Source organism: Scophthalmus maximus, chromosome 20 (genome assembly GCF_022379125.1).
Source record: "Scophthalmus maximus strain ysfricsl-2021 chromosome 20, ASM2237912v1, whole genome shotgun sequence".
NCBI classification, from domain to species: domain Eukaryota; kingdom Metazoa; phylum Chordata; class Actinopteri; order Pleuronectiformes; family Scophthalmidae; genus Scophthalmus; species Scophthalmus maximus.
In genome coordinates, this window is record NC_061534.1 from 16,150,619 (window position 1) to 16,222,707 (window position 72,089).

At 43.4% G+C, this 72,089-nt stretch overlaps 3 protein-coding genes across 3 annotated transcripts in view; 1 reads left to right on the plus strand and 2 right to left on the minus strand.

The window, feature by feature from the left end:
• The first annotated feature begins 8,685 nt into the window (after positions 1-8,685).
• On the plus strand, positions 8,686-38,086 carry ntrk1 (neurotrophic tyrosine kinase, receptor, type 1). The gene is made up of 17 exons (XM_035608655.2): positions 8,686-9,056; positions 14,442-14,516; positions 15,889-15,960; positions 18,718-18,786; positions 19,864-20,018; positions 21,091-21,233; positions 22,383-22,521; positions 25,121-25,453; positions 26,366-26,383; positions 26,499-26,557; positions 26,649-26,751; positions 28,208-28,363; positions 28,611-28,741; positions 30,144-30,316; positions 32,660-32,900; positions 33,770-33,928; positions 36,777-38,086. The coding sequence occupies exons 1-17, from the start codon at positions 8,863-8,865 to the stop codon at positions 36,960-36,962; spliced, it is 2,406 nt and encodes an 801-aa protein (XP_035464548.1). The 5' UTR covers positions 8,686-8,862; the 3' UTR covers positions 36,963-38,086.
• Positions 38,087-40,154: 2,068 nt separating this feature from the next.
• paqr6 (progestin and adipoQ receptor family member VI) lies at positions 40,155-61,799 on the minus strand. The gene is made up of 8 exons (XM_035608659.2): positions 61,570-61,799; positions 51,682-51,953; positions 51,224-51,351; positions 49,705-49,910; positions 47,315-47,441; positions 45,905-46,001; positions 45,312-45,456; positions 40,155-43,354 (listed from the first exon to the last, which is right to left on the minus strand). The coding sequence occupies exons 1-8, from the start codon at positions 61,583-61,585 to the stop codon at positions 43,089-43,091; spliced, it is 1,257 nt and encodes a 418-aa protein (XP_035464552.1). The 5' UTR covers positions 61,586-61,799; the 3' UTR covers positions 40,155-43,088.
• A 4,721-nt stretch (positions 61,800-66,520) lies between these two features.
• Positions 66,521-72,089, minus strand: part of smg5 (SMG5 nonsense mediated mRNA decay factor) — an 18,327-nt gene continuing 12,758 nt past the window's right edge. Inside the window, exons 15-22 of the mRNA XM_035608253.2 lie at positions 71,677-71,852; positions 70,903-71,061; positions 70,652-70,711; positions 69,789-69,948; positions 69,573-69,663; positions 69,369-69,443; positions 69,145-69,283; positions 66,521-67,905 (exon numbers count right to left, since the gene is read on the minus strand). Coding sequence (XP_035464146.2) covers positions 67,822-67,905; positions 69,145-69,283; positions 69,369-69,443; positions 69,573-69,663; positions 69,789-69,948; positions 70,652-70,711; positions 70,903-71,061; positions 71,677-71,852 — 944 coding nt within the window. The 3' untranslated portion in view covers positions 66,521-67,821. The remainder of the gene's footprint in view (positions 67,906-69,144; positions 69,284-69,368; positions 69,444-69,572; positions 69,664-69,788; positions 69,949-70,651; positions 70,712-70,902; positions 71,062-71,676; positions 71,853-72,089) is intronic.

Consider the following 72,089-nt stretch of genomic DNA (forward strand, 5'->3'; position numbering starts at 1 on the left):
TCATGAAAATAAAAAACACGGCTACGATTAGTGACTTGGCTCGAGTGTCGGGAAATATCATGGTCGGGGGTTGAAATGACTCGGTCAGCGTCCCGCGGCTGGGGGCTGCTTCATGGTCGGAACTGCATGTGTTGTCTGACCACGTCAGAGAAGGGAGTGGTCCCACCTGCTGTGAATGCCTCCCTCGAGGGATGCGATATTGTTCAAATGCACATTTTCAGACAGTCTCTTCAGAAGGATAGTCGTGGTTTTAAACAAGGGCCACAAATATGTGTATTGTATCAAATGAAAAAAGGGAGGAGCAAATAACGATAGTGTTACAATGATGCGCTCGTTTGCATCTCTTTTACGCACATATTTGGTCGGGTCTTCATTTTTTCTATAGAATGTGCGGTAAGCCTGTACTTGAGCTGTATGTGCTTGTAAATCCATGGTGTTCATGCCATGGTAAATTGCACCTTTTTACGCGTAAAGTCAGAGGAGGGTCGGGCACCAGGGGACTTTTGGATACGTGCAGAAGTGGTGAGACGCAGCAGACCATCCTAATACGATGTCAAAACTCTATTGGGTGAAGGAGTTTTCTGAAGCTATCTGACCATCCAACAAGAAGCCTGGACAGGGGCTGGAGCCGTGCGATCTTTTCAGTCGTACGACTCTTTTCAACTTTCAACTGTACATTGGACATATTAGTGCGTCCTTATACACCGTCCCCTCATTTTTGCCTCTTTATTGAGGTTTCGGCACACAGATTACGCAGCGTTCTGTCTTGTCAGCGTTCTTCTTCTACCGAGCCGACGGGCATTTCACACGCACAGCGTGAGCAGTCAAGTCGTGGCTGACGGTCGGACCGTACAGTGTGAGCACATGAATTCAGATCTTTGGCTTCACATCGCAGACGATTTACTCGGACAGTGTGAGTTGGAGTTTAACAACAGCATTTTTCTAAAATCGCACGGTGTTTGCCCAGCTTTAGACACTGTCCATGTCTATGGACCCGGCACCTGGTACTAACCCCCCCCCCCCGACAAAAAAACCCTCTGAAAATACCAACTACCTGCTTATGTATGGGAAGCATTGTAATTTGACTCCAATATGAATCTTAGTTGTGCTTGCTATAGGGGAACCATCATTGTGATGGTTAAAAAAATATATATTTTCAGTTTATGTTTGGGAACAATTGTGAAAACAAATGAAAGGAAACCAAGAAGTGGTACTGTGTCAAAGTCTGACATTTTGTTGACCTGCTCAAGTAACCTTTGTAATCAATAGTTTGATAACAACATCAAACTACTTCCTCCTGAAGGACCACAGTCATAATTACTGTGACTCCCATAGGACTTTTTGTTTGCCATTATTGGGCATTTCCTGAAAAGACTGATGCTGTTGTTTTTCTTGGTAGCACAGAATTAAATCACAATCTCAAATCAATCATCCTAAAAAACCCTCCACCCATGGAAATTGAGTCTTTCTTTCTTTCTTCCTAGAAGCAGCTAGAGAGAAACTATAATATATAATATAATAGCCATGCTCTAAAACCTACTTGCATCCTTTGGTCTATTGTTTGGCAATTTTTTGCACATATTGAAAATGTGCATGAAAACAGGTGGTTTGGAAATGCACACACTGTTAACTGCGTACATCCCATATATGCGAGAACAGAAATGTTGAAAGCGTAGACTGTATATAAATGATGTTCATTTTGTAAAGTATGGCCCATTTAGAGTAAAACAGATGATTAAGCACCGTGTGCATTGGAGCTTGGATACAGTGTGACTGACAGCTGGTACCATCCAATTGGTGCATGGTTGCAAGAGGAGGTGCACGCACTGTGGACGAGGTCTCAGAGACCCACCCCCAATCCTACATCTGGTTGCAAAAAAAGATGACTCAAATGCTGAACCCTAGCGGGATGAGGCTTATTAAACCAGTGGCTAATTGAGTTGTCTTAGGGTTGAAAAAAGAAAGGAAGATAAATGGACCGAGGAAGAAGAAGAGAAAGGCACATCAGGAGAGGAGAGCAGGACACCAAAGAAAAGATGGACAGTAGCTAACGGGGAGATCCTGTACATGGCAAAATTGAGGAGAGATGCTGTTGTTCATTAGCTTCTGAGCTAACTGCTGCTGTCTCACCCCCCCAGCCCACCTCAGCCCCAGCCCCCCACAGCTCCTAAGGTTTCTGCTCATCTGCATGAGCCTCTCGGAGGCCTCTGGTGTCCACAGCCCAGATACTAATGAGGGGCTGAGACTGGCCGATCTGGTTACACACACACACACACACACACACACACACAGCTAACTCCAGGTCATTGATTCTGGGTTTACCCCTGTGATCTGCCACTGTGCTCACACACGCACATGCATGATCAGGTGGACACACACACACACAGACACACACACACACACACACACACACACACACACACACACACACACACTGGTCCGGGCATTACTTGCTGTGTGTTGATTATCCAGCCGCAGATGCAAATGGGAAATTAAATGGGAGACGGTTTGGGGTGAAAAAAAAGAAAAGAAAAGTGGAGTGGAGAAGTGATGACAAAATTGAGACGACTGCAACCAACACCGTTGTTTTGCTCGGTGGTGTATCGATCAGGGAGGAGAGGATTTCGTCTGACAAGGGGCTGGGGGGTGGCTTTAATGTCCAGATCTGTTGATAAAAACACCGCCGCATGTGATGGCTTACACATGAATCCCCTCTCTGTATCTTGTTCCATCTGCTTGTCCCGAACTGCAGCTCATCTGATAAGAGGCAGAGGACATATGCTCCTGTAGAGCTCATTGGATAACGTATGGCGTAAACATGACCAGAGCCGGGGCTCTGATTTCGCTTTTCTCAGGCCACCCACCAGTGCAAAAATCTGTCTTGGTCTTCTCTCACGTCACTCAGACTCAAACTAAATGAATGTAGCCAATCTCATATGAGCTTAGTTATATCCTTGTTTTGAGTTTTTATTTGAAGTTAACGCCACAAATGTACTGCACTAATAAAGTTGTCTAGCCTTGTGGTTTATAAACACACAGCTTGGAATGGTTGGATCGAATTGTCGCCGTTGCTCCTTGAAAAAACAAAATCGGTCGGACCGTACAGCGTGAGCACATAGATAAGTAAACAAAACCTGCAATAGTGAAAGCTGAGGACATGCAGAAATGTTTGTGTTGCTATTAAACCAGACAAAGGGATTTATTGAATGGAGAACAAACATAATAACTGGAAAAATACAATTTCAATCTTCCACAAATCATACAAATTTGTGAAGAGGTTCACCTCAAACTTTCAGCGCACTTCCAAATTAACCCTGAGGAAGCTGGGTAGTCTTGTGATATGGAAAAGGATCTACAAAAGAACATTGAGGACAAAATGAATGATCATACTCAAGAAATGGGTGCACATCTATTAGCAGGGCCACATTCATTTTCAATACTCAATACCCACTAAGACTAGGTTGTTATTTTCAAATAATGTAATACATTGATATTTTTAGAAAAAGCAAACTTATCCTCTTGTTGGTTCGACCAAGGCCTCCTCTTCGCTTAATAAAACAGGGGTCATGTTTTTGTAGGCACAATGTGAAAGGACGTCACGTGTGGCACTCCCGTGGTTTAGTCCTAGATGCACCGCTTGATAGCTGGGGACTCGTTGCATTTGGAGAATATCTACAGATTCAACTTTTCTTTTCTTTTCTTTTCAGTTCATCTTCTTTTGGCAGGCAGCCTTTGAAATTAAAATCCTTTTCTCACAGAGAGAGAACAAGAAACAATCAACAAAACAAATGCAGCACAATTAGACAATGCAAGGAACTAAGGGACAAGGAATGGATGCAAGAATCACAAATAAAACTCTTAAAAGAAGGGAAATGTAAGAGTATGTTCAAGTTCATTCCTTTTCAACCAGGAGAGACTTAGAGAGAAAGGAATGAAGAATTAGTTAATTTGAATAAGATTAGATTGATTGAAAACAGGACGAATAGACTTTAGCGCTTAACAGGAAGTAGAACAGGTACAGTTGGATGTCCAATGTCCATTTAGTTCATGGTTGTGGACATTTTTGATCATTCCATGTGACTCTCTTATTTTTTACTTTTCTTATTTATGTTCTTCTTTCTCGTCACTGTATGCACAATTTTCAGTGCTCTGGCACAAAACTGAAATGTCACCAACAGAAAATTCCATGACAACTGCGTAAACTCCGTCTCCTCACGTAGATCGTCGACTGAAAGCTCCAGAACATTTACACGAGGATCCTTGTTTTCTTACTGCCAGAAGAAAACTAGATCGGTTTTTCGAATTTAGGTTAATGTTTAGCCGTTCAATAGTCTGGTTTCAAGTCCCATGAAGATACTGAAATTATTAAAAAACAAATATATACTGTATACTAATGTGTCATACAATCCATCTTATCAGTGTCTTGTACTTAATTTGATATACAGCCACAGTGAGCGGCAGTCAGAAGCAACACAGCCTACAAATAAGCATGGTGCATTTACCACTTCAAGTGTAAAAGTCTTTCCTTGTCCTTGGTCCAAAAGAGCTTTTACTCACCTGCTTATTCTCTCTCTCTCTCTCTCTCTCTCTCTCTCTCTAATGCTTGACATGAGTATGAAATTGATTGATTATTGTTTGAGGTTCTGAAAGAAGTGCAGTCTCTCTTGGACTCCTCCTCTCCGCATGCGTTTATCACCCCACCTTCCACCCACCCCACTTCCGTTATGCTGCTGCTGCACATGGGTGCCGTACATGTATTCCATGCAAAATAACAGAAATTGTTTTTTTGTCAGCCTTTAAACGTTTTTCATTCAAACATGATAGCGTTTTCCTCCATAATGTTTTCAGTCTCTCTGGATGGATTTCCTACAAAATCAGGACATTCTGGGTATATGTAGACAGACTTTTATACCATTGTTGTCAAAATAGTGTAATGTAAAAATGTGCACACGCGTGTGTGTGTTTGTGTGTGTGTTTGTGTGTGTGTTTGTGTGTGTGTGTGTGTGTGTGTGTGTGTGTGTGTGTGTGTCTGCCAGAGAGATGGACTGAGGCAGTCATGGACGTGTGGTGGAGAAATGGCTTGTGACATGGTCAAGTCTATAAAACAGGATGCAACAGTGACTGTGTCTGTTCCCTGCGAGCGTCCTAACCGAGTCTATTTGTCTTTGACGTGTCAGGACGGAGATTGATTCGAAAGTCCAAGTGTTGCAATTAACCCCTTCAACGACCATCAATCACTGCAATGCATAAAAACAGTAATCTAATTAAATAACCGGGAGAGAAATGACGCCATTACTATCTGTCAAATGTCCACTATTTCCAAATGATATGAGGTTGAATGCTGTCACATGTCGCGTAGGGAAATGAGATTGTCTGTGAACTGATTGTATTGACGGAGTTAAGGACAAAGACAAACATTGCATCTCATATTCTTCTATTGTTTAGAGGAGACAAGTTTTACTTTAGTTGTTATGAAGTAAACAAGGACGTCAAGAGGAAGCTGATGATGAGTGTGGAGGCGGTGAAAGTAAATTTGTTGATTGGTTATTGTTGTATCAGGACTTATTGTGATTTATGGAGACGCCTCAAAGCACACAGTTGTGCTTTGAGAATATAAATACTTTTACCCAAGAGGAGAAGTTGAGGAATTATTTCCCCCTGTACTTTATCTCTCGGCTGGATGCAAGGGAAGGCAACATCACTTTAAGATAACCAGAGGAAACCAAAAATCATTTTGGAATAGAGTCTTCAGTCGTGCTCGTGGTTCTTTGAGGCACAGCGGAGCTTTCATTTTAACGTAAAAAAATTAAATCACAAATCTACATAGAAAGGCAACCAGGTACAATTGGACTTGTATTTCATATTCAGTCACACTGAAGCAGAGATCTGATCCCGTGTTGATGGTCCATATCCATTTGAGTTTTCTATATCCATCCACAAGGTTAATCCTTATGAGCTTCTCTTAAGCGAGGGATTCCTCTGTGTAGGATATTGTTATACGTTTTGTGTTGTGTGTTCCTCATGCAGATTCTGTGCTTTCCAAGCCTTTCAGGTCCTTGTCACCTCTCCAGATTGGTACTCCTGAATCTGGCATCAGTTCAAATTTTTCATTCGTCTATTTGGCAATGGTCGCCGTCTGACTTTAGCGAGTTGGCATGCTAACGTTTGGTAATGAGCAGAAATATGTTTTGTCAAAAACCAAAAGTTTAGATATATTGATTTTCTTTTTTAGAGCAAATTATGGTTTGAATGGAAATTCAGGGGGCCATAGTTATTACAAATCATTCTCAGGAGGAGGCATGGATGTCTGTACCAAATTTCATGGGAATCCATCCAGTAGATGTTGAGATATTACACTGGTTAAGGTAAAATCTTGAGCTACTGGTGGTGCCAGTAGTGCCTTGACCCTCTGCACCATTTGCTGAGCTAAGACCAAGAGAAAGAGGCGTAAAAGGAAGAGTAATTAAGCCACCAGATAATCCTGACGACAGCAGCAAAAATGGCTACTCAGCTTATGGCCAGTAATTGTGGTCGGGACACTATGACCTTATACTCGTGCAGAGTGACTAAGAGGAACGGGGGTGGGGCACGGTATTTGTCCCGTGGGTAAAACCTGGCTCCGCTCATATAAAGAACATATATGTGTGGCGGACGGAGCAAAGGCCTCGGCAGCAGGTTGATGTCAGCAGTTACAGGATTACACGCGCTGTCAGTGACGCCACGTGGAGTTCAACTCATAATCTTATAAACTCATTTGTGAAAAAATGGGAAAGGCCTCATGCAGGATTGGTTTCAGAGTTTGGGACTTTTCCTGTGCTTACATATTTATTTATATATTTATGCAATATGTTTAATAAAAATATACAGACTGTGCCATTTTTTGTCAACAGAGACCTATTTCTTGAAAGATAAATAAATGTTGCATGTGCTTCTTCAATAGTCCTTTTTATTCCCAGTCTTCACATTTTCCGTGTTTAGCAATATTGATATAATGAAATAATGTACACATGTATGAGTTAATAGGATTTTTACAACCCTGCGTGTGTGAGTGCCTGCAGCTTTTCTCCTCGGGCTGCAGGTACAACCTTGTCTCCAAGTAAATTACATTTCTATACAACTTAACTGCAACAACTAAAAGATTTAGTGGGAAATGTGACTGTAACAGTCTTTGTATGTCCGCCATCCACCACAAAGTCCTCCTGGTGAAAAATACACTGCCCCTGAACAGAAACCAGCCAGTGGTAACGTTTCCTAAAGACGTTAGTTGTCTTTGCTACAAGCAGACTTTTTTATTTTAATTTCAAATCAAAGCAGTTAAACCAGAAATATTTTCCTTTGTCATCCCATACATTCTTCCTCCTTTGTCAAAACCCAACACCTACTGTACATTATGTGTACATCTCAGCTGGATTGATGAGCGAAAGAGCGAGCTGCAGAGGTCTGGTCTACGTTCACTTCCTCTCAAATTCTCCCCAAAGTTGATTTCAGTGGAAAGTTTACGCCCAAAGACTTTTCCATTTCATAATCATAGTAATTCAAATGTGTGTGGTTGTGGGACAAGTGGGAACATGATGATTCATGTGCTGTGACGATGCCATGTTGTCCAATACTTTTGGATACAAGTGTTTCATTGGATTTCAGGATTAATGAACATGAATATGTGTGTGTGTGTGTGTGTGTGTGTGTGTGTGTGTCCTGTGTGGTTTGTTAGGGGAGATGGCTCCACAGCTAAGGTGAAAAAAAGGACAGGAAACTATTCGGCTTTTGGGCTGTAAAAAGAATGATTTCGTTATTGTGGCAGCTCAAATGTTTCTCAATAAAGTCATGGTTACTTGACTTTTGGTGTACCTTCTTAGCTGATGTGATCAACGACACAGGCTCTGTATTGTGTACCCCCCACCCCCCAATGATGTTCTTTTGATTTGGAATGATTCTGATGTCTTAATGTTGGTTATTTGGTGTTTCCAGCTATTGTGTGTGTATTTCTTTATTTAATATAAAAGTGTTAAACAAAGTGGGTGGCGGCACCTCCCAGTATATGCTCCTGTGACGACGACGACAACAGTCAAAACTCGGAGACCTGTACTGCTTCGCTTTCATTTCCTACCACTAAAACCCGCTTGGGAGTCCGCGCCGTTGAGCAACCGCTTATTGCACACGGCGCTTTTTCCACAGCCATTAAATTCATCACTGACCCGCTAGGTCTTAACAATCCTGACCTTCCAACAACAATCAATCCTCCCCGGTCTGAGAGCTCCATCCATCCCCACAGGAGGACGTTGCCACAGTGGTTCGGAGTGAGCGTGAGGGAGCGCTGCTGCTTGCGTACGGGCAAACGAGAGTCCTGACTCTTTGGCTCTGCTTGCACCCCCGAGCTGCTGGCGGGACACCAGACCTCTCACCCGGGGGGGGGGGGGCAGATGAGATCTCCATCACACCATATCACCATCTCCTCCTCTCATCATCATCAACACACACCCTATACCCCTTCTCCCTCTCCCCCCCCCCCCCCCCCCCCTCCCCCCGGTCTTGCTCTCTGAGGTGTCTGGTGACTCTGGCCCCTGTTATCTTGCCCCTCCCTTCATCGAGGAAGAGAGAGGGAGAAAGAGGGAGGCTGCAGCCCACTACCACCATGTCCCCAGAGGCCCCTTGCCTGCCTGCCCCTCCTGCTGCTCAGTACAGCTGTGGCTCAGTACCAGACCCTGCCCAGCTGGGATCCCAACCCTGCCAGGGAGCCACGAGGCGAGTGTGTGAACGCACCGCTCTTCTCTCGCTCTGCATCAAGTGAAACACACATACACTTAACTCCAGCTGCAGCCGCCGAAACCTCTCCGCTGCCGCTGAGAAGAACCTCTATTGAGCATGGCCGTGTCACCAAGGGCCCTGGCACTTCTGCCCCTGGCGCTCGCCCTGCTCAGCCTGGCGCCGGCGCCCGCCTTGGGAGGATGCCCGTCGGCCTGCCGGTGCTCCTTCGCCATGCTGCAGTGTCTGGAACCGGACGGGATCACCAGCGTCCCCACTCTGGCAGCGCAGGAGAGCGAGAATGTGACGGAGATGTGAGTAAGACGCGCCACCTGCTCTTGTGTGCTCCTCTGAAATTAGCATTTTCGGTGGACTCGCATGTCTGGATGGTTTTTCTGCCCATATCACTCTGGGTTGGCGTTGAATATGTTTATGATCGCAGATGTTTGCTTTTGATGGAGCCTTTGTATCTGTTCTGGAGTTTTGGTAGAATTTAGGAGACTATCTTTATCTGAACCAGGTGCTAATTGGCTCTACAATCATTGTTTGGGTTTTCTGGACGAGATGATGTCTCCGATGGATGACCACGGAGCAGTTGCACTGACCGTGTCAGCTTTGTTGTGCAACTAAAAAGTTCCGTCCATCGCTTTGGCCCAGTGCTTCTCTGCATGCTGTTGGAGCGCAGATGTGTCTGTTTATTTCTCACCATTTGATCAGCAGAGGTCTGATGCTGGCAGAGTGCGTTTGTCCAGTTGTGTTTGGCATGAAGTAACGTTCATGTCGCACCAACGTACTACAGCAAAGTACGCGGCGGCACCTGCCTTGAGATTGTCTCTGTTCAGTTCTCGTGACCCGATACAGACAGGGTCGGATTCGATTGTTCCCAGCGTCAGTCAAATCCAAGTGCTGCTTCACGTGAAGTGAATCTACTGCTATTTGAGATTGATTCGTTTGGCCAGTAATGTAGTCATTTTGATTACTGGAAATCAATTTTTTGATTGGCGCGGTCAAAAACTGGACGTGACGGGAAGTGACGGCCTCTCATCCAGTGGTCGCCAAAGACTCTCAGCAATATCAAATCTCATAGTATGGGGGGAAAACTTGCCAAGAAGCCCGGACAAACTACAGCTGAGTTGTTTTTTAATTGACCGAAAGCTGCAGGTTTATGTTACTGAGTTCAAATCTGACCATTATTTTCGCTGAAACTGTTTAAAAATGCATAGCAGCACTATTTTATCCACTCGGATGTAAACAAATATGTCACAATGCACAAAGTGATCATTCAGTTACAGTTCCATAAACTCCCGTCTCAATGAAATAGACTTTAAAGCATTTTAAAACCACACATCGGCAAAATAGAACTTGATTCACATTAAGGAATCTCAGGGTTCTCTCTCTAAAATATCAGATATGGACTAAACCAGTGGTTGATTCAGGGCCCACTCCTAGAAAACTTATATAATCTAAACATACCACTCTAGTACTGCTGGCAATCAGGGCAAAGATTATCTCAGATTAGTCATTTTTGAGCTTCTGGGGCTCTTTATGCCGCAGGACAGACAATCCCTGCAGGGAAACGTGTTTGAATAAGTCATTTCTCAGGCGAACAGAGACTTTTCACTCGGCTGTCTGCAGCAGATGACTGTTATTTGTCATCGGCTTCTTAAAACTTCGTACGGGGAAACGAAGTAGAAAAGTGACCACCTGTGATTTAAAGAGGGCTGCTGTGTTATTATGCAACCCACCATCAGCTTCAACATGGAAAACTAAATGTCACCCTCTGCACCGCCATGCTGCTCTCCCTTTGTTCCTGTCCCTCGGATCTGAGCAATTAGCACTTGTTAAGAACGAACTGCATTTGCGAAATGCTATTTCGGTGGAGCAAGTAAATTCGCCGCCGCCGCCGCTCTCTGCCTCTATTCACCTATACCCTACTCTCCTCCTCTTTCCCTCCCCCTTCTCTCTCTCCCTCGCCTCCCTCTTACCTCTGAGGTATTTCCTTGTACCTGCAGTTAAGCATGCTTAGCCGAGCTCGGGGCGAGGCTTGACATTCTCCCTCAACCGTTCAGTCAATAAGTGAGCGAGTCTTTCTCTGCCGCCATTTACCGCGGTGCTCCACATGCCAGCGAACAACAACGCGCGCCGTATTGACGGTGTAGTGGGGGAACACGGCCGACGTGCAGAACAAACACGGGGGCCATTAACCGTGGAACAGGGGCTGAAATTCATCATGCGCTGAGTTATAAATTCAATTTTGTGAATTGCCAGTCAATGCCCCCACCCAGGAACAATAGATGATATACAACCCACTTGGCTCAATCCAATAAGCAAGGGGCGATGGGTGATCGTGGGCCCACCTGCCCTGTAATCACATTATTGTTGCGCGGTTCAATCAGACCTGAATAAAAAGGTCTGTGTGTTGCAGCTGACAAATAGGGAAGTGGAAGGTTGAAACAAAGGCACATGATGAAACCGGTCGGCATCATGTAGAAATGACTGCAGGTATTTATATTTTGGGGGCGATGGAGAAAAATCTATCCATCCATCCAATGAAAAATATGTCATATACTGCCTACTGAACTTTTACTTTTTAAAACATAAAGTGTATTTTCTTTTTCTGGTGGAACCTCTGTGCAGACATGTATAAATATGAAAGTAATATTCAAACCAGATATTACATCTTTTCAACGAAAAGCTGATGCTTTTTCCATCCTGCACGACGCAACAATTTAAAATGCTGCAGCCTGGATTTGTAACATGGCGTCCCAGAAAACTAGCTGAATCTTTGTCCTAGTGTCCTTTTTTGCATGTTTAAATTTGCCTATTAAATATTTTAAATGACGTTAATGTGTGTTTACAGCCACTAAAAACTTAAATTCCCAAGTCTTTATATAATACTGTGTAGTTGGACTAAAAGTGTTATTAGAAACATCTTCAGTTATCATTTATTACAAGTTTAATAGTCAAAAATCAGCTTTATCCAGAGTCTGTGAGTGCATTTTATGTAAACAGCTCACTAACTCCCATCAGATTTGGAATAAATGTTGCTAAATCCAGACTGATGTATGAAAACACTTCTTTTCTCAGACAGAGCCACTTCAAATAAAAACAGACAAAATATAAGATTATTTAGGGTCCATGTAAGACTCCATCACTCCAAGTCAGATGACTGTTGTTATAGGCTGCATTAGTTTTGGTTACAGGTATTCTTATTAAACTGACAACTAAGTGTGTGTGCATGTAATGGAAATGCTATAGACACCATGCCACTCTGAAATCAAATTGCTGTTTCACAGGGCCTGGCACTGGAGAAGCTGGACCCGTTTCCTCCTAAATTTAAACACATTACAATGTTTTTTGCCTATTTCTACTTGTAGTATAGTATAATATAGTATTGTAAAGTATAGTGTGTGCCTAGTTTGACAGAATTAGAAGGCTGCTTTTGCAATCCTTCGTTCCTTTTACAAGAGCTTTTGTGAAATTTTAGTTCAAGAGGCAGTTATGGTCCAAATACAACTGTGAGGTGGAAACCTGAAACCTCCAGTCTAAGTAGAATTAAAAAAGACTTTTCAGTTACGTAGAAGATGTCTTTGTGTCCAAATGAGAAATATTTGCATATTCATGCATCCCGAATTTGCCGATGAAGGAGAGTAAATGTGTTAAAATAACAATCAACTATAGTTCATCAGTGTTTGGAGGGAAACGTCAAAAGCGAAATTTGACACATCAGAGTGTGAGACATTGAGGACCACTGTACATACTGTACACCAAAAGTTGTGTGAAACTTTTCGTGGCTTCAGAGAGGGCTGTGTGAATTCCTGTTAAGTCGCCTCGAGCGACGTCTGATGACTGCAGGTTTGAAAATGAGAGGAAGAAGGGAGTTTACCAGGTGTCTGTGGCCTGTTCCTCGTCTCACCTTGAGGCTACGTTAGCTGCTACCAGTATAACCAACTCAAAACCCTGACCCAGCTTTCCGCAGTAGAGTTGCATTGTGGGTAATGGTAGGCTGCATCTCTGATTCTGCTGTGTTTAAATTTGAACGTCTGATGGTTCCATAAAAGTGCAAAGCTAAGTAAAGTACAGAAAGACTGTCATTACTATTCCAATGTAAAAGCATTTTTAAGACGTTTTCCTTTTGAAATATATGGTTGTCCTTCAGTTTTGTTAGTAAAATATGTAAAGGTTTATTCCCGTGTTTACAGCATTTATGAGATTGGTCTGCAACAGGTTAGACTGCAACAAACTTGGCTTAAGTACGTCATGTTCTTTATTTAAAGTCATGGTCATGTAAAATGAACTTTCACCGTAGGGTGGCGCCTTCCATCGAAGGTTTAGCGGGCACCTCCAACTGGACGGAGACCCAGGGGTAGACCCGGAACTCACTGGAATGACTACAGACTCTGGATTGTCCCAGCAGGACCTAAAAAACGCAGCTGGGGGGAAGAGGGATGTCTGGGACAACTCGCCTAGCCGGCCGACTCCGTGAACCGATTTCGGATAAGCGGAAGAAAATGGATGGATGAAAATGTTATCTTCATCCTCTATTGTGGTCGCGTCGAGGCACCCTCCAGAAAATGATGTTATTTTTTGAATTCTTTTGTATTATTTTTCTGATTTCATGGTTAATTTAATGTGTGGGAAATAATGCTTTCTCAAGGATATTTTGTGTGGTAGAGAGGGACGAGAACATTGACGTGGACGGAACCCCACAATCTTTGAATCCAGAGAATCTGGTCCTTTCAGAAGAGCTTAATAAAGAAGTGTCCTCCTGAGTTAATTGGACGACATTCATATATGGGACCGGAGGGAAGGGAGCGAGTGGTGGAGGAGGCCAGAAAATGGGGCGGACGGTCCGCTTCGCCAGATCCTTGGTGGGTTCGACCAAGCCGTCCATTCAAACGTCTCATGAAAAGAGCGGGAGCTGTCCTTGCGCAGAGTGCTGAATTGATCCACAGTTATTCTGAGCCAGGCTGTGTCTGGAACAGTGGAAAATGACTCATTGAGAAGAATTTCCCATCAGCCTCATCTACCCCGCATCTCCTGAAGGCATTCTTTTTTTCTTTTTCCACATGAGCAGTAGATTAAGTTCTGATGAGAGCTTTGTGGTTTGTGGGTCCCTGGACATCGCGGCCGGCTTCGTTATCCGCTATTAGTTTGTTCAAAGAATGTCAGCGAGTGCAGACACGTGTGATGGGGGTCGAATCTTCTTTTATTCCATCGTCACAGATTCCACTCCCACTTGCTCTCAGGGTTCCATGTGTTTCTTCCCATCCTCCTCCTTTCCTGTTGTTCCTCTCCGGTCTGGATAACTATGCCTTAAAAAAAGGGGGTTAATGGTCCAAATAATTAGCTGCTGAGTATTGACACAGGTCAGCTTCTTCTGTTGCTCTCGTCGTTGCGTATGGATTGTCGTTGTCAACATGCAGGCAATTCTGCGCTTTCTTTGTTGGCAGATGATTATTTTTTTTCTCATCTGTCCACATAGGAAATCCCGCAAATGAAACACAAAGCCACGGTCAAGAAATGGGATTACTTTTTTTTCAGCTGTCTGTTTTCTATCATTGTCATTCAGCATGATCTCAAGTGAACAACTAGCTGCAAACGGCTGAAGGCCACAAACAAAGTGTATGTATTCACCTTGAAATGCTCTCCCTCCCTCCCTCTCTTTCTCCCCCTCCCTTTTCTTTTTCATTGAACAGATACATCGAAAACCAAGTTGGCCTGGAGAATATAACAGAATTTGATCTTGTTAACTACAAGGAGCTGAAGAACCTGTGAGTTATCCTTTTTCTTCCCACACACCCTTACTTCACGACATTCACTCAGCGGCTCAGCATGCTTCCAGACAGAAGACTGACGTATTGCAACGTACTTGTGTTGCACTACACTTGTGCTGTGCATCTCTGAGAATCCAATGTCGTTCCATGCAACTGACCGTTCACGATGCCCCTTCTTTTTGTACTGTTGCTACAGCAGATTCCAAAATGAATGACTCCTCAATTTTCCGGACATGAGTTCGACATTTCTTGCAGCGCCCCATCCGTTTCGCTGTCTGAAATGACAACATTTCCAGGCAGATTTCGTCAGCACAAGCTCCTGTGGGTTATTAAGCTGACATTGCATTCATGAGTGTCGTTTTGAAGCCTAGAGTTTAACATTTTTGACCAACGCCATCTTGTTTTTTTTTTGGCCCAGGTGTTGGAGTGTGGGGGTGGGCCTGGCTGACGGCTTGTCACCTGGGCGCCCACCCACACCTGCAACCATGCACCGATTGGACGGTTATAACTGTCAATCGCGCTATATCCACACTCCAATGCATATACGTGCTTTATCGTCTAATTCACTCTAAATGAAACTACAGTTTACTGAATGAACGTCATGCTGTGATGGAGAAGACTTGAAACTAGAGATTGAGAACACCAAGTCCTCAGGAAAATGTTTACTGACGCTATAAATCAGACATTTTCTCATAGAAACGGACGTCTTTTTGGGACCAGCGAGTCGCCCTCTACTGGTCATTCCAGGGAATACAGGCTCCAGGCACTTGCGCACAGCAATTTTTGATTGAGCAAGGCTTCGATCTACCAGAGATCTTCATCAGGCATCGTCAGGTGCCCATCACAAAGCAGGACAAAGCATTATGCAGACACGAAAATCACTCGGGTGCTTGGGATCTGCACGATTTTAGAGTCATACGTGTTCATATATTCAAACAATTTGAACTTTACAAGAGAAAGACATTAATGCAAACGCAACCGTTTCTCGGGTAACGTTAGCTCAGGTCACTGGAGTGCAAACTTCGTTAAATCCGATATGAGGATAGCACAGAGCTTCTAATGTTAGCCTAGATTGAATTTTTTTAAGCCCAAACACAAATACTTACTGCAAAACAAACAATGTGAATATGTCAGTTTGGGCTTTGGTCAATGAGGGAGAGGGAGCAATTATCCCTTCTTTTTTTTTTTTGACAGAACAACCAATTAATTGATTAACTGAAAAAAAGAAAATACCTATCAAAAATGACGATAACGTTACCACGGCTTTCAGCTGTTTGTGTATCAGAATTCCAAAGATTTTACTGACGTGCTCAATATTTACAACAATCTGCTTCGTTGTGGCGTCTGTTTTGCTCTCTCTCCTCTCCAGCACCGTCACGTCGTGTAAGCTGAGGCTCATCTCTGCCAACGCCTTCCAATACAACCTCAAGCTCCAGTATGTGTAAGTGTCCATGTCAATACAAAGCGACCGTCTTCCCTTTTGTCTTGTTATGACCTGTGCGTGTGGGTCGGGCTGTTTGTCACTGTCAGTCAGTGCTCGGCACATGTCACACGAGATGAGATCGTGAAACCACTTCTGATCATCTTTCCACATAGGATTGTTTTAGCATGTGCCATATGTAGTTGTAAGAAATATAACATTCTTCCATGTATCGTCCAGCATTTCTTTTTCTTTTTTTGCAGTTTTTTTTAAATCTTTGTTTAATGGATATCCATTGGTTTTAGGATTGTTAATCAGACAAAACCAGCAATTTCAAAGAATCACCGTGAGCGTTCAAAAGTGATCAATGCAGAAACTTACTAGCAGATTAATCAATGGTGAAAATAAACTTTTAGTTTCAGTTATCACTAACGAAAAGGTTTTTTTTCTCCTATTAGTTTCAAATCTACAGCTTAATGTACCAAAGAAACAAACAAGACTGTGTGATAGTTACAAATCGATCCAGTTGTAGCCCCCACTGTTTCCATCAGCCATGAACACATATTAATAAACAGCCTGGTAGTTAAATTTCAACCTTTTCACTTACATTTCGTGTGTCTTTCTTTAAGCTACGACATGTCAGCTAATTCAGTCGTTTTGGAACAGCTCAGCCTTATAATCCAGGCCCGACAATAAATAATTATATGAAGACTTATCAACTAGAACCATCAAATCTGTCTATTCATCAGCCTCCTTATCGCCACCATCTTGTCCTCATCAAGTGTGTGTGGAATGTGTCCAATGTTTTGTATCTGATAGAGAAGCGGGTTTTGAGGACCAGAGTTTGGGTGGGGGTGGTGGTGGTGGTGGTGAGTTAGGCGGGTGATCTTGAGAAATTGGAGAAGACATCCACCAGTCACCTTTTACTCGCTCACTTTGGCGGATTATCGACAGCTGATGCATAATAAATACACTCCACTAAGGGTCCATTATCACGTAATCAATATTTCACCGTGGAGGGAGAGGGTGGGCTGGGCTTGGTGTGGTATACACTGGCTTCTGTGTGGCAGATGGATTTCTGAGATTAAGAGGGAGTGACTTTAACCAAATCCAACAGTGAGCACGGAGGCTGCGTCAGCTTCCTTTTTTCTCCTTGTGTTGTTGCCTTCATCCACAAACCTCCTCAGTCTAAATCGCCTTTCATGAGAACGCGTTCAGGTCTTACAGTACGAATGGCTGAAGTAGAATGGGCTGCTATTCCCGGCTGCGCTCTCCCCCTGTGGACCCGGGGAGGAATCGAGCTGGTAATGGATAAGCCCCAATGGCTAACCCATCTGACATGAACTTTTGGGAGCAAGGAAAACAAATAATTGAACCCTTGGCCCTGCCAGAGTGAATATGTATTGTCTTCCATGTTTGTGCTCCCCAGTGTAGCTTTTTGTCATCTTCTGAAGGGGCTAGATTTACAGCCTGGCTTCTCGGCCGTCTGCGGCTCATTTGTGAGCCACTGTGATGATATTTTAGTGTCCTGTGAGGATTGACAAGAGGATATGTGGCATTCATCTATCATAGCACTATTGTGGCAGCTTGACATACATCACTGTAGATGAAGGCTTAAGTTAATCACCCTATTTGCATTCATGTTCTCAGAATTTTTAGCAGTGAAGTAAACACGGCTGCACAAGCGCGATGGTGGCGCTCCCCTTTTGGTCTTCATATCCCCACCTCTGCCCCCCTCAAGGTGATCAATGCTACTTCACCTATAGACCATATAAAATACCTAAAGTAGAAATGTTTAAACTAAGTAAAGCGCTGAAACGTTTACAGACTATAGTGTGATTGAACGAAAAAATCAAGTCATCTGCTTTCAAATCGCACCCGGGCTACAATAACAGTAAAACTACTTTTGTTGTTTTCAGACATGAACTCTAAAATAGATGTAGCTTCCATTTCTGGTGGCATCACTCGCATACGGCTGGCACCCTACAGCAGGTGGGTGTGTTTTTATCAGTGCACCGTATCAATTTGATATTTCTACAATACAAGACAAACTAATTCCCCCAAATGCAATTCTGTGAAGCACTTCCCTCTGTGTAGATGAGCAGTGTCCTTCCTCCGAGAAGTGTTTGTGACTCTCTGGACTAATCACCTAATGTTCTCAACACAAAGCGAACACGGAGAGTTGTGCTCGAGGTGTTTGTGAGTGTGGCTCCTGGCTGTTGTGAAATACTTGCCAAGGTAATTGATCAGAACCCATTTGGGTGCATTAAAGTTTTCCACTGAGAGTGATTCAAAGCAGGTAAAGCATTGTTCTGTGAGTGAGCAATCAAATCACAGTCGGATTCATCAGCAAGAGCAGGACTAGATTACGACAGTGAAAGGTACTTTTTTCTTTTTTTTACTTAGAATGTTCCTTTTATCAACCCAGATAATGATTTTATTTTTCCCCTCAAAGATTTATCCTCTTTCTCAAAGCAACATTTGAGCAAGTGGTGAGATTTCAAAAAATCATTTCAAAAACACCAAGGTACTGTTACCTTATTGTGTACAAATGTGGAGGTAAATCAGCAAGTTTCTCCAGATCTCTTTTGTTCAGGTGGTTATTTCCTCTCATGCTGAAAACTCATAAAAACTATGTATAAACTCCTGTGTGTAAAATGTTGGCAAAGCAAAAATACCACATGTAAAAGCTTTCACAAATAGGTTAAATTGCTGTTGTGTTAAATAGTGAAGCAAGGTAAATGTTGATAATATGTGTTTTCTCTCCCTGTTTCACAGGAACCTGGCATCAAACTCTCTGGAGCTCATCTCCTGGAGGGTGTTTCGTTTACTACCTTTGCTCAACCTGTGAGTTCCTTTACAGACCCCCGAGCATGAAAATCAAGAATTCTAACAACCGCTTGTAATGGATTTTTTTGAAATAATACAAGATATATCATGAGTGAAATAAGCATCCAAGGTATTTTTTTACCTTGGAACTGCATTGTATGACTGTCTCAAAAGCACAGATTCAGTCAGTCTGGGTTTCATACTTCACATACCTAAGGAATCAGTCCCGTCAACTTGCGAGGTGTACAAAAAAAGCCCCTGAAACATCCAGCACAGATCGAATTTGTCAGTGCAGAGAGTGAGAGTAAGCATTAGTGCAACATTGAACACAAGCTAACAAGTTAACAGACATAAACAAACTAGAATGGCAGTCAGTAGAGCGCATACCTCCGCCAAGGCAAACAGTTCCCCTAAATACAATCAAGCTGCAACGAACTGCACACATTCATAAATATCAGTCCCTTTAAAGATGACATATTTCCCCCTGCCTGCAATCTGAGAATCTCCACGTTTCTGTTGAAGGGGCGTGACATTTCCTACACATTTTGAAATCGGTTGACCAATCACAACAGACTGGGCCACCTGGCCAATAAGCAGACTGGGCTTTATCGGGAGGCGGGGCTAAAAGAAAATCCAGGCGCTTTAGACAGAGGGTGAAGAGAGGAGCTGAAGGAATGGGCAGTATGAGGACAATGATGCCTTTTCTGAACATTAGAGCCTGTAAATCTTTTCAAGTGGTAACCCACATTAAAAGTATGAACCTAAATATGAGCATTATATGTCACCTTTAATATTTTTTAATCCATGTGTTATTCCCTAAAATTATTAGTGAAAATGTCAAACACTTTGTCCAGATCTGCACCGAAGTTTAATGGGTTAATTTTTAGGCGCACGTCCCATCCTTCCCCCCAATGTTCCAAATGATCCATTCAGTAGTTTTCCATTATCTTGCTGAGAAACAAACAAACACACAAACTAATGGACAGAGGCGAAAACGTAGCCTCCTTGGCAGAGGTAATAAAAGATGCTAACTTGCTGCATAAAAAATGTTGAGGCTAACAGAGCTTTTTTGCCCCCTCCTCTTTTCTTCCCAAGGGTTTTGAGGGACAACCCGCTCGTTTGCTCATGTGATCTCTACTGGCTGCAGGAGTGGCAGCGTAATGATCGCGGCGACCTGGACAACCAAATGTTGTCGTGTTTCTCTGACAACCAGGAAGTGCCCCTCAACTCTCTGGTGATAGATAACTGCAGTGAGTTTGGATTTCATTTTGATATACTGCATGTTATATGTTGTCATTATATATGACTATCGCATCCCATGAAAATAAATATTTCTAAAATATGTTGTAAGCCCACTTTGCTCAAAAAGGTGGACGTTTGACCTTTATTGTGCAGAATCATGTGTTTTGAAGAGGTTGTTGGAGAAGTACCTATACTGTTCTTCTGTCTCCTCGGGTCATTGTAATCCCACACCGACTCCATGATGTGGAGATCTGGGATTTGTGGGGCGACAGACCATCTGTTGCACGACTCCTGGCTCTTGTGTTTAAAGATTGTTCTTTATGCAGAAAGAATTTGGGACCGTGGGGACTGTGTGACGGACAGAAGTCAAATCTCTGAATGCGCAGGCTTTTTTTCCCACTTTTATCTGTTAAAGAGTTACTGTACTCACCTTAAATCTGAGTTTAACACAGGTTATCTTAGCGTATTTGTTACCTCACTAGTTGTATTCCAACATTCAGCTTAAGCTCGAAGCTTCCAGTACAGTGAGCCTGAATTAATGTACAACTATAGAACAATATTTGCATAGAGGGAGGAAAAAAAGTTATCTTGGCAATTCAACCATATTAGGGAAAAACCGTATCAGCCTAAAATGTATCATTCAAGTTTTCTATGATTTAAAACAGATGGGATCTGGATGGGATCTTCAAATAGTCGACTCTAGAGTTAACGACATTTTTGTATCATGCAGAGTAATTGATGTTTAAATGACTCAACTCAATCCAGTTGGCCTGAAAAGGGAAAAAAAATTGAAATCATTTATTGTTTCCTTTATGTGCATTAGTGTCTTCAACAAGCAGGTGCAGTGAAATGCAGGGAAGAAATTAGCTCAGCATTGTTGCCTTAATCGCACACAGTGGGAACATCTTGTTGCCGGGAGACGAGATGAGTTTTTGGCCCTGTGCTATTTCTCTAAACTAAAAAAATAAAAGAGAGAGAGAGAGGGAGAGAGAGAGACAGAGAAGCTGAGGCTGGTTGTACCATCTCATTAGCGAGCGTTGCTCATTGCTATACGCTCACGTTGTCTTCTGTTGCTCCCAGGTTTGCCCGTTGTGAACATTGTCTCCTCCAAGAACAAGATCCAAGAAGGAGGCAACCTGACGTTTGAGTGTCACGTGACAGGAAGCCCCACTCCCAGTGTGCGATGGCGAACTGATGAGCTCAACTCTCCGTTCTTTACCCAGGTAGTGAAAGATTTCAGTGTGTGTGTTATGCAAATATCGACAAATGCCGTTGGTAAAAACAATTCCAGCCATGAAGAAAACATGAAGTCTATGATATCGAGCATATAAGCATAGAACAATCTCCCACTGCATGATTCAGAAGTTTGTCAAACACAAAGGAAATATTGTGTTTTAGCTATTTTTGCCAATTATTTACACATAAAAATCTATTGCATGTCATGCTCTTCTGAAGGATTCTACCGTTTTCATCTCGCCTTTCAGGGTTTTTGTTTATTTATTTTTTTATTATTTATTTATGTATGTATGCATGTATTTATTCATTTATTCTGGTTTTTGTTTTGTTTTTTGGCATACATGGTACATGCAGAAAGTGGAAAGTCTTGAATTTGCCTCCCAAAGAGGTTATTCACATACGCTCAGTTCATAAAAGTCGTCAATTGTTCGATTTTTTGAATTTATATATTTTGAAATTGTAATAAGTTTTCTTGTCGGAAATCTGTTGTCGTGGGACTTGTTGGCAATAACATAACAATAAACATGTAGAGCATCACCAGACGTTTCTTCCGATCTACATTAGCCAACTGCCACTCTGGCTCCCTGTCAGTTATAGAAATAAAGTAAGAATTTAATTCTTGTTTGTGGTTCCCTGACCACACTGTCAGAGACCTAAAATCTTCTGACATGAGGCTCTCGTCAATCCTCAGATCCTGGTTCCATCCCGAAGAGCTATTAAGCTATCTAAGTGCTATTCTTGCCACTCTTTTACATTTGATTTCACTTGTTTCGCTTTGACAATTCGAGCTAGAATATCTTTTCAATCACAAGTGTTTCGTTTTCTCTGCTTATTTTTGGCTTGTGGCTGTACATTTCTGAGGCCACACGTCCGTGTGTGCATTTCATTTCACCATTTTCTCTCCTTCCTTCTCTCAATTTCTCCCTGCTCTGTAAAGCTCTCTAGATCAACGGTATTGTTGTTTTCTAAAAAAGCGAGATTGGCTTCTGCAATTTATTGATCCGCAGTCGAGTAAATTGGATCCCACTTCATCTCTCCAAGCTGAATAACTCCTAAGTGATCCAGTAGTAGCTTTTTGGCTGTGACCGGGCATATTAACCTCCTCCGCTCTTTGTCTGCCCCGTCGGCGGCTGCAGGAGAGAATCTTGGGCTCCACATTGGAGCTGGTCCTTTTCCTCAGCAACGTTTCTTCCAAAGACAACCTGCGCAATCTCTCTTGTGAGGCCGAGAACCAAGCTGGGCCCAGGGAGGAGATGGTGACACTGGACATTGAGTGTAAGTGCCCGCGAAATCAAACCACACTCCTGAAAGCTCTCGGGCTCAATGCGAGTCGTCGGGGCTTAATGGAGGTTAAGGTGAGAGCACACTGGGGCCGGTGTTGTAGTGCAGGCGAGGTGGACAGCGCAGAGAATTGCACGGCACTGATTTCTTCTAATGCTCCTTCTACAAATATGAGTATGTACCCACCAATGCTTCTAATGGAGCTCTCTGTCATCTGCCACTCACTCTGGTAGCTGGTGAAAAGATTTAAAATAATGAGTGAAGTGCTGCAGGTATAGCTTGCCATTTAATAAAAGGGGTACAAAGAGGCCAAAGGAAAGTGAACTTACCTCTCCTTGCTCTTATCAACAAAAAACCACTTCACCTCATATACACCCTTCTTCTAAATTACACTTGTGGCTTGGCCCAGGAGGTTTGCTGTTGTTTTCTCCCCTCAGATGCACTAATGCATTTCAGGAGTTGGAACACTGGCGAAATGACAGCACCCGGCGGTCCCACCGAAAACGCAGTCGGATGCATTAGTCCTACATTACCGAAAAATTTCCCGCCCAAGCAATATCATATATCACCGGGGCTCAGTGACACTCATTAGAAAAAATAAAGCCAAAAAAGAGGGCGAAGGCGCCAATCAGCTGAGGCCAAATGCACGAGCATCGAGGGACAGATAATGAACGTCAGGAAAATGGGCCTGATAACCCGTGCGAATATCTGATTTGAGCCTCCGCTAATGGACTTTTCCCCTCCCACTCCGGAAAACCGCTTCATCCGCACTGATTGGCAGTCGGTAAATGCGTTAGTGCAGCTAATCTATCAGCATCAGCCCCCCCGGTGGACGGACCCTCGTTAACCGCCAGCGCTTTAATTACTCTTAATTACCTCCCAGAATAGTGGGTGTTTACTGCTGAGTGGCTCCCGGTGCCATTGATTCATGGTGCTGGTGTACAGTAGCTTCCCCCTTCTTTACATGGTGTTTCTCACAATTCCCTTTATTAACTTTAACGGTTACCTCAGAGAAAAAGGTTTCTCAGTATCGATCATCTATCAATCAGTTAACCGATTAATCGATTAGCAATTGACTGCTAAATGAATCGCCAACTATATCGATTAATCGGTTCAAGCAGTTTCTATGGGGGGGGGGGGAAAGTCAAAACTCTCCGATTTCAGCTTCTCAAATGTGAATCATTTCTGGTTTCTTTGCCCCCTCTTCGACAGTACACTGAATATCTTTGGTGTTGTGAACAAAACAAAAGCTCATCTTGGGGTTTCGGAGAAACGCAATCAACCATTCACCATTTTATGGACCAAACAACTTATCGATTAATCGATATGAAAATAATGGTTGGTTGCAGCCCTAGTATTTTGTATAAAAAGGTTCCAGTTGACTTGGAATCAGCCTGGGCCTGTCAGGCGGCATTTTGTTTATTACCCTTTTCCTTTTCTCTTTTTTTTTAAACAAAATGTTCATTGTTCTAAGTCTGCAATGAAGTCTGAGAACTGACAGGCTCATTAGACACAATTCCAGCCCTCTGTTTAACCCCTGCAGTGAAATAGCTTGCGTAAGATTAGTAGAGGTCGCTAATGGGCGATTAGTAAAGATGTGATAGATAGCGCTAATTCTCACTCGGCGTAACAGACTTTAGAGTACGGAGACGTATGCCTCAGTTTTCCCCTTAGCGCAGCACTCTGCGCGGCTGGGTCATGGGTTAAGAGCAGCGGGACGGCCCCGCGCACGACGAGGGGTCTCTGCACTCGAGTCAGGTTCGATCTAAACGAGGCCATTTCCGGTAACTTCGCGTCCAGCTGAGCTTCCAGGTAGCTTTTGTGGTCAGGGGCGACGACGATGACCAGGATTCATTATTCATAACAGGTCAGCGCAGGTTTGCTGCACAGATGGAGAACATTGATCGTGGAAACTCAAAGGGAACCTATAGTGCACTCGTTATACTGTACACGGTCAAGGTGCAACGTCAGCGCCAAGTCATGACATGCTGGATAGGCCTGTGCATTTATTTAAGCATCTCTGTAATCATTATTTGACTTATTGTGGTGAAAAGTTGCAAAGTGCATTCACTCCGGTCCTCAAAACTTGAGAATTTCCATTTTATTCTGCTTTTATATTTCAAGTTATCTGATGGCAATAGTTTTTCAGGATAAATGGACGTTTAAAAAACACATGGTTGGTTCATGTTTTGGGTGAAACTACCCCAAAATATAATGTAGTAGATTGTAGTAAGTGTCACATATTAATACATTAAGAATAATAGTCCAATCATATAATTACTTGAGACTGATTCTGTTAAATGATAATAACAGAATAATAATACTTTGGTACAATTTGTTGCTCATACTATTTACTACATACTACTACTTATAGTTTGGTATTTCTACTTTTACTTCAGGAAATGTTTTGAAATACGTCTTCTGTAATATCCCACACCTGATTACTTCCTTGCCAAGGATAGACAAACATGAGGGTGGTATCAATCTTCTCATCAAACTCTTGGCAAGATAAGCAGATGCCATCAAAGACGGTGACAGTCAACTACTTCTCTACACACCCCTCATCTCCCGAATCTGCCATGTTCCCCAACAGTTCCAGTCAGAATCCTCTTCCTGAGAGACGCTGTGCAGCAGCATTTCTGGTGTTTCCCCTTTGCCGTGGATGGCAACCCGGAGCCGAGCATCAACTGGCTGTACAATGGCAAAGTCCTGAGAGAGAGCGTCTACACGTACACGCAGTTCATCACCGACTCGTCTGACGGGTCGGTGAAACACGGCTGTCTCTTCCTCAACAAGCCGACGCACATCAACAACGGCTTCTACACGCTGATCGTGCAGAACAAACTGGGAAGGGACGAGGCCACGGCCAACGGGTCGTTCATGACCAACCCCTTCGACCCGCTCGACCCTGAGGGGATCATTCCCTGTAAGTTCCTGAAAGTGTTTTTTCTTTCTTTTTGCAGTGAGCCATTACAAACAGAAATGGCCATTAGGGCAGCTGAAGGAGTAATTTATCCAAATATCTTATAATTTTATCACTGCTCGGTCCGGTGTTGAAACAATGAGCTGATTAATCGCTGACACTTACAAAGCAAAGAGGAAGGAGTCAGTTATCAGAAATCGTACCATCTGATAACTGATTAATCTCTGATAACGTGGTTTGCATTGAGACATTGCGACTATTCTTCAAAACCAACCAGCAGCTGCTGAGGTTTTACTGGATTATTGACAGTTATTTCCAAACCAGATAGCAGGATTTTTAATCATCACACTGTGCACATACGCATTAATAAGCACATCCAAATGTCATAGTCTCTTATAATAGTGATGCAGACGCTTTAAAAATGAATTTATTAAACAGCGTATTAGGCAATCAATTAGTGAAATAGCTTAACGCTTGAGTGGAGCTGTGTGGAAAGGCAGCAACTTTGGCACACAATCTGCTTTTACCAACTGTATATAATATTCACAAATCATTGACAGTAGTGAGCGAAATATTATTTGAAAAATAAACCAGGACCCAAAAAAGGTACAAAAGCAAAAGAAAGCAAATGAGTGTATTTCCTAAGATGTCGACCTATACTTAGAACATGCCACTTAATCTTGTCTTCAAGTCATTGTTACGCTTTAACAAATACTATTTTAAGTGGCATGTTTACATTATACCATTGCTCTTTCTTTATCTGGAGCTTCGCCGCTCATGGCTTAATTTTTCAAGTTGTGTGTGAATGTTTGAGAAGCCGCTAAATAGTGAGTACCAGCTTGAATAGCACAGGCTGCACAATCTGTTCACCGTGTGTTCACAAAAGTGTTTGTGTTCTCACTTCCCACATGCCAGTCCTTGACATGGATCCAAGTAAGTCTTTGATTGACTCCGATTCTCCTAAAACATCTCAGCATGTCGCTTCAAAACCAGCAGTCATTTGACGCGAGAATTTCTCTTGACCAAATCTCGTCCTTCTACCCCTCAGTTCCAACAAACAAATCCGACATGGATGTCACAGAGAACCCGGAGAGTCGGGTGTTTGTGGTACGTCCGTGCGCCATCATTTCCTGATACTTACTGTATCGAGGACGCCGCCTCGCGTAACTGTGAGTCTGCTCGTTCTTTGTTCGAACAGGTGTCGGTGGCCTCGGGTCTCGCTGTGTTCGCCTGCACTTTCCTTCTCATCACGGTTCTGGTGATCAACAAGTGTGGCCAGCAGTCCAAGTTTGGCATTCACCGTAAGTTGATATTCCCCTTCTGAAGCTGAATAAATTAACACGTCATGTCCTGTTTTGTTAAATACAATCTATCTTTTAACCGGACGTGACAGGAAATCCTGGCAAAATAATACTTGCAGCATGAAACTCCCTGTAAAAAAGACATCTTGTCATCGCTACGCTGAGCTAAGCTGACCTGGTGTCGGAATTCATTTGTAGCACACAAACGTGAGAGTGGTGGCAACTTATGAAGGACAAAAAAAGTGTGTGAATATATGTTGAAATAAATGAATAGATAAATGGAGAAATACAGAAATAGCCTCTTTCATCGCAAACTGTATTTTATCTTTTATATATGTATTTTATCATTTATTTCTGGATGTATTTATTGATTTATTCATTCAATTATGTATTCTTATGCCATTCTTTTTCGAATGTAATTGTCCCAGCTGCAGGTGAACTTATACACATATTAGAGCCTTGTGGCTTTTGGCTTTTTTGTGTCTCCTATGCACCATTTGTGTGATGAAAAGGATCGAACCCAGTGAATGACGTACGTCCTCTCAGTCCTGAACATTACATTTGAAAATACATTTTTTGAACAGGAGCCATTATCAAACATTCTTAACCAAATGATTGTAGTTTGAAGCCGCAGATGGTTCTGTCAGGTTCTCGGGAGGTACGGCACAGGAGGGGCCGACTAATATAGGATCTCCGCCGAGCGGTAACTTCGCACACAGGCGGCCGCTGTGTCCGTCGAGCTAAAGTGCCTTAATTACCGAAGGAGAATGGCGGCACAAACCTACCGTGGCCACCGCCACGTGGTGAGGGCCATTAAAGAAGATGGATGGATGGAAGGATTGGTGGATGAATAGATGGATGGAGGAACAGCAAGATGTGATGCAGCTCCACTCAGACCACACGCACACACACACATACACACACACACACACACACACACACATTTACCCTTCTCACTATCGAAGTGCCTAAGTGGGGCTGATTGCCTAAGTGGACCCTGCTCCCTGTTTCCTTCCCTCCATTGCCTCTGTGCTCGCTCTTTGTTGTTCCATTTTCTACCGTGTTGGACTCTGGGGGTTCTGCGGTTTGCCTTGCTGAGTGGGGCTCTACAATTTGGGCCCCACTTGTTTGGCATTTAATATGCAGTGTAGTCAGGGGTTGCTAACCATTCAGCCTTTCCTATATGATCTGTTTTTGTTTTTTTCAGTTCAATGCGGCCTGATTGCTGCATGGTTGATGATGGTGATTATTAGAGCTTGTCATCATCTATCGCCATGGCACCAACAAATGTGCAACCAAGTTGGAGACCATCGACTCCTCAAATGGGGGGGGGGTTGGGGAATGGGTTCTGAATTACTCCCTTTGATGGGCGCCGCAATCACAAATGGTTGGAGGCTGATTAGGCGGTACATCTGTATCAGTTACTCTTGTTTGCGTCCCTCCCCCGTGTCATTAGGATCGTCGGTTTTGGGCACCGAGGACGACCTGGCAGTGTCACTCCGCTTCATGAACTTTGGAACCAGCCCGCCTTCCTCAGACGAAGACTCTGGTTTGTCCAGCTTCGTAGAGAATCCACAGTACTTCTGCGGCATCATCAAGGACAAAGACATGTGTGAGTCTTGTTTCCCCTCTGCCGACGTTTGTCACTGAACCCCACACTGTGAGAAAATGTCACGAGGTTTCAGTGTCGTGATCAATGGTAACTGTCGCCGTTGTATGTGCCTGATGGGTGATCCCAGTGAGCACAAAGGAAGTGGTGAACTCTTAAGCTAATTGCCTTGCTGCAAACAAGACACGTGATGTCCAAGACCTCCCCAGATTTTTTTCAAAGCTTTTTTTTGTCGTATTTTTACGATCAGGTGTCCAGCATATCAAACGACAGGACATTGTGTTGAAGTGGGAGCTGGGCGAAGGAGCGTTCGGCAAAGTCTACCTGGCAGAATGTGCCAACCTGAGTCCCGACAGCGACAAGATGCTGGTCGCCATCAAGGTAGGGAACTCCCCTCCCCTCAGTCTCAGCGGTAACGTCGTTTTTATTACATCTAGACTTTGGTACCGTCAGTGAAACCATGTCAGCTGTCAGTGGTGAGGTCCAGACAGCAACACTGTGACTGTAGACTTTTGATCGAAGTACACAGGTAAGAATTAGATTTGATTATATTATTACGATCACAATGAGGCAAAAGTCAGAGAACGACAGTTCCGGAATTTTTCAAATAAAAATTTAGGTTGCTCTTTTTTCTTTTTCTTCTGAACGACAAAACTGCCAATACTTTAAGTAAAATTGTGGGGTCAAACGCTGATTTATGTCACTAGTCCCCCCTCCCGGATGGAATAAAAACATTAAAAACTTAAACTCACTCAATAATGCTACTTGCTACTACAGCACCAGTAGTATAAGTACATTCACAGCACTCATACTTAAATCTCCTCTATACTGAAATAACGTCGTGCGGTTTCGGAGATGTCTTTGTCAAAGGTGGTTTTTAATACGCGGCTCAAGTTACAACAGGTTAATGCAAAACCACAGCGAATAAAAAAAACCGAGACGATGAATCTTTACCATCCCCTTAATGATACGTGCTTTTATTATACAATGAATAACAGTCACTTGTTACACTCCTCACTCTCTGTTACTGTTAATGCTGTTAATTTAAATTTTTATTTTTACTTTTTTATCTTAAGCACAACAACCAACAAATAATTTGGAAGATCTGCCACTTTCTCAAACTCCAAAGATGCCTCTGTCCTTAACACTCTTTCAGTATATGACGTGGGTTTATTTCTAAATATGCTTTATTGCCACTTTCTCTCTAATCATCTTTTAAGTACAATTATTTTACACCTACATCTCAATGTTATTCTTCATAATACCAGAAAGGTCGACCATCTCTGTTAAGTATTCCAATCGCAGTGTACAGTAACTGTACACAAATTTAACAGTAACTGTAACAAATTTAATGACAAATGATCGGAAGGGAATAGCAAATCAATTTGCAGCATACTACCGAGATCTTTATGATTCTATGAAATACTTTATGAAATACCAAAGGACACATTATCAAGAACTGAACAATTTTTTTAAAATAAAAATGGTCATTCACATTTAATTTATGAGGTTTCATTAGTTTTCGATTGTGTGTGATTTTTTCTTTTCTTTATGTTTTATGCACGATGAGTATCTGCTGTTGAAGTCTTCTGTTGTCTTTGTCCTTTAAATGTATTTCGCTAAAGGTGGGGTTTATTCATAATCTCCGATTTCCGTTGTATGAGCCTGTAGGCATCTGTCTAATTTCTGTTTTTTGGTTTTATGCTGGTGTGTTTGTGTACAAAAAACAAACAAACAAGCAGCATCGTTTATATATAAATGCGCGATCCTCATGTGGTCGCAGACGCTGAAGGACGCCAATGAGTCGACTCGACAGGACTTCCAGAGGGAGGCGGAGCTGCTGACGGTGCTTCAACACCAGCACATTGTGCGTTTCTACGGCGTCTGTACGGATGGAGAGCCACTGGCCATGGTGTTCGAATACATGAGGCACGGAGACCTCAACCGCTTTCTTCGGTATGTGGTAGAGCGGCTCACGAGGGCCCGGGGTTCATTCACTCATTTAACCTTTTCCCCCCAACGTACAATTGGTATCGTCCCATCCATCGTTCGTCTGGAGAGGCGGGGTTCACCCTGGACAGGTCGCCAGCCTATCGCAGGGCCACACACAGAGACAAACAACCATTCACTATCACATTCACACCTACGGCCAATTTAGAGTCTCCAATTTAACTCATCCCATTCTGCATGTCTTTGGACTGTGGGAGGAAGGCGTTGGTTTGAACCGGGATTCGAACCCAGAATCTCTTCTTGCTGTGAGGCGAGAGTGCTAACCACTACACCACTGTGCAGCCCGGTATCATCCCGATGATACAGCAAAAGGAAGGAAGGCGGTGAATTGTAAAGAAGAATATTTAGCTTTGCTTAAATGAGAAATGAAAAGAAAATATTGTTGCATCTATGCAAATCTGATTCAGAGCAGCTCACAGGGTAAACATATAATTTACGAGATGTCCTCACGTCATGAAGGCAAAAATGTAAGGAGGATTTCATTTGAATACTGATGAACACGGTAAATAACCAGATCCAGCACTTAAGCAGAAATTGACAAGTTTCCTTGAACCGTGTTCTGAACTAATACGATATCTCGAGAGGCGGAGCTGCTGCAAATGAGTTCATAACAACACTTGAATTGTTGTGCGATGTGGCGACGGGCGAACTTTGAAACATGCTCATTCAATCATTTAAACTGTAATTTAAAAGCATCCAAGTTTAGAAAACCTGAGACAGTGATGACCTATTAGCTCTCACTTGGCACCTGGGAAACCATCTGACAAAACCATTAGAGCAGACGCGGCTGACGCTGTCTGCCAGGTTTTCTCCGCAGGAGGCAGATTGGGAATGAAACCACACGGCACACAGGCATGCACACAGACTTTGCCTGAGATGTATGTTCACGAGTGGGTGAAAATCGCATTTCCAGCAGACAGGGTGGGTGAAATGTCCGTGGGCCCCCACGATGCAGCTGCTTTCCCACCCTGCCACCTGCCTCTTAAACTAATAGTGATTGTATAGACAACTTCCTTTGTAAGGAGGGGACAAAGTGGAGAGCAGAGATATTAGGATGGATGGAGACACATCATCTGTGTTCTGCTCATTTAGGCTGGAGTTGGACGTGAGAGTGGGTGTTTATGATCCGCTAGAACAACCGAGAGTCAATGTGCTCTGCGTCTCTGAATTGCATTATTGCAAATCAATTGTAGGCGTATTACAAGCCTTATGTTTTCTATTAACCAACATTGTTAAATGGCTTTATTATGGCGTGGTCATGTCGACCATGTCTGCGAAGCTCTCAAGAGCTCTCAGTGTCCAATCTGCAGATTGAACATTGATGGGTCCATTGTCCCGCAGGTCAACCAAGGTTGATGCCATAGTTACCAACATGCTGAGAAACCAAACCCACTGTTTGATTAATCTGAGCTGCCAATGGAAACGGAGACGGACAGCAGAGGCCAGCATCTTCTGTCCTTAACATATGCAAATACATTTAACCCCATTATAATTCGCCGACGTCAGGAATCCAGCCACGAATGATTTAAAAATCATTCGTGGCTGTTCTTGAAACAGGCATAAAAAATCAGTGCCTGATTGATTACGGATAGATGGTAGAAATGTCTCAAGAGCCAAGCAGCAATACAGTTATTTCTCTTTACTAAAGTAATAGATCCATTGATACACTGTTCAGTTGAATGGGCCTTGAACCAACTCGACTAAAGAAAAGGGGAAAATGTTCTTTATGCGTTCCAGCTCCAACATTAGACTGAACATAGATCTGAGATAGATTTAAAGTTCTTTTTCAGTTTATATATTTGACAACTTACTTATACTGCCCTTTTACATTTTCGATATTACATTAAAACTATACAATACATTTTTAAAATGGTGCAATTCATCATTAAAAATTAAATTACTATCCTTTTGGCTTGTGACCCCTTGTGTGTATTTGGGGCTCTCTGTCATGTAATGTATATATATATATATATATATATATATATATATATATATAATTTATAAAACTACCTCAACCATCCACAACAGTAAAATGCTGCTCATTGCAGTTTTGACAAAAGAATAATATAAATAATATAGAATAATATAACAGTCACAGGGGCTGATTTACTTTTCAATACTTGACAATACATTGTGCTGATAATATACATTTGTTGTATTAATACTTTTACGTAAGGGTGTAAATACGTATTCCGTCACTGCCTGGGTGTAATGAAGCAGAATAAAGCATCATTTCAATAATAGCAGTGATCCAGAAAGAGTCTGTCTCCTGTGCCCTGGTGTCTGTAGAGCTCACGGCCCCGATGCTCGTATCCTGGAGGAGACCAAGATGCCCCCGCTGGGTCAGCTCACTCTGCCGCAGATGCTGCAAATCGCCGCCCAGATCGCCTCGGGCATGGTCTACCTGGCATCGCTGCACTTTGTCCACCGCGACCTGGCGACCCGCAACTGTCTGGTGGGAGAGGGCCTGGTGGTCAAGATCGGGGACTTCGGCATGTCTCGAGACATCTACAGCACAGACTACTACAGGGTGAGTCGCCTGGTCAAAGACGAGACAGGACTGTCGGTGTTTTATTTTTCTTCCTTCTGTGTATGCATCGATTTTCACCTTAACGCGTTGCTGGCCCGATGAAGCGGAGTGAAACATTTGTTTGTGTTACTCAAAGCACTGGAAAGATTCACCTGTACTTTTTTCGGAGAGAATGTCACGATTTCTCCGAATAATTGCTTACTGGAGCTGCTTTGGACAGAAATTACAAATGTGTCACTCTTGTTAAATCTCATTAATTCTGTGAAATGACCCAGTTATAAACAGGCCATTCATCGGCGGTGTTCATCAGCTGATATCAAGGGTATGTTCTAAATGTGACAAACCTTTTGTTGCGGTAAGATTTCGGCACAGAGGAGGTAAAAAAATCATTTGATCCCAGTGCGACTAGCTGCCGTCCCAAGTTCAATTGTAATTGTATTCAAACCAGAATTCCATCCATCCATCCGCTAGCGCTTTATCCATTTAAGGGTCGCGGGGGAGCTGGAGCCAATCCCAGCTGACATTGGGCGAGAGGCGGGGTTCACTCGGGCGGGATTCACTCTCACGTTCACACCTACGGCCAATTTAGAGTCTCCAATGAACCTAACCCCATTCTGTATGTCTTCGGGAACCCGAAGAGAACCCACGCATACACGGGGAGAACATGCAAACTCCACACAGAACGGCCCTACACCACCGTGCAGCCCCAAACCAAAAACCAGGGTCCCATACATACGTTTCAGTTGAACTTGAACTACGTCCCTGTTGCTAAATTCTATCAGAGGGCCAAATTCCATGTTCATCTTTTCACCTGTTGCTATGTCAAACAGTGAGAAAATGTATTTGCGTTTCCTCGCCCTCCTCCTCAGGTGGGCGGACGCACCATGCTGCCAATCCGCTGGATGCCCCCGGAGAGCATTATGTACAGGAAGTTCACCACGGAGAGCGACATCTGGAGCTTCGGCGTCGTCCTCTGGGAGATCTTCACCTACGGCAAACAGCCCTGGTACCAGCTCTCCAACAGTGAGGTGGGTCCGGGTGGGAAAGTCATTCAACGTCTGCGGGCGTTGTTGTTCATTGGCACGTTATTGATTCCATCGGCGAAAGCCCCCAGACAAACCAGCCTCGGTCGCCAGCGTTGATGCACCACAAGTTCAAATTAGATATTTTCTCACTTCCCTCTTGTAAAAATGAAATGAATCTTGAAAATGCCAGGGGGGTTCCTCTGTCGTCACCGCATGAAGACGGCGACTGGAATTCTTCTTCCGTGCTGCACAAAACACTGAAAGAAAATGTTTCTCTTGATTCTCTGAGTCCACCGGTTTTCACCGGTATTTCTACTTCTTTGTTTAAAAGCAGTTTCAATGAAAAACCGTTTGCCCTCAAGACTTTGACAAACAAAGCCAAATGTATCTGCGTGTCTACATGCCACTAGAGTGAAAGGAGAGAATGGGTTTTGTTTTTCTCTCCTCTAACCTGGGTGAGCTGCAACTTGAAAGGAATAGTTCAACATCGTTGGAAAAATTCTTGTACACAAGTCGATATTCAAATAATGGCTGAGTTACAAATAGAACCCTGAGCTGTACTGTAGCGATTAAGGAACAAATAAAACGCCAGTCCCCGATAAAGGCCAGGATGTACAAATCCTGTAGTATGACAACTACAACATACTCCTACTTTACCACAACTCAGAGGCAAAGATTGTACTTTTTTCTCCACTACAATTATTTGACAGCTTTAGTTACGAGCTGTTGCTTCCCTACACTGTACATGTTGCAAATCAAACATACGAAGAGCTTATAAAATATGACGCCTTATTAGAGATCACACTACTCAAAAGTATACACAAGTAGAGCTGGAACAACTGGTCCAATTATCAATAAGTCGATTGACAGAAAAAAAAAATCATTTCGATCTTTTAAAGTCAAAACATTTTACGGTTTCTGATTTTCAGATATTAAGATTTGCTGCCTCTAATGATCTTGAGGTTTTGGAAAAGTAAACATTGCAGAGGTTGTGATCAGTGTTCCACAGTATTTTCTGAAGCTTAACAAACCGATTCATTTGGGAACATAACCAGTAGATGAACCCACAATTAAGAATCACCATTGGTTCTGGCCTCATATAAAAGAGTTGGAGATCTGCCGCACATCAACCAATACAGCAGTAAAACGTAGTAGTTGAGTAGTTTTTTTGCAAAGTACTTTTAATTCTTTAACTACATTTTCATTGTACTTTTACTTCAGTCAAGGATCTGAATACTTTCCCCACCACTGGCTTCCATACCTTCATCGCGTTGCCGTAGTTTTCATTCTGCCCCACGCTCTTACACGAATCAATAATTTCATAGTAATTACGGGCCGTCCAGTCTGGCCCTTTCAGCTCAAGCACCGAGAAGTGGGACTCCACTGCGACCACAGCGGTGCTATTACGGCCCCGAAACCCTCTCTCCTTTCAAGAGAAGGGTGGATCACTTTTCTCAGGCACTCAATCCTAATCCGATTGGTTTTTCATTTTTATCCTGGGCCAATGAGCTGTAACCTCGTTAACCCGATGCGTCTCGGCCAATGGGGGACAGGTGGAATTATCGTGTTGCCTAAACACGCAGTGGCGGAGATAAATCATCACAAAATACTGACGCCGCGTCGACGGCGGCCATTTTGGCCGGCCCCTATCAGTCTCTCGGTTCGTCTGACCGGCGGCTCGGCGCCGACAGGCCTCCTCTGTTCACTGGATCGGGCCGAGGTTAAGGACGGGGGAAGGGACTGAGTCAGTAGCCCTTCAACTGGAGAGTGCGGGGAAATCCTCTCTCTCATCCTCGACAGTGATTTATTCACCGAGCTACAAGAGCGTGTGAACGCAATCAGTCATCGCATCCATTAGTGTCTGAACTCGGGAGTTATTCATAATTTGTCCCGGAGGTCTCCACTAGTCGACACGTATCTGCAAATCTGTAGATAATAATGGTGATGTGCCAAAAAAGTGTCTGCTTATTTAAAAAAAAAAAAAAAAAAGGGTTTGAAGAGAGAGACTGCACATTTTTGATTCCATATGATTTTTTTTTCCATGTTGTGAAAAATCACAAAGCAAATTCTGTTCACCTCCATTGGCAGAAATCTCCCAGGCAGACACACCCTGACAAATAAAACCAAAAATAGATTGACGGTTTGATACTATAGCGACTGTAGACAGATAAAGGTAAAGATAGTAATAATAATAATAATAATAATTAATCTTATTTCAGGACGCCTTTCAATAGTCTTTGAGGGTTTTGGAGAAAAACGTCTCCGCTATATATAGTACAGTGCCAGTTTGTGCCAGAAAACGCAGTCAAACATATTTGCCAAACCAATTATGAAAATAGTGTTTCCAAAGGTGCCAGACTCTATCACTTCACCATGAATACAGGTTCCGACTGTTCGCACGAGAAAAGTCACTAAATAAAGAGTGGGGGATAAGAGGACAGTTCACCGAATACGCTCGTTTTTTGACTGTGCTGTTGTCGCAATCTGTCTTCCCACAATGCAATGCGCCCCTGAAGACATTGGAGAAGCAAAGATTTTAAAAAGATATCGAATTATTTCGACGTCTGCTAGGAAGTTTCCAAATCTCACAAACCACATCCTCTCCTGTTGGCATAAACTGGTAAAGTACACCGGCATTTTCACAAACTGCTAAAACAACACGCGACGATTAGTGTGCGGTGTGTGATTTGAGTCTCGGTTGCTCCGATGCTGCATGTGGGACACAACTCTTATTGTCATTATTTGTTCAAAGTCGGTTTGCAGGTGAATTGTGTCACCAGAGAGAGCTGACATCTCATTTTGATAATCCCAACATCCTGCCAATATAAGTTATTATTCAAAATCCCCACAGGCCATCGAATGCATCACGCAGGGACGGGAGCTGGAAAGGCCACGCACCTGCCCCAAGGAGGTGTACATGCTGATGCAGGGCTGCTGGCAGAGAGAGCCCCAGCAGCGGATGGTCATCAAGGACATCCACAGCCGCCTGCTGGCCCTGGTCAAGAACCCGCCCGTCTACCTGGACATCCTGGGATAGACGGGAGGCAACCAGGGAGCACAAATCAGAGGATGGAGGGAGGCTGGCGACTTTGGATTTGAGACTTTTTAACTTTTAGCTCCATTAGGTTCCTCTTGGTCTAAGTTTAAAAGTCATCTTTTTCCCACTCATCCATTAAAAGAACCAGTCGGAAGTCAATGCCCCGGTTCTCCCCGCTGCTGCTTTTCCAGCCTTGACGCTTGATGGACAAGTGCAAACCTTTTGGCTCTGGCCTTTTTCCCGCTCGAAAACCCCCGATTTACTGCCCCGCTGTTCTCCGGAAAAGGGAAAGACCAGTCAAATGTTTACCAAAGCGCTTCGTGTGTATCCGAGGTTGGAGCCTGACGGAGGGACGTGCATGGCAAATTGTTGAAGTGACAGTATCAGTGTTTTTTTGGTTTTACCAATCTGAGAATGCGATTTCGGACGAAGGCCCGTCGGGGAGCGTGGCTCCGAGGTCCCCGCAGAGTGAGCCGAGCCGAGGCTCATTCTATGCGACTACTCCGCTGCCGAACAGTCGTGTCAAAGTCAAATAGAAAATTGAAACTGGTGATTACAAAGGAGCAACGTTCACATCATGAGTCCAAAGTGAGAGCCAATTTTCAGATGTGGGTTGGGGGTGGGGGGGGGGGGGGTCCCTTTGTACAGTACAGTCACTGATTTTGGATAAGTTTTGATACGGGAGGTTATTTAAAGGCGTTCAGTAAATGTATATAAGGCTAAGTTGTACAATCAGAACCTTTGAAAAGCTTGTTGGCTTTTTCATGTGTCAAAATCCAGTGTACCATATGAGTATTTTTCGAGAAAGCGAGAACAAAGTGTACATTATCAGTGAAAGTGTTCCCTGGTATGTTACCTACTGTGTTTACATTTGACCTGGTCTCAGTTTTGCGGTTTAAAATGTGATGACGTTGGCTCGTGGGGCCGGCCAGGGGCCTTTGTTCAAAGTTTTGAAAGATGCGACTGTAAAAAAAAAAAAAAAGAGAGAAAAAAATCACTGCAGTGAAATTGAAGTACAGCGGAGAATGAATACACGGCGGTGAGGCGACACGCCGAGATGGTTCCAGAGGTAACAGATGGAGCAGAGGGACAGATGGCACTGAAACAGAGACTGGAGCTGAGGCCACGACCATGGGGGGGGGGGGGGGGTTCAACCAAGTGTGGTGTACAAACCAATGTTAATACTGAATGTGTTTACATAATATGTATTAATGTCTTTAAAAAATACACCTATATATATATATATATATATATATATCTATATATCTTCATGTATCGTTACTCCAGCACTTTGTATATTCTTGCCCTTCAAAAAACAAAACCAAAATAAACAGAAACACAAACCCGGCTCCAGGAACATCCCCCACCATCAGTCGCTCGCGGTCGTTGTCGCGTGCATTCACGCCGAACCATGACCCCGGGGGTTTGCCGTCCGTGCTCAGAGTTGGACATCTTAACAAGGCCGTTCGAGAGCGTTCCGTTATCTTTGACGAACGGCCCACCGGCCTGCGGCGTCTCTGCGGGGATGCTCAGCAGGCGCTTATTGAAAAAAGGGGACTAATCGCGTTTCATATTGCCTCAGCAGCAAACAAACACCCTTCAGAAAAAGGACTAGCCCCTCTCCGCCTAAACACCACCGACCTCCCTCCATCACCCTGGAGCGTCTCCAGGGAGTGGTAATGGATTGTGAGTAATGCTATGATCCCTTGCTGCGTCTCTCTCTCGTTCCCTCTCCCCTCTCCGGTTCTGGTGCTGAGGAGGGGGGTGGACAACACTTGGAGGACTCGTGCCTGGCCTATTGTCTCTCCTTCTCCTTCTTCTTCTTCTTCTTCTTCTTCTCGCACTCGAGCCCCCAGCCTTGGTGGGATATGCAATATAACAATAACAGGAGCTGGAAATTAGGTCATTAAAAAAAGAAAGAAAGAAAGAAATGAGAGAAAGTGGAACTCCTGTAAGAGCTTTGCAGCGGCAAACTTTACTTTTTAATACTCCAACCCTTTTTCATATGATGAGCAGACAATTGACAAATTTTCTTTCGGATTCATTTTTGTGTGTGTGTGTGTGTGTGTGTGTGTGTGTCTGTGTCTCCTGCTAATAATGAACCACTCTGAGCACTTTACTGTTCACCCTGCAACACATTAAACACAATGAGCCAACTGTTGGAGTCCAACAGAAGCAGACAGTCCGTAAAAATAGAAAGAGCCAAGGACAATGGCGGAGTGACAGTGATGATAAGTTAAGTTACCTAATCTGAATTGTTCTTTGAAATTCATAGTTTCACTTTCTGAGCTCAAATTTCTGAATCCAGAGATTGTTTTTAATCAAGTCACACTTCAAAGACTTCATCCCGACAAGCTGCACTGAGGAAAAAACAACAACTACATTTGACCAATTATAATGTTTACTGCATCTTCAACAAAAAAAATTTAAAAAGGAAAGAAAAAAAAGAAGAGGGAACAGGAAGAATCTTGTAGAATAGATTTTGGGTTTAAGGTTCAATCAAGACGTTGACCCTCATCCCAAGGCCCTCGGACATAGAAAAGGCTTCTCATCCGGGGACAGGAGGAACGATCGGACTTAAAGGCTAAATATTGGCCTAGGTTTCTTGTTCGATTGATAATTCTATTTTGTAGTGTGTTGTTTCACCCATGAATTGGTTTTCCTTTTTGGCTGTTTTTTTTCACATGAAAGCTGATCAACATATGAGGATGAGGGACTCTTGTTGTTCTGCACTGCCCTCTGCTGGCCACTCGTACACACTACTCGGACTCGGACTGGGGTGAAAATGGATAATCTGCCATTTGTCCAATAATCTATATTTTTACAAGATTATTTTGGCATGGTTTTAGATGATAAACATGAATCCAGGTGCATATCTTAATGATATTAATGTATGTAGCCGAAGAGCTGCAGGAAATAGTAGATGTAATCACAAAGTCGATTGATAGAGAAATGAATTGACAGTATTTCGCTGATTAATTGTATAGATAACATTTGACCCTTTCTCCCGCTGGGATTTTGTACACAAAGCAATCAATAAAATATCGAACAGATTAATCAATAGAAAAAAAATAATCTTTTGTTTGTAACTCATAACTACAGTGCTCAGTATATTGGCAAAAAATCTGTCTAAACTTAAAATAATGGTGGTACAAATGTAAAATTACGCCCCAAAAATGATTCCAGTGACCATTTTTTACATTTATAAAAGGCTTAATTTATTAAACAGGTCTAGTAGAACAAAGGTAGAAAATTACAAATTATACACGAGTAAGTATTTACACATTTCCAGAGCAGTTTCTTGTGGATAAGGAACAAACCTTATATCAAAAGACAAGTTGCACTAAACTTTTCAAAAAGGCACCAGTTACTCTTTCAAACCAACTTTTTCCTCTCTTTTTTTGACACAGAACTATTATTGTGGAACCAAATGGTTCTTTGCTCTCTGTTTCACGTATCAAACATCCTTCAATACACTGTATTTATTGAAAAAGAAAATCTGATCATTACAACCTGCATCAGGAGTGAGGAGTGAAACCGACAAGGTTTACAGGACAAACGTCCTTTGTAGTGAAAGTGATCAGGTCTGAATTTGTAATTGATAAATTGGTCAAAATAATTATATAACTGCGAATTAAGAGAGGAAATATCAGCATGGATACCGAACAAATGAGCACGAGTTAGATGACAAAAAAAATAACCCAAAACCCAAAAGAAAGCTACAGCAGCAAAGATCCAAACAAGTTTGGGTCGATGGAAAACGAACCACATCAGAGGCCAGAAATGATGCAATTCCAGGAATCGACGGGGTCAAAGCGAGGAGCGCTGTAAGATGATGACTGGAGAGGGAAAATAATAAATGAAAAAATCAATGGACGCTCGGCAGGAGCCTGAGAGGAGATACAACACAAACCGCACTGTGGGCAAACACTGCTCGGTTCTGTCTGCAACATGAAGAGCAGCGGACTTCTCATACCGTGCACAATATCTTAAACAATACAAAAAGTGTGTGTGTGTGTGTGTGTGCGCGTGTGCGTGCTCTTTGTGATTCTACACATTCGCCGTGTCCGACATTTCTACCTCAGCGTCCGACACGGACCTGAAACGCATCTCATTCCCATAATATCACATACATTTCCGCTCTTTCAAAACTCTCCACCGACACATATAAAAACCAGTGTATGAGCGAGTGTGTGTGTGTGTGTGTTAGACACGTGTTCCCTGTGGATTGTGTAAAAAAAAAAGAAAGAAAAAAGAACTACTGGTGTTAACAGGTGTAAATTTGTGCCACTAAAATCACACAAGCCTTGTGAGCAGTTTGTCAAGTAGCGTGAGCTTCACTGAAATCTGGTGCCACAACAGAGATGTTCAAGTAACATGACAAGACTCAGTTTCCTATTAAAACCCATGAAACACTCCTGCCATGATCCCGAATGTGCCCTCTGCGGGACAAATAAAGGAATATCTCATGGCACTATCACGGATGTATGATCTAATCTTATCAAGTCATTTTTGTCCCTGGAGTCTTTTTGTCTTCATGTAAGTAAAGAATGAATAATCCAAGATAATTTGAACCCATTTGTGAAGGTCGCCATCGGGAGATGATCTTCATTATCGTGCATTCTTTTATTCTTTTGACAATAAAATGCCCATAAATTGTTTTTCCAACCAACAGGCCAGAGAATGTTTAACATATTTGTCTGAAAATGGATTCAAAAGATCAGTGAAAAAAATAGCTGCAATCAACCCAATGATTTATCTTGTAATCTTCCAGGTCCTATACGGTCACTAATACGTTGATTAGTGCTGGAGACCCATTTAAAACTCAATTATGGTCAAAAATGACATGTCAAGATTGAACTTTGTTTCAGTGAACCATTGCTTTATTAAGAGTTATAGTTATTGTCTAAAACAACCTAGATGCCCCCGTAAAATAAAGAAAAAACACATATTCAGCCCCATTTCTGCACCAAAAATAAGCAATAAATACCATCAAATTCTATAAATACAGGACAATTATTATTTCAGTGGTAAATGTAAACAACAATCTCCATGGGGCGATAGAGTATATACAGTATATAAGTTTGACTGTTTTTTTTGGACTGCAATTGATCACAATAAAACGACCCCGTGTTATGAATAAATATTCTTTTTCCCCTCACAATTTCTCTTCATTCCACAGACAGTCGTCATAAACCACGAGTGTGGAAGATCTGTCTAGAAATATGAGATGTGCAAATTCTTCTAAAGCCAAATTGAAGCCAATTATGTTTGTTTCTAAGTGTAACTACACGTGATGGATGTTCAAAATGGATCTTTTATACGTAATGAAAGAAGAAGAGAAAAAAATAATTTGTGTCATTTGTTCAGAGCAAATTGTTGAAGACCCTCAGGGGGCATGAGGCCACCATAACGCTGCCATGGAAACACAGTTATAAAAATGGTCGCGGCCTTTTTAATCATCGCCGCACTGTAAACCCCCCCCCGCCCACCCCGTTGTGGGGTTCATAATTAGACAGGCAATCAGAAAGAGAACCACGCCGGCCTCTGCAAATCAATTCCAGTCAGTGCAGAGTGGAATCAATAGGTGGATGTGTAAGAGCGGGCAATCCAATCTGCATTATATTACGTAGAGTCAGACGAGGGGTTGTCTCCGCTGCTTCGTGCACGGAACAACTTCACTGACCAGTTTGTCCAGACACAAAGATTTTTTTCAATTAGTCATTAACGGAGTTAAGGGCCTAGCACGCATCACCAACTCACAGTATAAAATCCCTGCGCCTGTGAACCGTTCATGTTTCCAGTTTTGAGATTTGAACCTGCACTTGTAGTGATCTACAATAAGGCACTTACGTGTCGTGTGAATACAGCTTCCTTCAACCCAGAGCCCATCAGAAAAAAAAGGCTTCAATAAACGTCACTGGGTCCTCAGCTGCTCAGTAAACACGTGGACAAAATACTTCAGCTGTGTTACGGTTAGAAGAATGCTGCAGCGCTCATCAAAAACTTGATAAAAGCATCGGTGTTAAACAAGCACTACAGTACACTGTTAACGAGCGGCCCAAACCTTTCCTTTTTGGAAAGCGAGGCAGCCGTCGGCGTGGCTGCGGGGCGACAGGCGCGCCCTCACTTCTCCTTGCGCTCGCACGTGGACGCGCGCGGCGGGCCGGAGCCGCTGCAGGACTTCCACAGCAGCGGGGCGCTGAAGACACCGATGACGCCCAGGTTGAGGACGAGGCTGGCGACCAGCACGCCGACGGTCCCCAAGAAGGAGGGCGTGGCCCCTTGGGCCAGGAGCCACGCCCGCCGCGCCGCCATGTCCGCTATCACGCCCTCCATCTGGAAGTGGGTCCCCACCACGGCGCTGACGTGGAAGAGCTGGTGGCTGTGGCCTGCGCGGGGGGGGGGGCGACGAGAGAAGATTCAACGTGTGGAGCGAGAGGAAACAGGTACATGGATGAAATGGAATGTGCCTGGTATTTTGCCTCACACACACACGACACACAAACACCACAATGCAACAATTCTGTTTTCAATTACACCAGCAGAAAAGATAACAGATGACCAAAAGTGTTGAGTGAACCACTTAAAGTACTCCATCAAGCAAAACCACCCAATACTCTCTGGTTCCATCTTCTCAAACGTCTGAATTTGCCGCTTTCCTCCTTTTTTGTATCATTGTAGATGAGATCTGTGGGTTTCGGTCTGTCGGACAAGCTGAGCAAAGTTGTCACCTCCTAACAGGTAAATGATCTCTTGCTCAAAGAGAAAAAGGATCGGATTAACTGAAAATGCAAACATCGCTATTTCCGGCCTCACTGGCAGAGGTGGCGCCCAACACCATCCGCTTTTCAGCTTTGGATGCAAAAACTAGTCAATGAATCAATTGGCTGATTGAAAGAGTAGCATGTAATTTTTCAAACATTCGCTGTTTCAAGCTTCTCACATGAGGCATTTCTCACTTTATTTTATAAACAATTCATCAAATGAGAAATTAATTAATGATGAAAATAACTATTAGCTATAAGGATCTGGTAAAAATGTAATAATAATAAAAAAATACTGACAATGTTAGCTGGGATTGGCTCCAGCGACCCCCCGCGACCCTTAAATGGATAAAGCGGTAGGTGATGAATGAATGAATGACAAAATCTAACTGTAAATCAGTCAACACTCAAAATCACCATTTCACTGACAAAACATACTAATTCAGTTTTAACACTGAGTGTTACTCAACACTTTTTGTTCAATATTTTCCAAAGAAAAATTTGACATTTGACACATTCATCCCTAATATCTTAACATTCTCTGAGTAATTGTGTGGTTTTTTTATTGTGATTCATAACCAGTAGTTTTTAGGTCATTTGTTGAAGTGATGTCCTATTGTCAAAGGGCAAATCAGTGCATATCTCTAAGTAAAAAAACAAAAGAAGAAAAAATTCATCTGCTTGTTTCAAAACTTTAAAGTGAAACTGAGGTGGACGTTTATTAAACAGACTATGGGACGGCTGTGGCCCAGGCGGTAGAGTCGGTCGTCCACAAACCAAACGGTCGTCGGTTCGATCACAGCTTCCCTTCGTCCACATGCCGATGTGGACGAAGGGACGTCAGCGCTGTATGAATGTGTGTGAATGGGTGAATGTGACTTGTCCTGTAAAGAGCTTGTGTGGTCAATAAAACTAGAAAAGCCCTATATAAATATTGTCCATTTACCATTTACCATAATTTTACCCGAAATTAACCGAGTAAATAGCAATTCAGTTTTTTTGGGGTTTGTTTTTAGCCTCATTAGTCGACTCTTTTCTCTTGCACGGTGCAGCTCCTCCTCTGCCTTGGGAAGTGTGTGAGCCTCGGACGATGAAAGGCCTTGGTCGTTTGCAGACAATGAACACTTTCGGCTGAAACTTCACCAAAATAAACAGAACACAATCAAAGGCGCAAGTGGGAAAAGTTTACACAATATCAAATCAAAAGCGCGTTTGATACAGAGCCGCTGTTCAAGAAATAAAAGCAACAGGCCCACATGGAGGGTAAGCGCTCACTCACCCTACTGTCCTGTTGGTTTTCAGGGAAGATTTAGACACTGAAATTGTTTTCCTTTATATGCACGTTTCAAACTTTTAATTCAGAAGGTTACACTTCTAAATGTACTGGAGCTGCTGGGGATGAAACATCTGCCTCACATGTGTTGAGATTCTTATGTTCTCACACAGAAAAGCAAAGACGAGGATGCGTCCACAGTCATTTTGCCAATATTCCTTCTTACTGTTGCATTTAGTCAGGGTTTGCCGTTCTAGGCCAAACAAAACACTAGTTTACGACCCGGCGCAACGTCCATGACGGACATACCAAAGTAGTCGAATCGCCCTGGGGCCAGCCTCTCCGGGAGGTGGGCGGTAAACAGGAAGCAGGTGAGGAAGGCGAAGAGGAGGTGGTAACAGTGACTGGACAAGGCGCTGCTCGGGCTGCAGCTTCCCCCGCAGCACAGAAGAATCTACGCGAGGACCGACAGAGTTCAGAATTTGATATATTTAAGAGCCAATGGTCGCTCAAAGGGTAACAGAGAAGATGAAACACTGATTAAAAAGGTACAAATAAATGTAAAACGGAGATTGCTTTAATTAGCACTGATAATTAAAGCACCGTCACAACATTTCTGACCTAGTTCAGCACAAAAACCAGCGGGCAACTTGTGCATTGCCCAAACTACCAATCACAGTGATTAGGGTTAGTTTCTGGGTTAGTGAGCCAAAGCCCTTAACCTGGCATGAATTTGCTCTGGTCTTTTACATAATAATAATAGTAATATTTCAAAGACACAAGCAAAAATACAGTATATCATAGTGGACATTAAGGTTTCAAATTCAGCGAGTGTTCATACACAGTATGTGCAGTGTCATAATATGTGGATAACAGCACCAATGGCCAGTTCTCGCACTCACCCTGTAAAACAGAGGGACAGTGTCAAATATAAACGGGATGACAAACGCTCCCGTCCTCAGAGCTTTACTTCTCTGTGGGAACTGCAACTCCAGGAACCTGCAGAGACAGAAAAGGGCAAACAATCAGGGAAACGGGTTGATCTATTGGGTGTCAGAATCAGATTCAATTTCCACTTGCACAATATACACTGAGCACACACGGGGGCGAAACGATGTTCCCCATAGATCAGTCACACTTTTAAAAACAGAGGCGCATGAAAAGAACAGGAAAACACATTTAAAGAAAAAAAGCAGCTACACTAGAGCTGACAAACAACCAATACAATATGATGTGTGTGTGTGTGTGTGTGTGTGTGTGTGTGTGTGTGTGTGTGTGTGTGTGTGTGTTTGTGTGTGTGTGCGCGTGCGTTTGTGTGTAAATACATATCAGTGTTTCCCACACATTGACTAGACATAGTCTAATTTGTTTTTCCACTTTTCATAGCAACATAAAATACCTCTTAATGTGCGTTCAAAGTATAGATCACATAAAGAGTCAATGCAAAGACGCGAATAGACGCGAATGTGTGTGTTTTGCACCGTTGCCTCTGCAGAGCAGCTCTCAAGTCTCAGTTTGCCACCAGGCAGCGCAGCGCCCCTCACGTCGTGCTGGCGCTCACGTGCACACGTGCCAGTACCAAAATGAGGGGAAGGCTGATATGTAAGAACTGCTCACCCTCATTCAACAAAACCACAACAGGAGGTAATTATCTCCGTCTTCTGTGCAGAGTTACAAGTGCATCACCCGAGGTCAGGCTGATTCCTGCAGATCGTTCGATGCCGACTTCATTTGAAGTCAGCAACACACTCCCGGGTTCTCCTGCCTCTGAATGGCTGCAGTGGGTCACAGAGACTGAAGGAATCGGATTTGTCTGGGCTTCAGTGGAGGGCTAAAGTGTCACATGTCGCTCATGTTGGCGAGAACATAAATCTGAGGTAGACACTAAAGCCTTGTATTTTCCTGGTGTAAAAAATGTGACATTATATAAACGAATGAAGCGGCAGCGAGGTTTGCTGCATTCCAGAAAAAACAATTTGTCCTGATATCTACTTTAAATCTTTCGGTGTGTGTGTGTGTGTGTGTGTGTGTGTGTGGGGGGGGGGGGGGGGATGGGTTATTGAGGGTAGATTTATGGGTAGAAAAAGAAGAATTCTTTCTGGAGCCAATGTACCTTGACTCCTTAATGCTAGATTCGAACAAATCCTTAACTTAAAAACTTAAATTAATTTTGAACACAGTTTTTTGGGGTCTGAATTTGGCTTATCAAATTTGAGCAACTCAAATTTATAGGGTTAGGGTGAGGGGCAGTGCCTTTTACATTTCAAAGTCTGGTGAGACAGATTCGCTTCCATAGGAAAACCTCGCATTACCTGGAATAGCAGGACAGGCTGGTGCAGAACAACGTGTTTCCGATGGCAATGGGGACAAAATGTTGATGGAGGAAACTGTTCACCCAACAGTCTGGCATGACGTAGTATCCGTAGCTTATGGCACAACCTGAAAACAAACACAGAACAGCGTTTAAAAAAAAAGCGTTGAATGATTCGACCTGGGAGGTTAAATTAGTTCCATCAATCTTGGTATTTGTATTTTTTCACGTCTGTGAAAAGTTTTTCTTTACTATTTGATTTGGGAAAAAAATTAACCAGGTACGTGAGATCTTAAATTATTTTCAGGAGACTCCTTGATAAAAGACATTTAATATACATTTCTAAGTGACCCCAAAAAAATGATTCAAGGCCACAACCTGTTGATTTTTATTCAGGTAGCCGGGTCTTTTCTGATGCAACCACTGGGGGTCGCTAAAGTGCAGGATCTCAAATTCTACTTATTGTGGCTTTTTAAATTTCTTAGCCTATTAAATTATTTGACATGATTAGTGTCTGTGATCTTAGAGACTGTGTTCAATCTGAACACTTTTCGTTTTCTTTTTGGTCCTGGCACTCAGCTGTGGGAGAGAGAGAGAGGGGCAGTGCGGAGCTGGCTCATGCGAACGAGCAGAGAGTTTTCAGTTCAACTTTGGTTGGTGCCGGAGCAGCCAGGCAGCGCAAGATGGACATTAAGGATTTTTTCAATTAGTTTGAATTTAATTGTGTCCTAACGAAATAAAGTGCTTCCCTTGAACCCAGGCTGTGTGTTTCGGTTTCGAGGGAACCGACGAAGTAAGGACACTTGTTACACAGACAAAGTGTAGATGGGTGCTTCCTGGTATACGGTGACTTTTCATGCCCCTATGATTTACTTAATCCTATTCACACTAAAAATGAGTCACACATTCATAACAAATGGCTTAAATTGATTATTTAGGTCTTATTTATTACTCAACCAGAGATAATAGACATTCAAAAAATATTATTTAGTGTTTTACAAACCTTTTTATTGATAAATGTATTCTATTTTATCATGTCCCCAGTACAAATTTATCAACTTCAATAAGAAGAATAATCCATTAAATGATAAAAAAACTAAAAATATTCTTTAATTACTGTATTGACTAAGCTAAACCGCCTCTAATCATAAACATAAATCAGATCAAACTATAGTTATATTTTACTATTTTCTTAATTTACTGTGTCCCTGAATTCATCTTCCACCCTGTTAGTATGTACAGTCTCACCAACCCCCACAAAAATTCTACAATTCCAAATAGACCATTTTCAGGAAGGGACATCACCACGAGATCACCCTCGCCAGAGCTCAGCCTCCAACTGTTTGTAATGTTGTTGTTCTCCTGCAGTGAGAACACCTTCCTGCAGCTCTCATCCCCTGACACACACACACACACTTTTAAAACAAGACAAATGTTGGCTCGGAGAGTGTTTGTGATATAAAGAATCAGACTGCCAGGAGCAACATCATTTTGAAGAGGCCCTCAGCTGATGTTGGTGTTTGGCTTCTGCTCTGAAATGCGACAGAACAAATACAGTGACACACTGTGGTTGAGGTTATCCTGAAACACTGTACCCTGTAGTAGACAGACAACCGATGCTGGAGGTAAAACAAGCTTTTCAGATGAACACTGCTCTGAATTCTTCCAACACGTGTTTTTGGGGTTTATCCTTTCTTGACATTCTTGTGCAGGGTTATGGGAAAATATTACTCGCGAGGCCAAGCAAACATTTTCTGGGGCACAGATAAGCCGTCAAACAAATAATTAATCAAGGAGGGATGACAGAGAGGAGTTATTATTACATGTGGTTTAACATAATATGGAAATCAGGCTGATCACATCTAGCTGACGACACTGGTCACTGGTTTAACTTTTTTTTGTTCCTCCTTAAAAGAAATTGCGTGATGTTTTAATTTTACTAAATAAAATACACTGATAATATGTCCATATGCTTCTGTTTTGATTGATAATATAAACTGCACATCAAAGTTGAGGGGGGAATGCAAATGAGCCGCATATTATGCACCAAACTCCTTCAAAATAAATAAGAATAGTGAGAAACCAAATTTTGTATCTCTGACTTTGTTGTTTAAGGAGCTCAGACAATCACTCATTGGTCTCCCTGAAGCTGCTTTCAGACCTGCACTGAAGTCCGGAAGAATTTCCTGAACTTTCCTGCGTGAGAATGAAGCAAGAAAATCTCCAGAAGATTCACGGCGAGCGAATGTAACGGAAATTTCCCTGTGGGTGGGAAAATGTCTGATTTGGACAATCTCCTGCTGCGCTTCCAACGGCAAACGGCAAAAAACAGCGCGAGGCAAAGATCGCTCCCGTCCCCTGGGGTCGCGCCGCACAAGTCGCAGGTCTTACCCAGGCTGTAGAGGCTGAGCGCCCCGTAGTCAAAGAAGTAGCAGATGTGGCGGGACTCGGGAGACATGGTGCTGAAGGTGTGTGCACAGCTGGAGGTGAAGGGGTAAATGCAGATGAGCACCATGTACACCAGCAGCGGCCAGGTGTAGCTGTCGCTCAGGAAGTTCAGAGTGGAGCACAGGACGCAGAAACGCCACAGGAAGTACCTGCGACACAAAAACAAGCTTTGTCTTTTTTCTTTTTTTTTGCCTTCATAATAATCAGTTGAGCTCAAAACTGGATCTCTCCGACAGCTACAGTCCCACGCTGCTACACGCTGTTGTGCTTGGACTTTTCTAACATCCTGGACTCGTCCCGTGTATATTTTGATTCCGGCTTATGTACATTTTGGGGGGGGGTCCTTCCTCAATTTTTTCCCACCTATCTAATAATCTTAAAAGTATGTTTTATCCACAAGCTGATTTTTGTTCTCCAGCACTGTGAGGAATTTAAGGGATTACATATCAGATACCAAACAAAGATCCTCAGATACTCTGTTCAGGTTTCCGCAGCAGGAAAGAAAACACCTGAATTCCTTTCACTGCATGTTTTCATTTTGAATACCAGATTTATTTTCCTGGTCTCAACCCTTCATGTTCTTGGTCATTCATGTATGTGAATGCTTGTATGTTATGTTTGTTTATAGTCTCGATTCACAAATGATGCTGGAACCAAGTTGTACAAAGTCATAAATGTATTGAAAGGTGCATTGAAAAAAATATGGTATGAAATAGATTGTTTAAATTAACATTTGAATGAATACTTACAGTGTGATTGGCTTTGAGTTAGAGAACACTTAAAAAGGTCCTTTTTTTAAAGTAGGTCTAGGTGCATTACAATACTGTGAACGCACACATAGTCAGAGACCGGTGTGCTCTTTTCTTTTACAGAAGCTATGAGGACGTCCGTAATTTTGTGATGTCACAACTATACAGTCACCGCCCTCAGCCCTTCTAACAGTTTTAATAGCAACACATCACAAGCTAGGAGACAAAGAAATGACGAGTAAATGCTGCTCGATCATCATTTTATCATTGCACAGCGTTACCAAAGAAGGATAGTAATTGTTAGCTCAAGTTAATTTTATCTGAAATACTGGATCAATTTATGTCGAATTATGTGTTCGCCTAATTTCAGCACAGTCTGATTTTAAGTTGCATTTACATGCGAGTTTTACAAAGTCCGCCTCGGCCAATCAAAAAAAGACAGTGTTCCTTCCTCATAATCACGGCTTTATCTTCTTACCAATGTCAAAACTTCCAATAAAACACAGTAAAAGTGTAAAATGTGAGACCTTTACTGAGGTCCTTTCAAGCGCACACACACACACACACACACACACACACACACACACACACACACACACACACACACACACACACACACACACACACACACACACACACACACACACACACACACACACACACACACACACACACACACACACACACACACACACACACACACACACACACACCATGTTGGTAAGAAGTGGGTCCAGATGTTGATCGTCTCGTTGTTCATCTGGAAGCTGCTGAGGACACAGTCCAGAGCTGAGCTCCGGGGGTGACGGTATCCGGAGATGATGCTGTCCTCCCTGAACACCTGAGGACCAACCACACAGTCCAGTTGAACAATGGCACTCTACACAGCTCTGTCGATCCCCAGGGGGAGAAATTCAGTGCTCGTCTGCACCCAAGTAGTGTACCAACAAGTACACAATTGTGACAAGTGCCTTGAGATTATAGAATGTTGTGATTTGGCCCTAAGTAAAATTAAAACTGAATTGAACTGAAGGGTGATCAGGAGGAGTGTACAGAACTCTTCCTTTGTTATTTATGACCTTGTGGCCCTATGGCAGGATAAAAACAAAGTGTAGGAAAAGCTTCCAGATACTCAATAAGTATTGAAGAGAAGGTCTTATTCCTTTCTTACCTTGGGGACCTGTTGGATGTTAAAGAGCTGGGGAAGCTTGATGCTGAGCATGTCTGTGGGCAGTCTGATGGCACCCCTCCCCCTCTGACAAACCTCCCTGAGCCTGGCACGGCCCCCGCGACTGAGGACTAACCACACCGGGTAGTCAAAGACCGGGATCCGGGCCCCTCGTCCTGGACTGTCCGGTTCCCATCGCAAGCAACGTCCCCAGCCTTGGCTCCAGCCCCCTTCGACACCCCTGCCGGCCCCGATCCCCCGCCACACTGGAAACACTGCAAGGACACATTACGGAAACATTCATATGGCAGCCGCAACTGTTTTTCTATGTAAAGCTAAAGTGGAGTAATGGCGTCCGGAGCAGAGAATAATCTGGGCATAGCACCCAGCGTTCCATTATACCTCGGAGCTTGGAGCTTGGTGTTTATCCTTCCATTATAATCTCGGAACTCGGAATTACGACCTCCGAGTCGGAAATTGCACCTGGAACGCTTCTCCGAGTTGGAATTCTGACACGGGAGGTTGACAGGAAAAGTCACCGCGCTGAATTCTGGGCCCAGAGATCCGACTTTCGATGTATAATGGAATGCAGCATTAGTGCATTCTACAGCTGAGGTCCAGAACCACGCTCAAATACCATGTTCAAATCATACAATCATATTCAATCAGACTCATTTTCTTCTAAAAAAAAGTTACGAAAGAAGGTTTTTTGGGAAATGGTGATTTGTTTGTCCAATGACCTTGGCTCCTTTTCATTTGTGATAACTTGCGGAATGAAAGGGATTGTGTCGTCAGGTGACGTGCATTCATTCGTAGACAAATTTCCATTGTCGGTATGAAATCATGAGAGTTTCGCACGAGATGCGGCGCGCTACCGTCATCTCGATCGTTTGGTGTGAGGCGGTGATCCGAGCGGTTTTAAGTCGGTCTTCTTCTCGTCTTGACGTCACGATAAAATCAACCGCGTTTGATATTAACGTAAGTTTTTGGTCTTCGCTCGCGCAGATGGTGTCGTGAACATTGTCTACAACCAATAGGTGAGCTCTTTCCAGAACCAAACCGGAAGTAGAAAAGCGTGTAGGGGTCGGGGAATACGTGCTGCCACATCGCCTGGAGACTCCGGCGAAGCCTCGAATGCTGCGGTTGCGAAACTACCTGGTTGCGAGAACGGGGACAGCGCAGGGGACGGAGCAACGTGGTAGTTTCGAAAACCGAGGCGTTCCAGGCCTCACCGGAGTCTCCAGGCCATGTTGCAGCACGCATTCCTGTGGTCTCCACGTTCCGCGGCATCTTCTCTTTTTCTTGTTGGCTTTTATTTTTCTGTACAGACCATTGCACACGCACACTAGGACACCTAGTGGGACACCTAGTGGCTAAAAGCTGCTGGGGGCTAGACTGCGACTAAAAACGCTGTGACTAATGACAAATTGTCTTTAGATGTGAGGGGGTGTCAGACTGAATGTCTGCGTCCAAACTAACCCTAACCCTCTCTTCAGTGTCTTCCAAAAGTCGTCTAGTGTATGGGAGGCATGAGTTGCTGTGCTGTCTGGAGTGTATATGTCCGTGCGTGTGTATGAGCATGCGCTCATGTTTGGGGCAAATAATTGCACCAGGGTCAAACGCAATTGTGTTGCTCCCGCCCCAATCAGCACAACACCCCGGTGGACACACTGAAATTCCTCTTTTACTTTAGCGCAAACAGACACCGTGAACACACCATGGAGCATTCACAAGCAGCCACACTGCAGCTACACTTCCATGCAGTGAGCATGCGGATGAGATGCAACTGATCCATTTCACCGGTCTGCACGTCAGCCAGCTGGAGTTCTGCTTTTTGATTTGTAGACAGGACTTTATCCAGCTGTACTTCCGACTGTGTGTGTGTGTCTACGGGCCACTTTCACCGGGCTTTGCAACACCCGTGGACTGCATGAGTCACCCTGCTGGGAACACGGAGGGAGGGCGAAGTGTGGCTGACGGAGCAGCTGTTTTGGTCTGACACGCTGGTGCTTGTGGCAATAATTATCATACAGCCTCGAAATTACGAATAATTGTGCTGACACAGGGCGTGTGACAGACGTCACGGGTTTACTTAAAAGGCAACCTATTAGGAGTGCACTCATTATTGAAGTCTGCATTTTCATCCTTTCTGCTGCCGTTGCCATGGACTGAGCTTGTTTTGCTCTGTCAATCTGACATATCAACATATCGGATTTCTAGACTTTGTGTTCCAGACAGAAGGGCAAATATCAGCAATAAAAAGATTAAGACGATTATTTATTAGTCCCACAACAAGGACATTTGTCATGTTACAGCAGCACGGGGGATAGTTAAAAATAGGAAGCACCAGTAAAAACGTACTGAACAAGTAAACATGCAATGTAGACATGAATATATAAAAAATTGCATTATCATTATCATTAACAAAAAATGAAATGACAGAGGACTCAAGTGTGATGTATTTGCTGACTGGAGCCAACACTGAGAACAATGTCCTTTTGTGGCTGCTCTTGAACATCAATTTGAAGAATGCATGGCTTTGTCCCATTGCTGTTGCCTGTGACAGAACACAAGCATGATAATAACATGTTTTTGTGAGCCGGTATTACAAAAGGCATTCTTTCTCAAGCTTCCTGGCTCCTGGCAGCACAAGACCAATGCCCTCCCAAGTAATATTCCCACCAAGTTTGGTGAAAAATCCGTCCATGCATTTGAGTTATTTTGTACCCACACACATGGGTGAAAATTTGGATTTGCATAGGGCTTTGCAAGCTACACAAGGCTGCTTCTATAGAGGTGGAAAACAAAGAAGGTAATAAATAAAGTTTTGTTTTTTCATTGAAAAAAATGATCATGTCACTATGACAGCCAGTATTAAGTTTGGAGACATTTTAGATTCGCTATGATCATGTATTCGTAACAGACACTGGGCCACGTAAACAAATAGTTTTCATTCAATGGACTTAAAATACACATTACTGCAAGAGTAATGTCAGACTTCAGGAGGCATGGCTTGTAAAGTGAAATTCCACTTTCACCATGTACAATATTTTCAAAATGGAAAGCCAAATCTGTCATTGGACCGTAATCCCGACCGGCCTGTCATCTCTCCCCAGACCTGACAGGACACAACATTTTCTTGGTCTCCCCCTCGTCAGCTCGTACCCTGAGGGATCGCTCCCTGGCAGCGTAGGAGCAACAAGAGGCGACCCCGCCACATACTGCAACCCAGCTGCAGGCCCCGGCCTGTTAACTGTGACAGAGTGAGCTTTGTGGAGACTAAGGCCTCGACAGTACAGGGGCCAGGGGTTGACACTGAACGGGATGGAAATGAGGCTCAACCTGCACACACGCACGTATACACACACACTGTCCTACCACATGCGCAGGCTCTTCGTACACGAACATGCATGCACGCTGGTACAAATCCCGCATTCGTCACTGCTGGAAAGTATATAAGCACACAAACAACAATGCACACAAGACAGCTTGTGTTGATGACAATAGCTGGGAAAAGTCACTGGGTTCACCGCAGTGCGGAGGGGGAAGAAAAAAAAAAAAAAAAAGCTAATCTGAATTCAGATCACTGGCATCATGTGGTGCCAATGATTTGAATAGTCAATTTGAAATATGATTCTTGCGAGCTGTGTCGTATGACTGATTTCAACTTCATGCATTCAAATGTATATTTATGTATGGATAGATAGAGAGAGAGAGAGAGAGAGAGAGAGAGAGATAGGAGACAGACTCTCCTCAGAAATGACAAAGAGACGTCTATGCACTTTCGCTCCACAGAGCCTGGTGACCCAGCGGAAGTGTGTGTCCTGTCACGCTGTCCGACTACAAGTGTTAAAGAGTTTGATTGAAACCCCTATCTCACTTCAGACACATGCACGAACACACACCAATGGTCTTCTCTGCTCTGCTCAGGACCAGAGCAGAAACGTCAGTGCAACATGCTTATCCTTCAATACACAAAGAGGGCTGCGCCGTCTTTGCGCATCAGAATCAGACCAGTTAAGTGGAAAAACACCCTAGTCCGGCACTTAATCCTGCATTATGACGCAACTCTCCAAGATCAGAAGACAAAACACACAGCACAGTGCGTTAAATAACGATTGAAAAAAAGGCACATTGGATTTCCAAAACAAGTTTCCAAAACCCATGATGTTACAACATTGACATGTCGCAGCACACACAGGCCAAAAGCCTCACTCCCTTTTCACCTCACCCTGCTTCCTCGGCTCATCCTGCTCACTTGATGGAATAAGTGAGTCACGTCTTCTCCTGAGACCAGGAGACGCGTTCGCGCGGTATATAAGACGGAGGGGTTAAATAATCTAATCAATAATACCGTTTGTGGAGCCTCTCGAAAACTTGCCTTTGACGAGGGCTTTGACAGTCGTTTAAGTGGTTTATTAAATCTCGTGTGCAACCTCTCTCAAAAAAAGAACATCCACTTCTAAAAGGTGACTGTTTTCCCGGAGATAAAAAATTCCTAAACATCCTGAGTTTCCAACTACTGTTCATATTTGTAAAAGCGATTCATGAACACTGTCATGTCTTTGCAAAAAAATGGTCGGCCCACAATGTATCTGTTAACCACAGAAAGTTTGTTTTCTTGACTTTCTATGATACCGTGGCTTCACCAAAGAACTTTGTCAGCTCAAAAACTAAAAAACTAAAAATATCCATGCCCCTGACATGATTTTATTACCTTACACAATAACTAAGACACAGTTCAACACAGTAAGAGGGAGCCAGGGTGCGGTCAGAAAGTGTAAGGAAGATGTAAGAGAGACGGTTTGCTTTAATTTGAGGATGTTTACATGCTCATTTAATGAGCCTTCTTGTTCATATTCCCTGGGCTTTACAGGACAGAACATTTTTTTAAATATAGTACAAATTAAATGCGGTTTAAATTAGAAGTAATAGCTTGTGATTTTTGTCCATCTTAAGTTGCAATATAGATCCATGTCAGTCCAGAGTCATAATATATGTAGTGAGGACTTAGTATAATTTGTCACAGTTAACCATGGAATGCTGCAGCGATGACCGGAAACACTGTTGGCTCACAGTGACCTTGACCTTTCACTTTGAACCGTCAAATTCTAATCCTTGCATCCAAGTGGACAGTTTGTGCCAGATGTGATGAAATTCCCTCCAGGCATTCCTGAGATATTGTGTTCACAAGAACGGGATGAACGGAATGTAGTCATGCACGTCTGTGTCGAAACAGACAAGATGTTGAAAGGACTCTAACAGGAATTTATTACAAAGGTGTATTTCGTCATTATTAGCATATGAAACGGCCAAAAACGTGTGTTTGTGAGGTCACAGTGCCGTTGACCACCAAATTCAAATTCATAATTTATTCCAGTTCAATCGAGTTCATCCTCGAGTCCGTGTGAATGTTTGTGCCAAATTTGAAGAAGTTCCCATGTGGCGAGCCTGAGATATGGCGTTCACGAGAACAGGACAGACGGTTGAAAGACGCAATACCTCTCGCCGTGACTGCCAGCACAGAGGCATAATAATCATCATGTTATCATATTTAATATTTCCTTGCATGTCTTTTGCAGTCAATGACTCCATGAAGTGTTTGACCAATAGACGTCTCCTACACCTACAGGAGATTTTGGGCCAAGGTGGACTGAGATACCTCTCTCCAACACTTTCAACAAAGAACAAAGTTAATTCCTCTAGTAGGATTACAGACTTTTGAGGTACATGATAGCTGTTATGGAGGTATCTAAAAGACCTGACTAAGATTTTCTGTAACCCACCTGCTCATTGCTGCTTAGACTGAGATGATACCACGAGCATTAAAAAAAAAATCCCTTTTCTAGTCTTTAACGAAAATTTTTGTCATACAAACATGACATTACAATCTCTTCAAAGGCCTAATAATGAAAAACTACACTGTGTTTATGTCCTTAAAAGGACATTCCCTTGTTAATAAAAACAAATTCTGGAGAACGATTTCAACAAATAATCTAAGCAACGCATTTTGTGGAGGCAGTCATATGCACTACTGTTAGTAGTTGCATATACTCAACTTTAACTGTAGACATTTCAAGTTTATTCTCAACATTTTGTCCTCCATATTCAAATTTTTTTTTTTTTTAAACCTCTGACTTAGTAAATCTTTTTTCTCGACATTTCAACTTTATTCTCAAAATGCAAAACAGAAGAAAAAAATCTTGCTCTTCTCCGTACTTAAAATGGTGTTTTTTTTAGTCGCAATACCACGAGTGGCCTCCGGGCCAATCTGGCGGCAAGGCTAAGTCGCGACCAGTTCTCTTAATACATCCATGATTTCTCCTCTCTGTGCAAAGAAACGTTAGCTGGCTGCAGGTGGTAGTCTCTTATTTAACGCACAGATATCAACAAGAACAAGCGAGAAAGCCAATTGGTAGTTTTAGTTTTTCTCATAAGGTCAAACTTTTCCTTTAAGGAGGGTCAACACTTCCAGTGTGCCACAGGAGAGCCAGAACTATGACCAACATAGTTGTCTCGTAGCACTTTCTGACTGCACTTTTCATTTTATTTGTGTGAGTGGTGCTCATTTGTTAAAGGGTGTTTACTCGGCCAACATGAGGAGAAATGCAAGTGTGAACACGTGCAAGATATTTAATCTGACTGCTCGTGTGATCAACGGCGACAAAAAAACCTCCAGACTGCCGTTGCTACCTGTAAGACCCGTCTCAATTCTGGATTTACTCAAGCAACACGTCCTTCCCCCTTTTTTCATTTATTTCTTTTTCTTTTTTGTTCTTCTCCTGATCTCGGAAATTCTTTAGCCTCGCTTGTGATGTCGCCACGTGACCTTCCTCAATGGACGTCTTTATTGGCCGGAGGCAAACAACAAGGAATCTATGCACAGAGCATGTTGCCCACACAGACTTGACCGACGTGGCCCTGTACTGCAGCCTCGCCAGTCTCGCCTCACTCTTCTGTTGAAACTACAGAGCATTCCGGTCCTGCTGACACATGTTCAGGAGAGGACAACGCAAAAACACAGGAATAAGAGACTGGTCAGTTCGCTGCTGGTCGATGCCCTTAAGAAAAATGAAGAGAAAAAAATGTCGTGATTATCCCTTATGGTTAATCATAAACATTCCATCTCCTGTAATCTGTTGATAAGACGTCTCTGGTTCCACTCAGACCGTTTTCAGTGGAGAAATGATTTCTACGGTTTAAGTCTACTCATCCTTGAACATCAGTTCACACAAAGTGTGTCCAGAGACAAAACTCTGGCTTTTAGAGACAGAGACCTGACATGTTCTGCGAGTTCATTAAAGTTTCTCTGACATCACACAACAGTTATTTAAAACAGATGTAACAGAACACTAAGGGAACCGCGTGTTTTCTGAAACGCTTCGTCAATCAACAGGAAATCAAAACTGCCAACCGATATGATTGGATTCAAATTCCTGTTCATTACTGATTACCAATCCTTTCCTCAATTGATCAGTTAATCATTTAGTTCCTCCCCAAAAAACCCTCAGCAGCATTTGAGATGCTGTAGAAACCTTTTTTTTTTTTTCGACCACCCTCAATAATAATTTGCTTCATATAGTAAAACAAATTGTTATATATATATATACTTTTCTGTCAGACAACTATTTGTTACAGCTCCAGATGATTTTATGCTTCACTATGTTTTATATCAAAGTGAATTGAATAGCTTTAGGCTTTGGACTTCTTGTCGACCAAAACGAGCAATATTAAGATCACGTCAACATTTATAGCTTGAATATCGCAAAACACTAATTTGCCTCAAGGGGCTGAAGGACTGTCACCTTGTCCACATTCACCATTTTCAGACATTTTTATATACTAATCCCTGCATTTGCATTGTCCATGTCCCCTCACACAGCACTGTAAAGTATTTGACACTTTGTCCAAAAACCTAAACCTTGTCATGAGACTTGTTTCAGAACTTCCCTCTTTTTTGCTTCAAGTCTGCAGTCGCGCTGGAATGTTTTTCTCAAGGTGTTCCTCCTTGGTCACCCCCGTTCCTGGAAAGTGACTGCATTTCACATGAGTGAAACCGCTCAAGATGATTTAACAGTGCGCCTGTGTGCTCTTACAGAACACAAGGTGGTTCTGCGAAAAAACAAAAGGTCGAAAAAAAGGGAAAGAGTCAACGCGTAACCTCGTATTACTCAACCCAGAAAAACACCCTGCATAAGACAAAATCCATATCTCAACAGTGACAGTCAGCAGGCATTATTTGGATTGCGGGCAGCCGTTAACACCCTTTGACAAATAGAAGGAACGCCATGTCAAATAGAAACCAGCTTTAACTCTGCGCTGATCACGGATGAATCCTCGAATTTAAACAAAGACAAAGGACTCAACTGGCTCGGTGGGTTTTGCAGACATGTGCACTCTCGACATGTGCAACAACTCCCACTCAACATCTACAGCGCCTGCACCACACTATCAACACATCGTTGACCTGCTGTCAAAAGCAAATATGACAGGTACAAACTGAGAGAAGTCTGCAGATAAACATATTACAATCATCAGCTAATCCGCAGGTTGTTTCCTCCGTCGCTCAAATAAATCGACGAAATGACAGAAAACCGAGGAATTTATTGAAGGTGATGTTTTAACCAGAGCAACACGCCCAACTACACAAATAGTCCCACTGGAGAGGCTGCATCTCGTTTGAATACGTTTGAAACGATAAACACTGCAACACAGTAGGAGAACAACTCGTTTCGCAGCTCTAAAGTTAGAGGCAGATCGGTTGGCCGATAATATCGGCCGATATGAGTCTTTCTATTTCCAGGGTTTGTTTAATAAATGTGAAAACAAGGACATAACAAATAAACAGTCACGTTATTCCCAACCCAAGCAGCGAGCTGACACACAACACCTACAAACGACTAACAGACATCCACACCACATGAGAATTCAACGAGGAAGGGGCGCAGACAAACATTACAACGAAAACACATGAGTTAAGACCATAATACACGTATAGAAGAAAAATAAATGAATAATTAAGTAAATATACAAGATAAAAGTCAAGCGCCCTTACTCAGAGATGACTTTCTCAGGCTTGTCACAGAAAGTTTGATTTGCGCCTTTCATATCGGTATCGGCAATTATGTTTGCCAATAAACATAGATATAAAATTGAGGTTATTTTACAAAACTATAATATATATATATTGTAGTTTTTTGTCATAAAGTTTATGGTTAAACTGTAAAATGTCAAGACTGCTACATTTTAGTCATACGGGATGACTACATCTACAAGGACATCTCAGGAATCCATGGCAATTTTTTTTTTCACATAACTTTTATCAGCGATTTATTGGAAAGCTTTTACGTCAGCCCTCCAAAAAATCCATATCGGTAGGGCTCTATCGAAAATGACATTTCTGTTTAATTTAGCGCGTCGGAAATATCAAATCAAATAACCGATTGGTCGAGTCTTTTTTCAATTTAAAAAAAATTAAAAGACGTGGAATGTTTGTTTTCGGTCCATGCGGTGTCTGCTTGCAATCTATCCCAACATCTCCAAGCTGGAGAGGAAAAAGGGAGGGGGGGGAAAAGAGACAACAGTCGAAGAACATGTTGCCTCGGAAATATCTCCAGAGCAACGGCTCGGGAAAACACGGTGGTCACATGCAGCCAATTCTCAGGAGGACTCGGATTATCTGACTCGATCCATCGGCCCCGCGTGTGTGTGTGTGTGTGCGTGTGTGTGTGTGTGTGTGTGTGGTTCCAGATGTTTTAATACCCAGTTTGAACTGTGCAGGACTTCCTACAGTTAACACGAGCACGGAGACGTGGAGATGGACGGCCAGCGAGGAGCAACATCTCTTAACCGCGTCTGTGTGCCAATCACAAGAGAGTTTGTTTCACTCACCGCGACCCTCCGCCATGCGGAGGCTTGGACGACTCGTCCCCGTCTGCCTCCGTCGAAGAAACTCGTTTTCTTGGAAGCGCGAGACAAACCAGGGGCTCGGCGTCGTCCTCCTCTCGTCTCTGTTGGTTGTTGTTTTGTTTTTTGTGTGTGTGTGTGTGTGTGTGTGTGTGTGTCAGGATCCCCAAACAGTCAGTCAGCCTCCTTTTTCTCTTGTCCCGCGCGAGCCAGTAGGAAGCACCGCTCGGCGCTCACGTGGATAACAACAACACGAGCCATGTGTAGGTCTGTGCCGCGCCCACCACCGGTCACGTGACCGATGACACAACGGTTATTCGACGAAGGCGAACCGAATAGATTCGAAATATTGAAACACAACAAATGTATCACTGTCATTGCTTTCATATACCAAAAAAAAAAAAAATGTGAAAACTAAATATCCATCAATTTTACCAATGGGAGCCCCTGCATGAGATGCTTTCATACATTTTAAGGATGTACCATTGATGGATGGGTTAATGGCCAATAGGGCACAGGCCCAGCTAGAGAGGTCATAGGGCGCCTGGGCTGTGGAGCCTTCTCTTTTTAAATTATATCTATTATACTGTCTGAAAGTCACACAACTCAGTTAAAAGGAGGAATCTGTGAATCTGCAGTTTGCGTAACCAAGTTGAACATATCTTCTTCTTCTATGTCCGCACATTATGACATAGAGACAAAGAAGACCATACAAAATACACAAGATAACCAAAAAAGAGAAAACAATTGGACCAATGATACTCGACCCAATGGAGCCAATGTCAGCTGACACGGGCCAGAGGCGGGGTTACACCCTGGACAGGTCACCAACACATCACATTACCCACATACAGAGACAAATAACCATTTGGTCACAAACAACCTTTGGTGAGTTTAGAATTTCCAAATAATCTAACCCCAATCTGCATGTCTTTAGACGTTAGGAGCCGGAGTACCCGGAGAAAACCAAAGCAGACACGAGGGGAGAGACGACAACGCAAAAGACCTAACAGACTTGAAACAAGACCATTGTTTGCTAATCAGTTGTAATAGTTAGCTGACAATGGAGAGGTTTGAAAATAACAAAACCTGATGGCTTCACTACGTAAATTAGTTTGCAAAAAGCAGGTCAAACAAGTCTTCGCTTCAGTCAAGATATCTTCAGCTAACGGTTAGCTAGCTAACCATTAGCTAAGAAGATATAACGACAACTAGATTCCACTTAGTACTGTATCACTTTGAATTTTAAAGTGCAAATTAGAACTGGACCACTATTGTGAGTTGACCTTTTTTGAAGATTAAAAACCATTGACATTGGTATAATTTAAAGCCCCAGTGTGTAATTTTTTTACTTTTCTGGCGCCATCTGGTGGTAGAGCTACAAACCGCAACCAACTGAGCATCCGACAGGGGATATTTTATGGTGGTGCTGGAAATTCAACAGGAATGCGACCTATTCTGGATCATTTTCTGCAACCGTATTTAATGCTGCGTTCCATTATACCTTGACACCGCTCTGAACTTGGACCCCAACCGGTTGGTTGAAAGCTAAAAAATAATGGATAACCTAAATTGCAAAAAAGAAAAGAAAAATGTAGGTATGAGATTTGCTCGGCCTGCCAGAAGGTTCTGGGGGTCCTGTGTTAACAGATGACATCACAACATCGCACGTTATGATTGGCTGCAGGCAGCCATTGTGCCATTGTGATTCGAGGCTACATCTAATAGAATGTGAGTGGCAAAGTGTACATGTAATCCTTCCTTGTCCGTTTGTGTACAGAAAGTTCATGATGCAAAAAAAATGATGATGCCATCAAATAGCGTTTGATATTTCAGCCTGGACCAAAGTGTTGGACCGGCTGACCAACAGAATGACGTTGCCACTGCCACATCCACTGCGCTAGTGAGGCTAAAAATAATCTTGACTATAACGACTGACCATCCTGTCGCGTGACAGCGATGTCAGTCACAAACAATGGTTAAATTTAGGAAGTAACTCCACATTCGTCAAGTCCACTCCGTCATTCAATAGAACTGACGAAGCCTCTCGGATGGCGTAGTGTGCCCAAGGTTACAGGAAGTTCCCGTTGCCTGTAACTTACTTCTACTGTCACATGACTTGTTGGAACGAGGACCTTCACATGAAACTGTGGGGACATCTCCTTTGTCCAAACACTAACCAGAGTGGACATCCTGTTTCATTCCGTGCAGGAGAAACATCCAGTTTTTGTTTCCACCCAACTTTCTGCCCCATCATAGACTTGTTTGTCTTCATCTGAACCCAACGCAGTGCCACACAAAAGATATTTTATTATGGATTCCACGCGTAAAAAAACCAAGCCCTGACACATGAACAACTTCGCCAAACTACTCAGACTATTAGCTGGAGGTTCAGTGACCTCCATGTCCGGATACATTGTTTACTTGATACATCATTAGCTATATAAATATGAAATGGCAATATCAAAACTCTGTGAGGCTGAGGCAAGTGCTCGACCTCGCAGTTATTGCCCGTGAACTAATTCTCCTGTCAAAATGAGTCGCTGTGCTTTTCAGCGGCATGTTTCAAAAAAAAGGGGAAATTAAAATACTTCATTCACAGTCATATTCTGTGTATTTGTCTCAGACAAAGTTACACTCCTCACGGACTTCCAGATCAAATCCAGCTGCAAAGAATATTCGTCTGGATTCTTCACATATCAGGAGGTCAAACAGAGAAAGATCTTCCTCCTGTTAACGGTTTGTGAAAATTGAGCTTCTGTACTCAAATTATTCTACGAAGACATATTTCACATGTTATGTCGGCAAAATTTAAACATGAGACTGTAACTAATTGTAGTGGAAAAGAAGAGAAGCAAAACACGGGGGAAATAGTTTAGGGTACTTTTGTTACTTTGCAAAACTGGCAACCACCAACAGTTACACAAAAAGTAAGACAATATTAAGGGGAAGAGTAAACCGTAAACATGAATTATTCATTTTATTCTATGCTTTATATGGGGGACACAGGCATGGGCAGGCGCACACAAAGCTTGATCCCGGAGGCTCCAGAGGTCCAATACTCAAATTTTAGAACACGTTTTATCATTTTCTTAAAGTACGGAAAGGTGAATGTAATGTTCCTGAAGTGTTTTTCTGCACATCCAGTTCCCATAAATGGGTGGGTCTCACTGAGTAGGAGCTCAGGGGTCTCTGAAGAGGAAGAGGAGTGCAGTTTTGCTGAAACACCAGACAGTTCTTAGAAAGAGCAACAGTCGGCGTGATTGCGCCACCGAACAAGCACGAGTTGCAAGCAGGACACGGAAACCTGCTCTGACCTTTCAACTTCGTGCGCCCGATGGGATCATTGCAGTCAAGAATGAATTCTCCTCTGGGAATACCAAACTACATACTTCCATTCTTGCCTCTCAGTCTCCCTGTTGTACCAAACACCTCCCCCCCGCCTCTGCACATTCCAGCAGTAGCCGAGCAAAAACACGGCTGGATCCTCCAGCGTGGAAATCCCACCCCGAGGGCCGAGGCGAAGGCGGAAAGCTTGTTTTTCCACGACTGGTAGACGAGACAGGAGCACCGGCATCATTAGCACGTGGATGGCAATCGTTCTGCACAAAACGCACATTTGGTAAGAGGTTTTAGGCGAGACGAAGTGCACAAAAAAAGGGGACTCACGCATAAACTCCAAGCAGGCAAGGCATTTCCCCACAGCCAGCACAGACCCCTGCATGGACATTTCACAGACAGACGACGGCCACCTTTTAACTACGTAGTGAAACCGAACTAATGGGTTTCTTGTTTGCCTAAAAAACGCTCATTCTGTCCCAGCAGCCCTGTGCGTCCACTCCGAGGTCCCTGCAGCCCCACAGCTTCACCACGGGCTCCCAGAAAGAGGATTGTCTGGGGCCGGGGAGGTTACCCAACCCCCCTTAGCCAGCAAAAAGAAAGAAAGAAAGAAAGAAAAACGGGCCAGCACAAGTGCCAGCCATCTCCTGTTAGGGTGGCACTGACCCTGCTGCCAGGGGATTGGTTATTCTGTGTGCTCAGCCAGTGGTGGGCACGGGGCCAGGGGGGCACAGAGGAACACAAGAGATGGAGGGAGAGAGAAAAAAAAAAGGAGGGGAGGAAAAGAATAGCACACAGAGACCTACTTTTAGGGTGACTAAATAAAAAAAACTCAGGGAGGTGAGAGGGTTCATGTCACTCAGGTTCACTGTAAGGATTTAAGATTCAGGAGTGGTGTTGGGGTGTGGTGTAGTTCACTGAGATTTCTTTTATATATTTTTATAGATACCTACATGTCCTATTTCAGAGGCCCAGTGCTTCATTTATTTGCACTGATCTCCAACTGCACCAGTGCTGTTCTCCATCTTTGAATGGGACAATGTGCTTGTTGGTCCAATAGAAAAGCTAAAGTGCAATATTTGGAAATGAAAAGCTATCACTGAAGTTGTTTTTTTGTTTGTCACCAGACTACAAACTAGCATTACTTCATTTTATTTATTTCCTGCATCAGACACGACATCACATTCTTTCGTAGACCAACTTGAGACGGCTTATTTTTTTATTATAAGGCCAGTAGCAACAACGCTTGAAGCTTTGGCAAAATAAAATTGAGTCGTATGGCAAAAATATCGGATGTCATGCAGCGTGGCACTGTGCTGGCCAATCAAATGCAAGCAAACAATCCTAGTTTACCTTGTAGTATGAGCAGAGTATTTCTGTCAATCGCACAATCGTCACAACTAAATATGAAATATCAGCTGCCGTGGAACTTTCCCCTTCTAAAAAAACCTGCTTTCCCGTAAAAACTTTCATATTCTGAGATATTATCATCCCCACAACACACCCACGCAAATGCAGCTCCCTCCTCGCAGAGCGACGAGGAACGTGTAACAACCCAGCGGTCAAGAAGCACAGAGAAGTGCGAAGGACCAAGAAGTCAGCATCATATGAGTTTCTTTTTATTGTTCAATGCATGGCCGTACACACATATACTGGTTTTATTTTGCACAGTGCATGATGGGACAGTCACTATGGAAATGGTGATGTAGATGGGATACATTTTAGGAGTTTTACAGGGGTCCAAACACAACCCACATTCCTCGGGGGAAAAGACAGCCGGCCTGCTCTCTTCTGAGCCTCCTCCTCCGCGACGAGCTACAACACGGAGCTCCTCCCTCTGACATGACACCATGATAAATAAATCAGAACTACACGGTTTTCTTCCTCAGATCTTGTTCGGTGGATCGACGCTTTCCTTTTTCCTTAAACATTCTCGCATAATACATCATTCAAATTTAGCTTACAAAAAGCAAAATAAACGTCATTTGGGTACAAAAATAAAATCCAAATTAAAAACCTTCAACAGGACAACACCTGTCGTGTTCTTGTTTTTTTTCCTTTTCTCTTCTCGTACAGAGATTGCACAATACATACGTCACTGGTCACATGAGTACACTGCAAATGAAGAAAAACAAAACAAAAGCAAAAAAAAATTAAGCCACCAAATCCAAAGAAGTTTACATTGATCTTCCACAACCTTTCCGGCTGGTGAGCTTAGAGACCCCCGTTTTGTTTTGGAGGCCGGAAGCCTCGGGCGTCAGGTGGACAGTGTTTCTCTCCATCTCAAAGTTGTTGTCGTCACACACCGTGGACTTTACAAAACATAGAGCTATCGGACTCACACGATCCTGACCCTGTTTCTCAAATACAGACTGAAGGGGAAGGGGAGGAGGGAACAGAAATCCAAACCACTGCTCTAAATAACTACATGGATTCATTGGAGCGTGAGTGTGTTTATGTTTATGTGTGTGCGGGTTTCTCTTTCGACACGTATGTACTCGTTTGCTAACATATACAGTGTATTCCTGGTTAGGATGTGAACCAGGGGCACTTAAAAGTTGTGTAGCATCCCCCCACTGTTTCCTCACCCCGGCCACTAGGGGTCACTCTTTATGTTTAGGATTTAGGAAGTGGGAGATCTGCTGTTGTTATTCTTATGGCGCCATATCGCCCGCATCTCTCCATCTTATTTCATTTTTTAACTCCACTGTATTTACTTTTCCAGCTCTCTGAGCTTGAACTCTTTTACTTCGATCCAACTTTCTTTTCAGTTGTTTTTTTTGTTGCCTTTGGAGACGCAGATACACACAGAGCAAAAGAGTGGGAGAGAGAGAGGGAGCGAGTGTTGTGATCGATCAGCTGTTCGCAGCACCGACAGCTGCCCCCCCCTGGACTTTCTCAGCCGATCTCCTTCCACTGCCGGTAGAACTCCATGATGTTCTTTAGCTCCATGCCTGCCGAGCCCACCGCCTGCAGCGCCGCCTGGCGAGGCGCAAAACAAAAACAAAAGACATATATAATAAATTCCAGTTGAATTACAAAACCTTGGCGATGAATAAAGACATCAGAAATTTTGTTGAATTCTCAAGCAGCGCATTAACTAAGGCTGAAGCTAACAATTACTGTGCCGATTATCATCTTGATTAGACGTGTCCCAAACGATTATCTTTCAAACGATTAATCTAGCGATTATTTTTTTTCAATTAATCGACTAATCTAGCGATACATTTTTTTGGCCGGTGGTGCGCCCGGAGCCCCGCAGGGCCGGGATCCCACCTCAGCCAGCGTGTGCCGGCCCTCACTTTCATTGCGCCACGGGGTTTCGAGTAGCGAGCCCTCTGACTCGCGCGTGCGTTAGACTCCTTGGTCCATGTTTCAAGACGGGTCGGGTGGGTTGCCGACATCTCCGCAGACCCCTTGCGCCTGTAAACGTGGGCCGATCCCTGCCCTGGTGACGCGGTTGGGTGCACTGAGGACAGTCTGCCCCGGTCGAACTGTCCCGAAGCTGACCGAGGCCAGCAGAATGGAAGGCGCGGCGAGTACCAAGTCCACGGCCCCGGGAAGCAGCGAGGTCCGGGCGAGAGGGCACTGTAAAGCTCGCTGCCGGAGCCGCGAGCCACCTTCATCCCCAAACCTTCCCAAGACGACCCAGAGCTGTTTTTTCCCGGTGTTCGTGCTGCAGCTCGCACTGCTGCTGCTGCCAGTGCTATCACTTGCTGCCGCCATTGTTGTTGTTTGATTTCTTCCTTCCCGCCACCACTGGACTAGAGCGTGGGACAAGAGTTAATCTAGTTGTTTGGGGCGACTCATTGACGCAAATTATTTGAGTCGACGAATTTATGTAGTCGATTACATCGACTAAGTCGATGAGTTGTCCCAGCCCTAATCTTGATTTAATTGTTTGGTCTATGAAGAAAAAAGCTGCATTTTATGCTGATTGACTAAAGCTTATATCAGACATGAACACCAGAAAAAGTCTGGGCGCAATTTTTCGTCTGCCGTTCACACAGGACGAACGCAACAGGAGATTGGTCTGTGGAATCAGTGTGAAAAGTCGAGGCTCGTGTCTAAATATTTAAAATGAGCAGAACCTTAACTCAGTTCCTTTTAGTTGATAATCTGATACTAGCACAAAAACATCGTTTCTGAAAAAGTCCATTAAAGTTTGATGGTTGTGTACGTTCAACTCGGTAATGCTAGAAAACACAGCGAGTGACCGACCTTCATCGCTGCTGACCGAGTGCAAAGCTCCTCCACCTGATGGCCGGTAAGAATGGTCACCATGCCGGCTGTATCCTCGTCTCCGTTGTTCTGGGAGACGGTTAACTGGCGACAGCTGTCCACCATCTTATACAGATGCCTAGAAATACAGAGGAAGACCAGTCAAAGTCAGGGTCATCCAATGGTAGTGTGAGAAGACAAGCAGAAGGGCAGCAAGGTTTTACCAGGCCTCCATGTCCTGCCGTTTCACTTTATCTCTGTCAAAGCTTCGACCAGACTCCTTCTGGCAACGGATGTACCTATAGAAAGACAGAAACAACGTCAAGAACATTTAAGAGAGACTCAAAAGGAACGTTGTGTCTAACATATGCTGAGGAATTTGAACAAGTCAATCAAAAGGTAAACAGTGAAGAGCCACAGATGCGAACCTGTTGCCTTTGCGAAATTCAGATTCCAGGAAGCGGATGCCATCCCTCGCTCCAGCAGTTTCCTTCTTCAGTTGGTCAAGTCCATCAATTACTACAACACAGAGGCAGTCCAGGTTAAGCTCCTGAGCTAGCACGCAGACTTGGAGACTGACTTTTGTCAACACAGCATAAATTTTAAAAGCCAGCACTGGAACTTAAGGTTTAAAAAAAAGAGACCTGTCCGTGGGATGATGATGATGAAGCATCCGCTGCCGGCCAGCTGTCGGATGAGGTTCAGATGCTGGCAGAGAGCTGCAGTGTCCGGCACCAGGTAGGGAGACATTGACGACTGGGCCTTGGGCTGCTGGAGGCTGCCCTCTAGCTGCGAAACCTCCAACTACAGGGGAGGACAGAAACTGAAACCCATCAGCTGATGATGTGAGATTAATGTGAGATGTATCAGGGCTTTGTTCCCCACATGTGGAGCATCTCAGGGCTCCTATACCATTCCTAATTAAATCCAATTCAATTCAATTGAGAACTCGGTGAGGCAGGGATGGGAGAAAGAGAGAGACCGGGAACAGTTGTGTAACCATTGTATTTAATTAGTGAGATTTAAGCCGAATTCACACTACACGATTTTAAGCCAGATTTTTCAGCTCGCCGACAAATCCTGGAGCTTCAGCAAATCAGAGGAAAATCAGCGTGAAATCAGGCTCTGGATCTCTGCGTGTGAACTAGCAATTGCACGATCAAAGTGACTTGCCGAGGCCTCGCCGACGTTTGTCAGATATCTAGCAGGTTAAATATCTGGACGTGTCGGGGGCCAATCTCCTGTAGTGTAAGCTGTGATGGGACAGCCAATGAGTCCTGTAGTATGAACCGCACAGCGATCTTACGACTTTAGAAATTGTGTAGTGTGCCCGAGGCATTAGATGCATATACAACATACAAACATTTTACAGCTCTCAAATGTGATTGATGACTGTAATGACACAAAAACAGCTACGTCTGTGTCAATGCTGTATTACTGCTCTATTTCAAAAAAGGGAAAGCCAGTCAGGGTAAACGATCAGAAGAAAGAGAGATGATGTAAGAACCTGTAGTCGGAGCTGGGCCATGTCCCTCATCAAGCGATTTCGACGAGCCTCCTCCTCAGCCTGGACAAATGAAGACAAAGATGAGAAAGTCAACATCAACTGGCAAACTTGCTTCATGGAGATTTATTAAAACATTTTTCCACAGTTATTCAGGTCAAAAGTTCCACGGCGATATCTTCTTAACTCTCCCACAGAGTAATTTGAGAGACATGCAGGACCACCCGCAGACTTTCTGTTCAGACGTCACTCACCATCCTGATCTGGGCCTTGGCCTGTTGCACCAGATTATCCTGTTCCGATTGGCTGATGCTGGTGAAGATGCCCGCCTCCGGGTTGAAGTGCAGCACGTTGCCCTGGAGATTTGTGAGGAAGTGGCCAAAACTACGAATGCAACACACCCGCACCACACACTGGACGAAAGAGACAGAAGAAAATGCTTTGACTGTTTAAGGAAAACACACAGCAACGTTTGGTTTTTTAAAAATTCAAATAAGAATTTGTTCTGGGCTTCATCAAACAACTTTGTGATTCAGCAATAAATTGTTTGGTTTATAAATCATAGGAAAATCACATCTTCTGAATGCCTGAACATTTTTTGTTTTGTGTGACCAACAGCGCAAACCCCTAAAATATTCAGTTCACTATTACATAAGACAAAGAAAAGCAGTTTAAATGATTAACCGATGATAAAAATAACTGTTAATTATCTGTTGATCCACTAATCGCTGCACCTCCAGTCGGAATTGTTGAGCTGAATTGACCAAATCTGTTGTAAATCCTTTAAAATAGTGGCAATCTCAGAAACATTGTAGTCACCTCCTCAATGCACAGTGAGTGAGTTTTTAAATATATGTGCGAAAAATGTAAATTTCCATTATTGGAATATTGTACAGTGACGATAGTTTAGTTTAAGTCAATCACACTGTTTTGATATTGGCACTGTTGTGTCCAGACAGGTCTTTTTACAGGTTGATGTGTTTGTGAGCTATAATTTCAGAAAAAAATGAAAAAAAGTCATTTTTCACCTCCTGCAGGGGGCTGAGGGAGGGCTTGCGGTGAGTGAAATCCAGGCGCCGGTGAGCCACGCTGAGAGCCGGTAGGTGTCGCAGAGCCACATCCTCGGGCAGCAGTAGACTCTGGACCAGACCGGGCTGCTCACACTCGCTTAGCAGCTGTGTCAGCTCTGCATTCAGACCCAGCTCTATAGCACACACATGGACAAATGATCAAATGGGACTCAGGGCATCGTCATTAGTGTGTGTGTGTGTGTGTGTGTGTGTGTGTGTGTGTGTGTGTGTGTGTGTGTGTGTGTGTGTGTGTGTGTGTGTGGGGGGGGGGGGGGGGGGGGGGGGGGGGGGGGGGGGGCTCACAGATGTGAACACAACTTATACATAAATAAAGAATTTATATACAAGAAAAAAACAATTTGCTTATATAA

Excerpts from the sequence above, each read along its gene's own strand:
- ntrk1 (XM_035608655.2), top strand. The coding sequence starts at position 8,863 with ATGGCCGTGTCACCAAGGGCCCTGGCACTTCTGCCCCTGGCGCTCGCC. Across the intron at positions 21,234-22,382 it reads ACTCTCCGTTCTTTACCCAG|GAGAGAATCTTGGGCTCCAC; the intron begins GTAGTGAAAGAT and ends CGGCGGCTGCAG. Across the intron at positions 26,752-28,207 it reads GTCCAAGTTTGGCATTCACC|GATCGTCGGTTTTGGGCACC; the intron begins GTAAGTTGATAT and ends CCGTGTCATTAG.
- paqr6 (XM_035608659.2), bottom strand. Across the intron at positions 45,457-45,904 it reads CTGTCCCTCTGTTTTACAGG|ATTCTTCTGTGCTGCGGGGG; the intron begins GTGAGTGCGAGA and ends GTCCTCGCGTAG. Across the intron at positions 43,355-45,311 it reads AGGGCGATTCGACTACTTTG|GCCACAGCCACCAGCTCTTC; the intron begins GTATGTCCGTCA and ends CCCCCCGCGCAG.